Here is a 71,635-nt window from a genome sequence, read left to right as displayed (position 1 = left end):
ATATCATTTTTTACTTGTACACGACAATAAATGGGTGGTGCTTCCAGTAGTAATAATTTTTTATCAGAATATAATTTATAAGGAACACCGTAATTCCGTAAAGAATTAGAATTTTGTTCGTGCTTGAAAAATTTAATAAGCGAATTGTACCAAAATTTTGATATTTTTGTTCTGAAATTGTTGACCGCGACGCACGCATAAAACACACAACGTGTCAAGGAGCCAGTTCGTTATTCATGCTAGAAATGCAACAATATATAATTACATAATCATTTTGCTGCTACTATAATGGAGGCAAGTATGCTAGTGATAAACCTAAAGCATTACGGTCACGTAATTTCAAGGATGCTGGACAAGAACGGTTTGAGGCAGTCTATTATCTTTGAGCACTGTTGTGCTTTTATTTGGACCAGCAATTCTCAGCTGTCTTGTGGAACACGCATCCAATATAATACTTTACTTTGCTGCAAATTGTAATTTAAGAATATTCATATTTATATAATTTTTGTAACAAATGTGTGTGGTAAATTTGTTATAACTAATGTTATTAATTTAAAAAAAATCAAATTAACTTACTTGATAAGATTCTTCTGTATCCATAATACTAGTAACAGTAGCAATTTGATACTGTTTAGCTTTCATCGCAGCAGTTGATTTACGCACAAGTCGCATTGCTCCAGGAGCACTACTCGTACTATTAAATTGTGCCATTTGAGATGGGCTGTGACTTGGATCTAATACTAACATTGTTATGGAACCATCTCTTAATCGTTCTACACCAATTATTGTTCTGCTATGACCTTCAAACATATTTAATTTAGCAAATAATTATATATATATATATATAATATGTACATATAATACCACTACTTTTAATAATTACCTTGATGTTGCAGATAAAGTGGAGGTTTAAAGTCGTCACATCTCTGGAAATATTGTAACACCCAATTAAACATTTCAGGATGTCCTCCATCGGCACTAGTGGGTCTATGGAAGTCTACTAGCTGACATCTGTAAATAATAAATTCATGTTATACGGATTAACAGAATAAAGAAATATCATGGAACGTACTTTATTCTTAGACTGGATAACAAAGTTGAGACTTCTGTAAGACCAATCCATTTCCTAGTGTTCGTAAGTTTACCACCAAGCTGCTCAGCACCTTGAATATCAAAACCTTGAGCCCAAGCCCATTCTATCATTTTTTGGAGCCTAGATATGGAAGGCATAGAACTACGCAAAGGATTGTCGGTGGAACTCCCACTATCAAGGCCAGAACTCCAAGCTTTATACACTAACTCATTGTATCCAGTATGCTGCAAAAGAGATGAAATCAACATTTGCATATTCCTGTAGCCGCAGCCCCAGCCTTTATCTCCATAAGTACAAGCATAATGATCCACTGTAGAACACATCCATGTATTTACTACGTTACTACATGTTTGACTAACAGCTCGTATTTTAGGAACCAGCCCTATAAACAACATTGTTCTATGTATCACTCGATATAATAATTTTTGTTATTTTAAGGTAGAGATAAAAATGTTACCACGTGTACAAGAACTGCCATCATCGATACCACTGCTTTCAGCAACTGTTAATCCTGTTTGTCTTTCATAAAAATCTGCTACCGTCATTTCGCCTGCAAGGACGGCTCGTTGCATATTAGTCACACTTTGTTCTCTGAAATTACCCTGATTGTCCATTCCATATTGTGCCCTTAACATTTCAAATTCCCGTTGCTCACGTAATTTTCTAACTTCTTTTTCTCGCCTCTCCATATCCTTTGCCAACATTCTATCTGTCGAATGGTCTGGTGTTATGGGAGATGGAGTACTTTTTTTGTTAAAATGTTCTTCTACGTGTAACGTTAGGTCATCATTATTTTTAAATGATGTACTTGAACAAACTGGACAGGAAGGTGTATCACTACCAACAGTAGCCAGATCAGATTGTAAGGCTGATCCATTTGCAGGGCTGATAAATATAAATTCATTAACATTAGTCGTTTATTGCGATTAAATTAGGCGCCAAAATATTTCTTATATATTCATCGTTAATTTAAATTTACCTGAGTATATCTTTGTGTTCGATATTAACATGCAGCACAAGATCAGAGGAATCAGGAAACGAAATTACACAAAAGGGGCAGTTGAAAACTCCATCTTTAGTTGGAGGTGATGAAGGTGGAAAAGATGGAGAAGTGAGATCGAAATGTTGTCGATTGATATGCTCTTCCAATCTTAACGGACTATCTGAAGTATATTGACACATTGGACATTCTTGAACAGCTAATTTTGAAGAAGCATGTGAGCGTAATTGAAGATTTAGGCCTGAGCGTAATGGAGATCCATGACCAGCTGAACCTTCCAATACTGAAAAGATTATATTATATCAAATAGAGACGAAACGTTCAACGGATAAATATAGTGTTCATCTTAATTAAACCCGTCCAAAAAACAACTTCCCTAAGAGTAAACTTAGTAATAATATTAATAAATTTTGGATAAGAAAAAAATCATGATTATATTAACATTATATTATAATTTATCGAAACTCTTAAACGATATATTCATATATCAGTCAAGCATACCGCTATTAGCATTGCTGTTATCGTTGTTATTATTGTTATTGTTTACATTGGAACTAGCAGTTAGTACATCCACTTTACGGGTTTTAGAATTCTGTTGTTGCTGTAATTGTTGTTGTTGGTGCATACGAGAACTGTGAGAAGCAGTCCATCCATTTTGTAGATGTGGTGGCCTAAGAGACATTGATGGAGAAGGGCCACGGCATTCGTCATGTCTATGATCTTCCATGGTGGAGTCATCATCAATAAATGCCAGCATATCGTTTTCTGGAGTACTTTAATGATTAGAATAATCAATAATTATCATTAATTAGTTTTAATAATCTAATTGTAAACATTTTATACAATTCATACCGTTTTCTTTTTGTTGCCATTTTAATTTTGTTAGTTTTTTTATGCAAATAGTAAAATACAATAAATAACACACAATGTTGTTACACGTTTAAACAATTCATAATGCTGCTAATTACTAATTGTTATCGTTTAATATTTCAGTGAATACTTTTAACAAAATAAAAAAAAAAAGCTGACTCGAATTTATCAGCTTTCATTTAAATTAAACAAACTCGTAATCAACGAATTTTCTTATTGTTATATTAGCGACATCTACTGTATTCTTTACAAATTATTTCCCGCGCCTTGCATAAAATGTTAACTACACATATGCGTATGCATACGCACGCCACGCATATATTATGCATTAAGCTAGCTTTTGTACTTTTATCATCATTTAATTAAACGTACCTTGGTGTTAAATATTCCAAGTGTGCGATATTTATGTGAATTAGCATTTCCGCATTCGACATATCGTCGAGATCGCAGAAAGGACAATTGACAGCTCCTTTTACATGATATGAAACCATGTGCAATCTCATTTCTTCGTCATTGAGACCCTCCAATCCACAAATCTCGCACGTGTAATTCATCTCCGGTGGTTTGTTTGTAGCCATTTTTGACGAATTAACGAAACTTTACGACCTTCTGTTAAAAGAAATAATGAAATAAATTCAATGAAATTCTCCATGTAAATGGGTCATCTATTTGTTGATTTTTATAAACATCGATATCTCAATAAGAAATACTTGAAAAAAGAAAGGGAAAGGATAAATGTAACGATCGCGTGAATGTATACATACACGAGAGAGAAAGTTCTCACGAAGATGCCGCGATGGTAAGATCGATACTGCAAGTGTTATTTCATTGCAAGTAAAAGCATCAAGGACAATGTTGCATCCTTTTTTTAGATACACATTTAACGCGAGACCTCGCACAGAATGTTTACACTAACACTATGTTGCATAGACCTTTTCTATATTATTTTAAAATATCGACGTTAGATTTCGATAAATTCGAGAAAGAGACAAGAGAGAAGCGCGTAATTGATTCGACAAAGCGAGAGATAATCTTTCCAATCGTTTCTCGGCAAAATCGATATTTCAACGGAGGGTTGCGCGTCGATACGAGACGATGAAATTTCCAGAGACGACGATAATTTTTGTACAAATAAACATAAAAAAAACAGCTCTCCCTTCAAAATATTGACCATTCTTGGAGTTACATGTAAATACATCAGTCACAGTCCTTTGGGATATGTTAATTTAATTTAATATCCATTTCATTTAAAAGATAGCTATTGGGATGCAACGGTGTTCTTCATCCGTATTGTTGTAAATAATGAAGGGTGCACGAATGGTGAATGCGTGCACGTCATGTGCGCGCTTACATACACACATATAGATAAATACATTTATATATAAGTGTATACATATATACATAAAACGTTCGTAATTTTAGAAAAAAAGGAAGATGTTGGTTGTTGTTCCATATAGAAATAAGAAGAGAACGCGGATGAAGATCAAGAAGATCATTATTTCGAGAAATAGTTGTAAGGTGAGTCTTTCTCACCTAGGTAATGATAACCTCGGCTTTATTCGTTAACGAATAGTAGTAGTAGTAGTGATTGATGCACTCCCGTTAGCCGAAAGGCACGAATCGCGGAGAACGGTCATCCATGGCTACGCGATAACGACGATGATGACAATGACAACGAGGAAAATAGTCAAGAGACGAGACTACTTTGTAAATGGAGTCACTGGCAACGTTCACTAGTCGCGTGAAATACCACCGTTATCCCTCACACCTTTTATTCGTTTGCCCTCGAGAACGAGGTGAAGGAGGTGGTAGAGTTGAGGTTGAAAGTGGTGGTAGTAGTAGTAGTAGTAGTCGGTGTGGTAGTGGTTGTGTGTCGATGATGCTGGAGGAGGAAGAAGAAACTAGGCCAGGCAGTGATTCGTGGTGGCAATGTTTCTTGCATATCGTGTCGCCGGCTCGACTTGACCCATTTAGAAAGTACTGCTACTTTTTCAATAACAACGACGACGACACAATCAAACGAGTACACTCGCGAGTTCTTTTTCGACTCTCAACTATCGGCCGCAATTATCGACGGGAGCATTTATCCGCTCACATTGTATCGTCCGTGTTGCTGCAGTTAGTGCAGTCAGTCGCGGATCGATGCGCTTCTCCCAAAGGCCACCTGAAAGTCCTCGTGCGTTTCCACTTCCTATTGTACAATTTTTTCGCGATCGTGCGCTGAGAGAAAAAGCAGAGTATGAAAGAGAAAGAGAGAGAGAGAAAGAGAGAAAATTATAGAAACGGATAGGAAGAAGAATCGTGTTGTTCGTTTCCGTGACACTTCGCACGAGACTGTCGTACGAGTTGCCTATTGTGAGGCGTCTCCTGCGACAACGACAACGCGCGGCGATACGGTGACGTCGGAGTGACTTCGATGACGTTTTACCTCGCTGACGCGGTCTTTTTCTCCATCTCTTTCTCTCCCGCCACCTTTTTCTTTCTTTCTTTCTCACGGACTCAACAGCTTTCTTTTATTCCCTCTCTCTCGCGCCATCTATGGCTCACTCGTTAGTCATCCTTAGTATCTACCTTCCTGCTTCCTTCTTTTTGTTTTTCCTTTTCCTTCTCTCACTCACTCTTTCACTATTTCTCTCTCTTTTTATTTTCTATCGAGGAGGGATTTCTGTGTATGTCATTGGTGAAACGTACTTACATTGGGGGCGCTGCTAGTCTTTTTTCCCGGCACATTCGTCTCTGATTGGATAACGACCTAACCGTGGTCTTTCTCTTATTACAAATTATTAACGAAAAGGGACGAATTGGGAGGAAGCTTGGTATATCTTTTGAAATTTTAAAAGCGAATTTTAAAAGAACGCATTGAAAACAGAAAAATATATTACTCATTGAAACGTTATATTTATCTCAACGTAATGTTCAATAAATTCAACACTTGATACGATGTCGTCATTTATTTCACTTTTTCGGTCTTTGGATCGTAATGTTCTATTTTTTTTTTTTAAGATTTTTCCTACTTTCTTTGTATGTTTATCGACGATCGGTATATAACTCTGTTAATTTCACTCGTTCGTATCGTGAGCGAGTTTTCCATAATGATAAGTCGGCGTGAGGTAGGAAGGAACGCGCGACATGCATTATCCAAATTGCACTAGACAGCGTGAGTTGCATTCAACGACATCTTTTATGAGATTCTACATACGTCGATGTACTATACACCTTTCCACGAACGACTAACACAATAAAAGATAAAGAGAGAAAAAGTATCGACAATACGAATGTAGATAAGACGTGTCCTGACGTTCGTTCGTAGATGGGAGTCCTTAGAACGTGCAACAAATTCTCTTAAGAAATTCCTTTTCTCACGGTTTGTTTCTTTTGCTGCCAAAGAACGAAGAGCAACAAATGCGTTTACTCCTTCTTATCCTCCTACTCTTCTTCATTTCTCTTCTCGCTTTCTTTCTTTCTTTCTTTCTCTTCCCTTTCGTCGGTCGCGACTCATTGACATGCAGCCGACGATTGGCAGAGGATACGACGCGGTTCACGGAACTATTTTTTCCTTTTACTTCGTTACTTCGTCTACCATCTCTCTCGCTCTCTTTTCGACGTACGAAGAGGGTGTATCAAGTAAATATATAGATACCTCGGAACGTTCGGTATCCTACGCATGGAAAACAAATTGCAGATGAGCTCGCGCGACGGGTGGCACTGGGAATTTGTTTTTTTTTATTCTTTTCGGTCTTTCTCTCTTTCTCTCTCTCTCTCTCTCTCTCTCTCTCTCTCACTCTATCTCTCTCTTTTCTTTCTATCATTTTTATCCTTACGAGGAATTCGGTTACACGGTCTACATCATAATAGATGAGATCGAGAAAGGTCCGAGAAGTCTTTCATTAATGCTTCATTAATGGATAGATCAAGCATCACAATTGGTTAAGTAGCCACTACGAATGAACTATTTTCCTCCCACTATTATAATATGAGGACTATTAGTATTTCCGATTGACAATGAGAAGATATTTATTCTGATCAATGAGAAGATGAAACTTTATAAAAATTTCCTCTTTATATATATATATTACAAATTATTAAAGTAAAAATATCTGTCATGTATTAGTTTGGGGTTTTTGTGTTAAAATTGAATATTTAATGTTTAAAACAATTTTATATAAATGTTACTAATAATTCATTTGTATGCGCCCACGTGTATATAATAAATGCGACGAACAAGGAGGAAGAATATTGTCTATTTTATGTATCTGTATGTTTTTATTTCTTTTTAGAAATACATTATCTCTAAACATGTATTGGAATAAAAATCCTGGACTCTCCTCCAAGAATTTATGTAGGTCAGCACTATATTCATACGTATCAGATATATATGTTACCGTCAAAGCCGGAAATCAGTTATTGCTAGTAATTCCTCGGCATTACTATGAATGCAAAGAGCCTTCAGACGAAGTAGGAAATTGAAAAATTCTTCAAGTTTTTCCTAGGCATCGAACATAATAAAAAGTTTTGATAAATATTATTTATACTAAAAGTGAATAGATTTTAATGAAACTTATATTAAATTAAAGTCCGTTTCTCACGGATATGTCATGATTGATGCATCTACCATTTTCTTTGACCGGGACGAAGAAAATTTCATTAGACGCGACTAATTAGTATGTTATCTTAGTTTGTAAATCTCCACATGCTGTAAGATCCGGGGCAATCGGTATTACTTGTAATCTATCTAAATATAAATCATTTGATCCAATTAATATCGAGCTAATTAACTGCATACTTCATTACGTATTCAGAATGTATTATCTTTTTTGTCTTTAATTATATATAATTATTATACCTATATTACATTTTTAAACAGATAGATATAATATATAACATTTCAAAATGATTTCTTAAAAATTAAACGCATTGAATATTTTGAAAGCAAATTTTTCGAATTATGTCGACATTTTCCATCGCGATACTTTTATTAATAATAATTTCAACGTGTTGTTGAATATTTAATAACTACCTACAATCAGGTTGAAAAATGAATATCTATGCAATTTTGTTGTTTTAGTGCTCGTAAATAATCAAACCATAATCTTATCAATATTCTCGTTTTGTAAATGATCTCGTTTGATATATCATCTTATGGAAATAATGATCTTTATGAGTGATCGCATGTTGACGTTAGATATTAAAAACCGGTAGGAGTAGTACAAGAAGTACTTGACGATGACGAAGGGAGAACAGGGGGTTTAACATTAAAATGTTTTTTTTAAACCACGACAATTTTTCTTTTTATTTATATGCATATGTTTACATACTGTTTAATTTCTTAACTTTTTGTTTAATTCTTGGATATTAAAATGACAAACAAGAAATTAAGAAAAAGTTATGAAAAAAAAAAAAAGAAAGATCGATAACGTCGATGATCCTTTCGTAAAGATTTATTCTTACGTCGTTATTGTTTGTTAATGACTTATAGGAGCTGGTATACAGGTGATATCAGATGTCGCCAGATAAGGAGACGGTGCCAAGCTCACTCTGCTGATCGAGAGAAGGGTTTGAATATTTATGTGTGCTCGTATCATTAACATAGCGGACGTGTCGAAGGTATTCTAGGCAAGAAGCCGATCAGTCCATCGATTCCTTCTGTTCAGGAGATAGTTTTACATTAAGTGACTCTCTCTTTCTCTCTCTCTCTCATTCTTATTGTGGGAACATAAGATTATTGATAGTTAATCCTCGAATCTGAAATTGATTTTCAGATATAATGTTTTAATGACGATTAATCTGTTTCTATGAGATTTTAAATGTAATATCTTGTAAATACATTTTTAAATACTTATCTTGTAAACATGTAATACATATCACAATTATCTTACAAAAAAGGTAATCTTATTTTGGTATTTATTATTATTATTATTATTATTTGTGTAGCATGATACCAAAGGAAAAAGTAATTTACATATGAAGACTCTGTTCAACTGGTGTGTCGTGAAAGTTAAGAAGATATTCTCGAACGTATTCGTCGATATTATTATTCTTTAAGATCGCGTAGGTGGTCGAGGGATAATAAGAATGTTACGCTGAACGATAGGGTACGATGTGCGTTTAACAACAACCATGGTAAATGGATCTTTGCGTTACAGGATATGTTTCTCAAGAATATTCTCTGATTATATATATATATATATATATGTACACACGCGTATGATTTTTTATTATTATTAACATAGAAAATGATCGTGGAATACGGGTAAAGCAGTAACGATGTTGTCTCTGTTGAAAGAAACGTAAAAAAAAAATAAGAGAAAGAGAGAAAGAGATATAGTAATGAAAGAGAAAATCGAAGGACCGGTTAGTATATACTGCCCACGTGCAGATTGAGGGCGATTTATATAGAGAATAAATTAATAAATTATGAACGTTCGAAGAATCGATCACGATGGACCGATCGATCCTTGTTCTAAGAGTTTCTGTTGCTAGATTATTTCGAATGATTTGACGTTAACTCTAATAAGCATTCCTCTTTTACGATAATAAATAAATTCATCTTTCGTGTCGTTTATATCTAATCGTTATCAACGGAACTACGGTCACGAACTATCCACTTTTCTTCTCTATCTTTTGACTTAAATTTTTTTTTTCTTTTGAAAAGTGTCATAGGTTGAAATATATATTTGAAAAAGAAACGAAGCGAAGCGAAGCGAAGGGAAGGGAAGGGATGGGAATGCAGGGCTTTACAAAGTTATGCTGGATCTTCGTCGTCTTCAGTTGAGATGTTCCAGGCATGTTTTTTTAAGAGATCGTAAAACCCGAAAAGTATTTCCATATTTATTATTTCTTCAGTTTCTATAGCTAGTTGAAAATTTTCTCATACTTCTTATTGTCGAACATTTTTCCGATCCAATTGACACCAAAGACTAAAAGATAAGAGGATATAAATTTTCAAGTTTTAATCGAGTTGGGGAAAAAGTTTTGAATATTTTATAAGTATCGTTCTATGAATCTCTTGAGATTTTTCTACGATTTAATACGTTAAAAAATGAGCCATTTACTTTGAAAGTGGTGTAAATCCAAATTGATTATTAAAAAATGATTATTTCAAATAAAGACTTGCGTCACTTTCCACAAATAAATCGTTCAAATGATTTTCGATTTGTTAATTTCTTATGCATAATTAATTATTACAATAATTAAATAATATAAATTATATATAATAAAAATTCTAATTGGGGATGAATGACCGAGAAACTTCTCCACGATAAATTTTGAAAAAAATATTACTGTTTTTATAGAGGTAATAATATTTTCAATAAAATCGAATTTAAAATTACAATCACTAATCGGACATAAGAAATATAAATATTATCGATATATAATATCAAATATATTAAATATCATTTAAATAAATTGACTGTGTGTGTGTGTGTTTAAAAAATGTTTATCAAATAAATTCATAAAAAATATAACTATTTTCAAAGATACCAATAATATTTTCGATAAACGCGTTAGATTCAAGAAAATAATATTCTCTTTTTCTTTTCTCGAATGTGAAATATAGAAAGCATTAAACGGGTGTAATGAAACTGAATTATAAGTACGTCTATCTAATATTTAATATAATAAAATAGAACAAAAATGTGTGTGTATATATGTGTAATGGTGGACGTGTTATGAAAAGGGAGAAATAGAAAAAGTAAGGGTTCCTACTATCTTATGAATATATCGAAAGACGTCACACAATAGTGGTTGCACTGCGTGACATCGTGCCACGCGCTCGTCTTCTCCCTCTCCACCTACGCATTGGTTCTTTCCCTCGTGTTAGTATAGTAGTATAGTAGTCGTCGTGGTCTCTTCGGTCCGTTCGGTAAAAAGCTTGTGCTCCTCTCTTGTGAACTCAAGTGGCAGGAAAAGCTTAGTCGTTCACGGGCCGTGCTCGAGTACAGTTCGAGATTGATTTTACGCGAGTCCTTCCTCTCTTTCTTTCTCTCTCTCTCTCTCTCTCTCTCTCTGTCTATCTGTCTGTCTGTCTGTCTGTCTGTCTCTCTTCTTTTTCCATTTTCTTATTTCTCTGACTTTTTTGGCAAATGACATTTTTCCTCCCCCTGCCCCTCCCCCACCGCTAATACTGCCCTGACATGTGAAATTCACATTTTTATCCTTTTTTTTTTTTCTTAATTTCTTTTCGTCTTTTTTCGTTGTTCTTGTGTGTGCTTTTTCTGTTAATTTTTATTCTTTTTTTTTTATTATTTATTTTCTCCCTTCTCTCGCGTTCTTTTCTCTTCTTCTTATATATTTTTTTTTTACCTACTCTCCGAATCCTTTTTCCTTTTCGTTCGAATGATTTCGCACGCGATGAGGTGAAGAAAAGAGAAATAAAAGGTGGTTAGGAGCACGAAAGACTTTCCTCGAGCGGCATACAACGATGCTGGCAATAAAAGCACTTGTGATCATTCTCCCTGTCATCGTCATTGCCAATCCCTTCTTCGATGTTGTTCAAGGTAATTCATCCTTCCTTTTTTTTTTTATTGCCGGGAAAGATATTAAAATTGATTGACTCGTAACGTGAGGTTATCGTTTCGTCGACAGATTTCTCATTACGAAATTTCTTGTTGATATTTTAATAATAAGATAAGTTTAAGTATTATAATTAAGTATCAACGTTATAATCGAATTTAATATGCAACTATAAAAATGGGAAGGTTTAATATTCTTTTTTTTTCTTAATGAAGTAATATATATATATATAGAGAGAGGGAGAGAGAGAGAGAGAGAGAGGATTATTTTTAGAAATTTTGGAAAAAAGTTTTCGTTATTATGTCAAAATAAGAGTTCTTCGCGACAGATTCACTAAACTCATCTCTTCTCGTTCCTTTTCTTCGTCATCATGGTAAGAAGATATCAACTACGACTTCCCGCCACATGTGTCGCCTCTCCCATTCTCTCTTTCTCCTTCTTTCTCTTTCTCTTTTTCTCTCTCTCTCTCTCTCTCTTTTTCTCCATCTTTCTCTCTTTCTCATATCACACACCGTCATTCTTTCTCACGCGTTCCGACTTGACAAAGATTTTCATAGTGATTTTAATGTCTTCTCGTTTCTCTCTCTCTCTCTCTCTCTCTCTCTCTCGTACGATGTTCGAATTCCAAATGACCAGATTGCATTCTTCTTCTTCTTCTTCTTTTTCCCATATAAATATTCATATACCCTCATTGTCTAGATTTTCGACATTTCGATAAATAATTAGTTGTTTTTAATTAAGATCGAAAGTGATTCCATTTTAAAAGTAAAAAATAAACAATGAGATTCTCTTCTTGTATTATTCTCTTTTCCTTGAAATTTTTCTTAAAATTTTGCTTGAATTCTAAAGGATTAGTTTGCTTTTTTAGTTACCCATGTAGACATTCTCCTAATTTAGATTTTCAATACTTTGACAGATAAATTGTTTTTAATTTTCATACAATTTAGATAAACATTTTCATTTATCTTTTATCTTAACCAAAGATAATTCTATAAAAAAAATTCAAGAGTAAGTAGCGATGTAGGTCTGCGGATGTTATACGGAAGTAAGGAATACTCAACTGATATTAATATAAGATATCGAAGCGAAACGTTTAAACAAATATAGCAATTTTTTCATGTTTAATTACTCTATGATATGTCATTTTTCAAACTTCCGCAAATATTGTCAAAACAAATGAATATTACCAAAGTTAATCGATTAAATTTTGTCTTCCCCAGTATAATATTTGAACACATATAGTATTTAATTGTTTTTAATTAGTGTAAAATTCGAAATCAAAATTTCAATAATCTTATATTTTAATCTAAGAGAGATGGTTCGATTTAAAAATTAAAGAGTAAAAGTAAAGATAATCCTTTTTTCTTTTCTTTTTGCTTCTCGCTTAGTCTTTTCGCCTTTAAATCTTTCCTGAAATTTACATGGTGCACGTGCGTGTGAACGAGGTGTCGCTAACGGTCCTTCGCCTCTGCCTTTTGCTTGGACTATAAGGACAGTCGTGCAATAAGAGGAAAGAGAAATATAAGCAGAACCATTGGCAGCCGTATATATTCTCGTATAAGTATAACCGCACGCGAGAAAGAGTCGTCTTTCTCTCTTTCTTTTACTTTTTATTCTCCTTTTTTTTTTTTTTATCTCTTTCTCTTTTCTTTCCTTCCTTCCTTCCTTCCTTCCGAAGAAGAACAAGAATAAGAATAAAAATAAGAATAAGAAAAATAAGAGGAAGGTGATAACGCGTCACGTTTCTCTTACACGCACTCTCTCTCTCTCTCTCTCTCTCTCTCTTTCTTTTTACCATTTCCTTTCTCTCTTCTCCCTCTCCGAACTCTTGTGTCTTCATTGATTACAAATATTTTTCTTCTCAGAACGATAAAAGCGAAAACTTTACGGTTATTCCATTGCATCTTAAATAATGCTATTAACTTCCCTCGTTTGAACTAATTTTTTTGTTTTCATTTTTATTTCTAAGATATGTATATAAGTGTGTGCGGCCGTGAGTTCATCAAGAATTATTTTCGTATATATTTCTGGATACAATACAACTCTTGTTTAGTAGCTATCGGTCTTTCGTCGAATAATTAATCTTATTGATTTCGTGAAATAATTAAAGGAATACTTCATTATTTTTCTCTTATCTAATTATTATCTTATATCTTAAGCACCCCCTCGTTTATTACTTAGTATTTTATACATATTCACACACGCATAAATACACATTTATTTGATTTATTACGAATAAATTATTCGAGAATAGAAGTTCAGTAGTAAATAGAAAGTAAGCTTGTTTAATTGCTCTTATTAAATACACTTCCTTCTTGAAATATTTTCATGTATATATAAAGAGGCAGCATAGTGCATATGTACTATGAAACTGATTAATTTATTTGCATTTGCTTATTAATATTTAATTTTATCATCAACGATTCTGTGTACGATTATCTCTTGTCCTGTATGAAAATAAAATAAAAATTCCTTTTGTAACACGTATAAAAGTACAAGATGCAAGTAGTACTGTGTCTATCAAAACATATACATGAGTGGGTTAAAAAGTTTTCAGTCTAATTCTTAAATTCATTTCTTTTAGGGGTTCAAATATATATGCTTACTTTCGTTAAATTTCTTACATCAAAACAATCAGTTTTTAACTAACCTACTTCGAAGATAAAAATTCGTAAATCTTCCTACGTTGTAGTAAAAATATATAAAATTTCGATCTCACGATTGCAACAAATTCATAAATCTCAAAAAAGGATACTACCTGAGATATTCTACGAGGTTGACACTTTAATCGTTATTCTATCTTCAACGTTTGTGGTAAAAGAGCACATAAAAGTAGCGGAGGAGTAATCATGGGTTGTCAGGTAATACTTGAACGGGAACGATCATAGTGATTTTCACGCGCCGTTATCGCGATACTTGAAAGTAGTCTTGTTTAATTGCACTTTCGATTTGTATGCTTAATATTAAAAAAAAAGGAATATTGCACGTTTCCTATATTTTTAATAAACTAACTTGTGAACATAACATTAACTCTTTCCATTTACTTGAGCTAATTTGGATCAATGTTATCGATTTTGAGCTTTCCTTGTATGAAATTAGAACAAGTTGGTGTTTTGGAATCACGGATGTTGATCGATACACTCTAATTATGTTCAATATATCGAGGATGATTCGCGAGACTGCTCAAACACTCTTTCAAAGTGTTTCGTTTCTTCTCCTATCGACTAATTTGTTCGATATATACTTATACATATAAATGCATATACCACCACATACATATGTATTTCTAAGATGAATGTATAGAAATCTTCTTTCCGATTCGTTTAAAGTAAATGATCGGTAATAGGATCATGTTTTTGAGGATGTAAAGTGTGATGTGCCGATGAAAACTCACACTGTATATACGATCTTTATGTTAAATGACCGTGAAAGTACTTTTAATCGCAAGGTCGCGTGCTCCCAAGAAAATGATTTAACGGTTCGTTTCTTACTAATCTGCTTTTTTCTTTCCTCATTTTTTTTTTCTTTTTGTTGTAATTAATTGAGTTTTATGATGTATTAATTCTTCTGATACCGACTTAATAACGAACTTCCTGTGTTATCGAATTAAAACTTTCTCAATAGTCACGTTTCTACAAATTGGCACATAATTTGAAAGTTTAAGATAATTTCATTCTTATTAGAACGAAAAATTGTTTCATTTAGACGAGATATTTATGATTGTCGTTGTTGTGTAAATCATAGAAAATGGTTACAATTTTTGTGTTCTGTATTTTTACGATAATTTAAATTTGATGAATCTAATTCTATCTTTTCTCATCTTTTTTGTACTAATTTCTAATACTAAGGATTTTTATTTCTCTGACGCGTATTATATGCGTCGGTAATTATGACAGTTGACTAACAATAAGTCAATAAAAATTGAAACAATGAAATTTATGATGTATTTTATGATATCACAATAATTCGAATATAAAATAAATCATAAAATCAATATTAAAAAATACTTATTTGCTTTATTCATTGTTATAATTATCTGCATATATTACAAACTTAAGTGATATATTTTTGAACATATGTTGAATTTTTGTATGAGCCCATAATTAATGAAGAATAATCATCGCGAAGTTACGAACTTCTCGTATAATTTTGATATATATACATGCTTACTTACTTACTTACTTACTTACTTATTTACTTACATCTGCTACGAGACTCTCGTAATCTCATGGCGTGGGAGAATCGCATGGGTTTTACGATTTGGATGACGTCGACATTAACGTGCACATCTCTCGACGCATTAAGGGAAAGATAGCATAGCGAAAGTAAGTAACATCTGCGTATGAGTTCATGTTTCATGTCAATGTAATTGTTTACATAGTCTTACGTAACATATACATATTTGTCGATAATTATAACAGTGAATAAAGTCAACAAATTGACAACAAAAAGTATTTTATAATTTACTTTATAAAATATGAATAATTATAAAATATTTTTATAAAATTTGTCTAGATGCATCCTCTTTGCTAGTAAATGGATAGGGATAAAGTGTTCATAGAGAAGTGTCTGGAACCCGTATAAAAAAAAGAGTAAAAAGACGAATATAAAATATTAAAAATACTTTTCTTTATTCCATTTGTGATATTTTTAATTTGTAAAATAAAATCGATTGAAAATATATCCGCAAGTGTATCGTCATTATCGGCACATATGTATTTATATGCATACGGAAATTGAAAAATCTCGACTTGCAGAATGTGTATTTGTTTTGTTTCTTTATTTTTTTTATTTTACCAAAGGTAAAATAAAATTCAAGCGATGATTATAAATTGTTAAAAGAAACATTGCCGTCCTCATTCGTCGCAATGGAATTCGTCTATGGCACGTTCAAAGAAGTGGTAAGACTTTCACGATAGACAAGGAGACGCTAATGGCATTTTAAAATTGTCCTCTCTCCGCTTTCGTTCGTGGAATTTTGAAAGAGAGAAAATAGCATGTCGATCAATTGCATTGCTATTTATTATTTCAATTGACACAATCGTCTTCTTTTCTACCCTTTTATTATTAATTATCGTTTCTTTACGTTGACATCATCGTTTTTATTGCTGGGTATTCGAATTTGTAAAAAAAAAAAAAAAGAAAGAAAAAAAATAAATCTATCGAATATATTATCATTGTGTGCAAGTATATCAGAGTTATGCCGAACGGCGACAAAATTAAGGAGTCCTCACAGTAGTTTAAATCGAGGGGGCAAAAGGCCGGATGGCCGCGAACGACGTCGGCTATTTTTGTGTCGTCCGCAAACGGAGCCACGAAACGTCGCGTTTGGCGTAGCCCACTCTTCTCTGATGAAGAATTTCACGATGCCGATGTTTTTTCGAGACATATAGTTCATAATAGATAATCTGAATCAAATGGGTTCAAAACAAAAATTTATTTATTTATCTTATAATAATAACCTTCCTAATTATATTTTGATATTTTTCATATTGATTTTATTTTAACACGCAACATACGCCCATTACTTTCAAATATTTCGATCAATAGCGAAAACATTTATTTTTATTTTTATTTTTATTTTTATTTTTATTTTGTGTCAGGTGATATATTTTAATGAAAATATTTGTTTCCTTTTTTATTCGATACGTGCCATAAATAGTAAAAAAAAGAAACTAAAATTAAAAAAAGAACAAATAATATTTGTCACGACCTCGTTTATATAAATATATTCAAGAACGTTATTGTCGCATATCGCGTTAAAAATAGAGCAGAAATAAGAAAGGCAAATAAGTTTATATTAGTGAAACAGGTTCTCAAGAGAAAAAGAGAGGGAGAGAAACAAAAAAGAGAGCAATATTTATCGTCGAACGAGAACGAAACTTAAAGCGTCGAGAGTGTGCTGTATGTCCGAAGCTAAAAAGCCAACCTCTTCTTCTTCTTCTTCTCATTTTTTTCTTCGAACGAAGATGGCCGCTCTTCTTTCATAATTTGCGTCTAATTGGTATCTATTGGCTCAATTGCAACACGTCGTGGGTATTGTTTGCTACGTCCGTCATGTACGCGTGCATCTCTTATAATACTTATATATATATATACATACATACATATATAAATGTGTACTAATATAAGTTATACTGCGGGCCTGACTCTCTTTAGTTTGCCTTTAAGAAATACAATTTTTTCAAATTTCCGTTATACGCCTACCCGCATCATATTCGTCTAACTACGCTCTTCTAAATTTCTTCAATATTATTCTTGATCGATTGATAGGACGATTAGATGGAAAGTAATGTTATGTAATAGCTATCACCGATTGATATTACACGATCTAACGATATTATAGTATTTTTTTGACACTTACCATTAAGAACTTGGATAACCGATTGTGCAATGGCTATATTCGTGATTGATTTCGTTCTTGCATAATCGTTTTATTTTATCCTACGAAGTAATACACCGTGGGAATGATCTGTTAGGGAAGAAAGGAAGAGATTGGATATGAAAAGGTATGATAAGAAAAATGAAGAAAAGTGTAAAAAAAAAAAGAAAGTAAGAAAAGGAGAGAGAAAGAAAATCAATAGAAAACGATACGGTCGACGTGGCTTCAAATTTTCAAAGGAATCGAACAATTTCGTCATAAGAAGCTCATGTTAAAGACGATTGATGTGCATAAAAAGCGGCGACGTACTTTCAAGGTAGATCGTGTCACGGAGTTTCGAATTCGAATCCTCCTCGATCGTTACTACGTGAGAAACGCGGCGGCTCCCCTAGGTTATTAAATAATAGAAGATTTAGGGGAAAAAGATGTGGGATTGAGGAGAGAGTTAGAAAATCGATTTTTAGTTAATTGATTGACTCAAATAAAATAACATAATATATATATTATATAAATATATATTTATATAACATATTATATATAACTGATATAAATATTTATATGATCTATAGAATAATTAAAGTTACCAGTTAAAATGTATATAACATATAAGTCAGAATTATATACTTTAATTATTTATTCTATGAATTTACTTCAGATGCGATTAATTAAAGGATAAATTGAGATTTGATGTTAAATATAATTATTCTTTTTTATTTATTTTTTTTTTTTTTAATATATATATTCTTTGATTTTGTTTCAATATCTGCCTATACTTAGACCTTCTCATAAGTCTTCTTCGAAAACTATGAATATGTAAATGAAATATATACTTAGTTATTGCATGTGTAATAACTAAATTTCACGCTTTAATGATAACATATATAAATATATATATTGCAATTTTAATAATAAATAATTTGTAAATTAATAATATAAAAAGAGAAACAATTATAAACTTGAAAAGAGATATTTAAAATCACGAGGGAGAAAATATTTCGAAAATTTTCGAATTCCCTCTGATGTATTTGTTTTTCTATTTTAAATGAAAATGACGCATCCTGTGTGTGGGGCCCCTTTGAAAAGATCCTTACGTTTTGACAAGAAAAGTGTTCCTTATTTCTTGTCTATCATGAGAAACGGTGTCTTCTTTCTAGTTTTCTCTTTCTCTCATTTTTTTTGTTTTTCTTTCTTTTTTATTCTGACGTAACGCAGGACACGCGTCTGTTTCGTGTCAGATGGAAAATAAAAAAAAGGATCCTTACTTACGACGCCTATCTTTTCGTCGAGTGGACTTTTTACCTTCCATGTGTCCTCTCTTTGAGAATTCTCTATTGATAGAGAGAAAAAGAAAGAAATATTAAAAGGAAAGGAAAGAAAAGGAAAGGAATACTAAAGGAAAGAATCTGATTGCATCTTATTTTTTTTTTTCTTTTTTACAGAGATGTCCTGCTGTTCGCTGGCTGCCGGATCCTGTCGAAGCGTTTGCTCGAAGGTATGTCGTATATACGTACATATAATATATGCATGTGAGAGATATTAAAAGAGAGACAATTGTAAGAAATAAAATAAATTGGTTAATCTATTAAATTCGTAAATAAGATAGGATATTACACACAAATATTGTTAATAATTAATGTAATACTTATAATATAACTTAATTAGTTAATTGGGTTTGTATCATTTTACTTTACCTTTTATGGGTTAAAGTTACTCCTTTACAAATACTTTCTCATACCTATAACTAAAGAGGTCGCGTTCATTTTACCGTATTTTTAGAATAGTATATGGTTTTCATTTTTCCGAACATATAACTATATATATATTTAAAAATAATTAATAATTAATTACAAAAATATAACTACATAATAATACTGTAAGACTTGAGGACCCATAACTTCTTATGAGATAGTATGCGTCCATAGTAGTTATGGGTAAGTATGAGCGATAATAGTCCGGAATAGTTTTTTCTATATCAAACGAATTTAGATTAACAATGTGAATAGAGATCGAACGTTCTCGAGATATATATGAGTGGAGGGTACAATACTAAATAAAAGATTGTCAAGGATTATTAACAGATTGTAGCAGAACAAAAATAACAGTAAAATAAATAAAAAAGAAAAGAAAATATAAACGAGACAAAAACTAGTATCGAAACTCGAGTCCTCTTTTGTACGATGGAATATAATAATAGTAGTAGTAGTAATAATAATAATAATAATCGAAATGATAGAAAATTATGCGGTTGGTTGTTCGAGATACGACCTATCTATATATATATGATCTATTAATTATGGCAGATCCTTCGTGGGAATTTCAAAAAAAAGATATTCTTGAGGAAAAAATTGGCACGTCATATGAACGCGAAATGGTATTCGTAAGTTTTTTTTTTTTTTTTTGACAAGGACAATAAAAGACACGATATATGTCAAGTTCGCGGATATATTAGGATCCTGTGAATAAAATTGACGGGGGAGGTGAAAGGAGAAGTAGAAAGAAGAAGAGAGGGAGCTTTCTTGAGAAGAGATCCTCCAACAAACGACGTGGGGTGCACGCGATGCTGAGGTTTTTTTAAAAGGTGGCTGCTGCGTTCTTTCTCGAAGATAATATCGGAGACATTGGGTGCCCGCTGAGAGATTTACGTGGTGCCTTTTCCTCCTGGGGCTCCCCGTAGACTCATTCATACGCAAATATTATGAATTGACAAGACGAACTTGGAGAACGGATGTGTTATCAACGATATATTTTAAACGACGTTTTATCATTATTTCGATTTCGTCCTTTTCACGATTTTACTTTCTCTATACATTTGACGAAATCTTTTAGACTATTTGCATTTGTATATTGGATTTGCTCAAAAAGTCCGCGTCTATTTATAAATCAATTTTTCAATCATATTTTCTTGTAATACAATCTATAAATACAATAAATACAATTTATAATAATTTGAAAGTTTAATAATTCTAAAATAAGTTTCTATGTATGTATAAGAATTTCAAAGTTTCTCATTACAAGCAAATATCAATTATTTAAAATTTACAGTAAGTCATATATATAATAGAGATAAATATTTAAAAATGCATATTAAATGGGCAATGATAGACAAAAATATAATAAAAGTAAAAAGAATAAAATAAATTTAATTCTTTTTACTGACAATAATTTTCCAGAGACAACCTAATAAATCGTTAATTAAGTTTACATTTACCATTTCTTCCGATCATTTATTCTTTGCATCTATCTTATCATCGTTACTTTAATATTGTTTCTTATTATTCTGTCTAATTGATTTTTATTTTTTTTTTATTGTTGATCTTTATTCTGAAGATATCGAGACGCAATGTTAAGAGACGTTCGTTCTACGATAGTCTATGGTCATCAAGAAAAAATAGTCGGATGTGTAAATCATGTTCTGTTTGTTATTTATTGCATATTAACTAGGCTGGAGATTTTTACGATGTTTGAAACGTGAGTCACAAACAGAAGATAGGAAAAGAACAACGTAAAGACCGAAATTTTGGAATAGGAAGGATGTCTTCGGATCGGTTTACTCCTGCACTTCTCTTTCGTTTATCTGAAAACGAGATAACCGGAAATCACGGCGGAAGCTCGAATTACGCGACATATTTGAGATAGAAGGAGGAAGATACTACCAAAAGGGTCGATACTTTTTCCCCTGTCTTCCTACACGTAAGATACTTTAAAGATTTTTAGTGCCATGCAATAGGGCGAGACGTTGTGGTTGTCTTTTCTTTATTTTCTTGTCTGGAACAATATTTTCGTTCCCTGTGCTACGTTGTAAAACTGGTCGTTAAGTTTTACGCGTTCGAACTGTCTGAAAGCACATTTAAAACATACATCTACCTACGTGCATAGGTATATTATAGGTATAATATAATATAGAAAGAAAAACTATTCATGTAAATCATCTATAGAACTAAAGTATCCTTTTTTCAGAATTTTACAGAGATATATATATGTTTATAAATAAATATTATTATTTTGTTTGTGAATATTAAAAATCATTTAGATATGAAGTTAATGTTTTTTTTTCTTTTTTTATTATTATTATTTCATGATTCCTTTTTTAATTCTTGAAGTAAATATCATACATAGAGAATTAATACTCGACAAGAGAGGCGTAGAAAATTTGCGAATAAAAAAGACGCTCGTCGGAAAATGGCGTCGCGGTCCATCTTTACATTCCTCCCAGAATATACCGAGACATAAATACGTATCTACATTGCCTTTGCAGTTCTTCGTCCTTAAGTTTCAAGATCGTAGCGAGAGATAGTATACGAAGACGTTTGGTCGAAGATGTTTAATTTTATATATATTTAATTTTGTGCCATCAATTTTTGTGATCAAAGAAAAAAAAGAATTAAAAATTTCTTTATCTTTTATAATAATAAAGGAAAGAAAAATTGTATAGTAAAAAAATATAATCATCGTGTAGGTATATACATACATACATCATAAATTTACACAATCTACAACCTCTGACCTGTCTAACTCGACGAGTCTCAGGACCCACCACGCGTTGATAGGTGGTCGTAACTTGAATGCGTGATGAAAATACAAACTGACCCCGTATGTCCTCGCATAGGACACCGATTGAATCAGGAATGAGTGTCAAATGGGCAAACGGTCGATATCCACCAGGTCTATTGGCATTCAGTGTTGACTAACAGGAAATTGTGGTGAGCGCAGAACGTTTACGTCCTTGATTCTTAATGCCACCTAATGTGCTACTCTGCATTTTGAGATTTTGAAAAATTCCAATAGATATGCTCGTAAAAGATGCAGACTTAATTGCACACTATATCGATGTATAAAAATAAGTTTTATGCATTCTATTTTATATATTGATGTATGGTTAATATTTATATAAAAAAAAAACACATTTATTAAATTCATATTTTACGAATTATTTCATTTCATATTTGATTTTCTATTTACAGATTCCATTGGTAACTTTGGGAGCAGACCGTGAAGCAAGAGAAAATGCAACTTCACGTTTCTTAGAATTCTGTTCCGCCGAGTTGGTAAGAAAAATTATTTGATTTTATAATAAATCATATAAAAAGTTATAAATGAAGACATATACATTTGTTTTTAATTTTATATAATTTTAGATAGATTTTTGGTCCTGCGTTAACTCCACCCTTGAGGGTAAGTATCGCATTAAAACTTGATAATCGAGTTTCGAAACTAATTAATTGATCGACGAAATTCGTAGAAGTGAAGAAAAATGAAAATTGGACAGGTAGAAGATGTTGTCATTTGGCACAAAATCCAATATGTCAGTCGACTTGTGCCCTGTCAGGATCCAGAAGTAACTTGAGTGAATCATGTAGACTTAGCGACGAGCCGGAACTCATTTCTTGTTTGGAAAGACGCGAAGAAGCAGAACGTTGTTGCAGTACCGTTTCCAATGACACGTGTAGATCAGTTTGCAAGGATTTATTCCACAAACCTGGAAAACGATCGAGTTTGAAGTTATATAGTAGCAAGGGTTGTTTTCATCAAATACCAAAGTGTCTTAAAAGCGTAGCTGAAGTTAAGCGCGTCGACGATCCTAAACAATGTAAGTCAAATTTGTATGCATATACCTACGTTCAAAAAAACCTATGGTATTTATTTGAATTTATTGTTTTGCGGAAAATTAACAATCAATAATAAGACGTGAATTTTGTTCTACACATTTTTGTAGATTTGCATTGTTGCGACGAAGCGACGAATGCGGCATGTTCAGATACATGTCGGAAAATTCTTCAAACAGCAACGACCGATCAGGAAATTTTGGACGCTCTTGCAGAAAAGTGCAGTCCCATATTGCCTCATTCACCGTTGTGGAGTTGCGTATTGAAGTCAACACCAACGAAACCAATACGTTTACCATTGGACACTGGTAAACTTTCCTGTTGTTCAAGAGCAACTAGACAACGTTGTCAAAATCTTTGCTGGAGGGCATTTCAAGCCGATTGGGAGACAGCTTGGTCTCAACTAGATTCCGAGTGTCTTTCTTCAAACTTGGATAGCGAATTACGAAGATGTCTCGATGAAACTGATAATTCTTGTGAAATGGGATGCTCTGGTCTTTCTTATTGTGCACGATTTAACGACAGACCGACTACTCTGTTCAGGTAGCATACCATATAATTTAACATACAAGTATGTGAAGTTGCTTTATTTACATACTTCAAACTATACCTGTTCTCTTAACAGGACGTGCACAGCTGCAGCAGACGATGCTGCCAAGTGGGAGGCAGATCATTGGTCTCACGGTGGTATCATTCGAGGACTTGGCGTTGCTGTCCAAGTAGCATCATCCTGTCCACCAGAAACTTTACGCGCTGCAGCATGTCTTTTGCAATTACGACCTTGTGAGGCAAGAATACACGAGACACGACTCTGTCGAGAGGACTGTTTGGAATTAATGGCTAGTTGTGTAGACTGGTCTACTATCACAGGATCTCACACGGCTGCTACTTTATGTTCGAAGCTTTCACCAGGAAGACCAGATGCTCCATGTGTTTCTTTAAAGCCTTTTCTTGAGAATCCACGGGACGACAATTCTGTTGTTAATCCGCAGGACGATATTACAACACCATGTAAAAATAATCCTTGCCCTCAAGGTCAAATATGTCTTTTGACCGTAAACGAACGTGAAACTCATCGTTGCGTACCTGGCTGCACTCTGGGAGAGATATCGAAGCAAGTTGTACCACTTTTTTCGTGGGTTCAAATTCCAAGATACGATCAACATGGTTGTCTCAGGATATGTCAATGCACATTACAAGGATTGGAGAAATGTAAAACCTTGAATTGCATCAATTTCGAATTCTGTTGGGTACAAGATCGTTTTATTCCACCAAGATTGAACTTTTATCTCGAGTGTAATCTTTGTCGTTGTTTCGAGGGAGAAGTTACTTGCTCGAGAAAATCATGCACTGAAATTAAGATACCTTCTTTACCATGCGATTGTCCGGCTCATTATGTACCAGTTTGTGGAAAGTCAGGCTACACTTTTGCATCGGCGTGTTTAGCTAAGTGCGCTGGTTTTACCGCAAACGAGGTTGACTTTGGAAGATGTTCCAGCCGGGATCCATGTTCTCCAAATCCTTGTAACGTTACAGATAAATGCGTAAGAAGGCGTAGAGTTTGTTTAACATCGATTCACAAATTTTGTAAACAATACGAGTGCGTACCAATAGATTGCAATCCTCGAGAAGAAACTAGTGGTCCAGTTTGCGACAAAGACAACCGTCAGCATCATTCGATTTGTGCTATGATACGAGCTGGGGCTAGTCTTGGCTATAGATCTCCTTGTTTGAAGAGTTGCAGTCTTCGGGGACCGGTTTGCGGTATCGACGGTGAAATATACATCAATGAATGTGCTGCCTGGGCAGAGAAAACTGTTGTAGATTATTATGGTCCATGTGTCACCGTTGGTTTGATAAGTGATCAAGCTAAGCCTCGATGCGGTGATATTGTTCAATGTCCACCTTTGAAGGAGGCTAATTGTATCGGTGTTACTCCACCTGGTGCTTGTTGTCCTGTATGTGGCGGAGCTGCAAGATTATATTATTCAAAAAAACAGGTGGGTATCCAAATAATTTGAATATAGCAAAAATTTCATTGAGTGATTCTAAAATAATCATTTCATGTTCGATGATTACAGTTGGATAAAATATATCACGTGATGGACGAAGAAATTGATAAAGACTTCGTCACGTTGGATGCTCTTTTATCTGCATTAAGACGACAAGTACAAGTAGCACAATGTGCAGTTCGCGGTATGGTAACTCTCGAGGGTGACATTTTCGTTGTAGTACAATCTGTGCTTGAAAAACCTTCGTCTTTACAATTACGAGCTTGCGTAGCGGAAATGGAAAAGCTTGTTGTTAGAATCACGGAGAGAAGTTCTAAAATTGCAGCAGAAGTTCCTCTGGGATCGCTTACTCGAGCAGAATTGGCACATAATCATATTTCTAGTGCTAACGTTAATCGTGTTTGGTTTCCTATAATCTCGTGCACGATCATATTCAGTATTTTTACATGAGCGATTAGAAAATAACAAAAGCACACACAGAAAATAAGAAAAATTGTATTAATTTCTGTTACGATTTACGTACCTTCGAATGAACAGGATATGATGTTACTTATAAATTTATAGCTGAAGACGATCTTAGAAAGGTTTATTAGACAAGGAATTCTAATCATTTTCTTTTGCATATGCATTAGAAATATAGTAGAATATTTATTCTATATGTTTGAAATATTTCTGATTCGATTACATTAGTAAATTTACAAAAGTAAATGACGGATTCTGATCCCTTTCTTGAATCGTTCAAGGTGCTAAGCATTTACATTACCTAGTGACGGTGCCATATATGACAACGTCAATCTTGTGTCTGTGATTCTTCTAGTGCCTATATATATTTATAATACGTTATGGTATAGAATGTATGGTTTTTTAATTCTAGTATTACCAAAGAAATAGAATTGCGATAAAGAGAATGTACAAAAACGCGGTTTACTATGATGCAGAGAATTTTTTGACCGATATCGCGTTGTACTATATTAAGTGTACATAAACAACAGTTTCTAAATTAAGTTACCAGACAATAAGTAACCTGACATTTAGTCGTTCTTAAAAATGTTCGATACTCATTTCGTGTTCAATATATAATATACCCAACATGATTTTTATATTTTCATAAAATCAAAATATACAAAATCTTTGCATTGTCCTTGTTTGTTTTTGTTTTTACCACTTTCTGGCAGTTTAGATCAATAAAATTATTATAAATGTTACTTATTAAGTTATTAAGAATAATTTGTTATTATATTGATAAATACACACAAACTTTGTATGGATATTTGATTTTATCTGTATGTATAATAAAATTTCTAATCTTTTTGTTCTTCAATCATAGTCAATCCACCAGATTATATTTATAAACAGTTAATGTATTGAAGTAATTTATAAAACTTTATATCGTCCTCGTGAAGCAGTATGGGCTCCAGATGCTTGCAACTTAATTAATTCTTCTTTTATAAGCCGAGATACTTCTGCCTTAGCTTTGCTAACAGCTAATTCACTGGTTGACTCAATTGCAAGATATAATTTTCTTTCGCCTTCTGGCGGTGCTTTACCAGGAGCAATGTAAGTTCCCCTAACTGTAAGACCTGCTTCAGAATATTCAGAGATTTGTGCTAAAGCTTCCTTGCTAGTAACACGCCATCTTGCTTGCTGAGGGAAATCATTTATTTCTAATTCCTCTTCGTACTTTCGGAAGGTTTGTTCGCCAGTTTCAGAGTCGGTTTCTACGAGATCTTCTTCCCGTGGTTGATAATTGAGTTTGGTATTTAATTTAGCAGCCAATTGTTCGGCAACGGTCTTTGCCTAAAAAAAAAAAATAACGCAACAGTTAATTTTTTATTTCGTTTAAATCAATTTGTTAACTTACCGTAATCAAATTTGTAGGACCAGCACCTTTAAGTATAGCTTCTGCTGCTTGTTGGGTAGCTCCTTTTGCTTCTGCACCCAAATTTTTAGCAATGTTGATCTTGGATGCAAGTCTTCTAGCCAATTCTAATTTATCGGTAGCACTTGTCACTGGTTGACCAGGAACTGCAATATTTGCAGCAGATGGTCTTGCAATTTCGCGAACCGTTCTTTTAGGAGCAAGCATGCTTTCGATTTGTTGATCAATATCATTTTCAATATCTTCGTCGTCGGAATCTTGCAGACCAAGAGCTGCTTTCTGGAATTTCTTTTTCTCGTTGGCTAAAGCTGCTTCCGATTCGTCGAACTTAAATCCTTTACCACTGAAACCACCTCCTGTATGTACTTTCTTTCCATCTGCTGCCTGGCGAGCCTTATAGGCTTCCCATAACTGTCGTAAAGGTTCTGGAACGGGTACCCCTGCCAATTCATGCGCACGTAAAATATCACCTGCATAACGTTCTTGTTCAGATGTTATAAATGTGTATGCATATCTGAAAAAAAAGGTCAAAATAATGTTGATTTTTTTTATAAATATACTCGGTAAATAAATTTGAAGCTTTTATAAAAGAAAAAAAAAATCTTACCCCTTATTTCCAGCTCTGCCAGTTCTACCACAACGGTGTACATAATCTTCATAATGATTTGGACAATCATAATTGACAACAAGTACAAGATGTTTAACATCTAATCCTCTGGCAGCAACAGACGTGGCAACAAGTAATTTAGTTCGTCCAGCTTTAAAATCTAAAATCGTTGAATCTCTGTCACATTGATCAATACCTCCATGTAAAGACATGCACGAATAGGAAGCTTTCATAAGATCTTTCAAAAGTGTATCCGCGTTTTCTTGTTTGTCAACAAATACAATAGCAGAACCTTTATCTTGATAATGCCCAAGAATTTCGAGAAGTTTGTAGAACTTTTGATCTTCCTCTAACACCACCACATGCTGTTCAACGTCTTTGCAAACTACGGAACGACCACCAACTTGTACCTCTACAGGTCTAGTAAGTATTCTTCTGGCAAGTGCTTCCATTTGTCTTGGAAACGTAGCACTGAATAAAACCGTTTGTCTATCTGGTCTAACATTTTCCATTATACGCATTACTTGTGGTTCAAAACCCATGTCGAACATTCTGTCAGCTTCATCAAGAACAACGTAAGTCACTCTACGTAAATTAGTAACTCTTCCACTATTTGCTGCTAACATGTCAATCATTCTTCCAGGTGTACAAACGATTATTTCTGCACCCCTCTTTAATTCTGCTATTTGTTCAGATATACCAGTACCACCGTACACACATACATGCGAAAGACCTAAAGATTTTGTGAATTTTTTTGAGTCTCGTCCAATCTGCATACAAAGCTCTCGAGTCGGAGACATTATTAATGCGATTGGTCCATCTCCGTCAGCTAATGGTGGTTGATCTAAGATGTGACGAAACATTGGTAATAAAAATGCTAATGTCTTTCCACTTCCAGTTTTGGCAATTCCTATAAGATCCCTTCCAGACATTATAGCTGGAATAGCTTGACATTGGATAGGGGTTGGTTTTTCATATCCAAGTTTTTTCAGAACATCTAATTCTTTTTTAGTTATACCACAATGTGCCCAAGATTTAATTGGTTTTGGACATCCTTTACCTTTTACACGTATGCCTTCGAGTTCTTCTTTATAAGTTTCTACTTCTTCTGATGTCATCCTAGCTATAATTATTATCCATAAATAATAGAAGTAATAGTTTATTGATTGCCTTTCGGCATTACAAGTAATATAATATATTACAGATTTGTACAAAAGTGAAATAAAAAAAAAACGATAAAATAAATTATTATTATTAACAATAAATTATATATATAAATAAAGTCAATAATAATAAATCAAATAAATAAAATGGTAAATCATTCATATTTATAACATTTGTAAAAAAATTGTTAAAGACTTTGAAAGTATTGTTAAGAACTTACCAATTTCAGGTACTTCTACATAAAATGATTTTCTAAAAGGTTGATACTCTGTTGTTGCATGATCTACTTTAGCTAGTTCTCTTTTTTGTTTATTAGCAATTCCAGCCGCAGTCTCGTGAAGATTTTCTCCCTCCTCTTCGCTGGAGTACTCAAGACCATCTTGATTTTGTTCTATTAATTCTCCTTTTTGTTTCTGTACTTTTTTTTTAGCTACACCCGTAACAATAACAACACCACCACTTTGTTGATTTCCAGGACCTGTACCATTATTAGTATTCTTTGGAGTTTTACTGTCAATTTTATTTACTTTCCTGACTTCTTCTTGGACCTAAAAAAACAGATTTTAATACAATGAATAATTTTTCTTAATTTTAGAGACAAGTATTCTTATTTTGCATTTACCTCTGCCATGAAAGCATCAAGAGGGTCAACTTCTTCCTCTTCATCTTTGGTCTCTTCTTTAGTTTCTTCTACTTCTTCTTTGAAAGCGCCTTCCTCTTTGACTTCCTTATTGCTATTCTGAACCACAGGCGTTTCTTCATCACTGTCATCCTCGAGGGACCATTTTTTCATAGGCAATTGAAGATTTGCCAAAATAGATGTCTTACCATCTTTTTTAGTTGCCTCTAACTCCTTTTTCTTCCTTTCAGCACGCCATCGTTCTATCCTCTCTCTTCTCTTTTGCATTTCTAATTCCAGTCGTTTTTGTTCCTCTTCCTGAAAATGAATAATTATATACAAAATGTATCAGGTTTTAACAACGAAACTTTGTTAGTGTATATTCGGTGAATCTAAATAAGAAATTGTTATATAAAGTTGTTAACAATGTTATTACCTTATCTAATTTTGTATGATCGAATGGTAATTCTTCAGTTTCACCTTTCTCCTTTTCCTTTCTATCCCTTGATCGAGATCTGTTGGATCGCTCTTTACCCGAGCGTGAAGACTTTGAGCCTGTAAGACGCTTTTCTTTACTGTCTCCACTAGTATACCGAGAACAGTCAATATAAATGAATTATTTTTCTAATACATTTTTATAACAGTTAAAATTTTCTTTCAGTACTCGTGCCTAAACAGGTGAAAGCTTTTCCTTGATTATTAACAAAATATTTATAAACATATATTAATATTTCTAATACCGTTTCTCTCTCCTATCGCGATCTCTATCTCTGTCTGAGCGGTCTCTTCTATCACTTCTTTCCCTGTCCCTATCTCTTGAACGACTCCTTCTTTCCCTGTGGCGTCCCTTATCCCTTTCCCTTTCTCGGTCTCTACTCCTGGAACGTCTGCGTTTCTTTTCTGGTGTACCAGTACGTGATCTTGATCTTGATCTAGACCGTCTTCTATGATGTCTATCCCTAAATATGCATAATTTTAATAAATAATTAAATATAGAATATCAACTACTTTAAGAATTAGGAATACATATAAACAAAAAATTTAATAAATAAATACTTAAATTAAAGAGAAAAAGGGAAAAAGTTAAATATTACATTTAAATAGAATTTAATGTTTTATTTTTCATAAGTGTTATCATAATATTCATTCAACATATATGACCATATATGGAAGAAAGTTATATAAAATAACTTAAAAAATAAAACTAAAAGCGTCAGTAATATAACCTCTAAATCAATATTTCTTTTAAATTCATTGTACTTACTTGTCACTGCTTCGGACCATTATTACTTCTATTGATATTAAACACTATTAATTGTTATTATTTGATTAAAAAATTTGTATCGCGTTACTATTTGATCTCATGTTAGTATTACTATACATTTAAATGCAACTTGTACTTTATAGAAAGTACTTCCAACCAAGAAACCTAAATTATATACTGTGGTTCAATACATAAAAGAAAGGTTAACTCCAATTCGTTGAAAAGTTCATATTCCTCCATCTATATTTTAACGATTGAAAGTATTAACTCGGTCGATAATACAGTTTTTTTTTATATACCAACATTTGATAAGTTGGATTTATTTTAAGACGGATATCCATTTGATGCATTTGTTTGTATCATACAATAATTTTGTTTCATGTTCGACGGACAAATGTTACATTTTTGCGTATAAAAGTACGAAATTCATAAAACAACAGTATATACTCATGCGTTGCGTATTTCTTTATTGTATCATCAACATGGAACAGCAAATATTGCATGGTTACGTAGAAAAATGTAAAAAGATATGGTAATGGTCGATCGATTATTTGCCGGTTTTTTATTGTAATAAAACATATTCATATATTTCGTTCGACGTTATTTTTAATATTTATATATACGCGATAAAAGTTGTATATACAAGGATATAATAAAATTGATCTATATTTATTGTATTTAAAATATCAATGAACTAGATCTATTATATTTTTCTGTTTTTACATACAATTTATGAGGTCTATTAACGCGGTGACTTTCTTTTTGTCTTCAACATATAATATATTAAGATGTAAGCGGTCATTGCAAACTTGAACTCATAGTTACAAGAAGAGCAAAGACCGTTTTTCTCGAAAAAGGTTGTGCTTGGATTATTATGATGCGATAATGGTAATATATTGTAATTTGAACATATGCAATAAATGGATATTTACTTTTAGGATTATTGGATTCGAGAATATTTTTTTCAGTCGATAATATAAATTCATCGATATGAGATATATTTAACAATAACAACGTTTAGACATAATATAATTCACATAAATTTTGAAAAAATAATAAATATTTATATACCTTCATATAATATATCGTAGGTGTATTTTAAAGAAATATTATAATAAGCACAACATGTCAACGACCCCACTTCATTAAAAAAACGAATTCGATTATTAAAATCAAATAATGATGGACACTTTTAATTGTTGGATGGGTGATCGCTTCGGAATACTGTATCTTGTTGATTCCAGAGAACAGTAAGATAGCTTCTGTGAAAAATGTGGGGTGTGCTGAGAAGGCTTCGTAGAAAAGTTCCTCAAACTCGTAAAAGGGAGAGTAATAAAGAAAATATTATTAACAAGAGATAAAATAAATTCCTATGAATGATAATCATTATTTAGTTACGTAATATTTAGTCTTTACGAAAGGCATTTTGGTCACAGTTGCTTTGTAAGTCTTCCCTCGAATTTCTACTAATACACCTTGTCCAGATTGTGCCAGATCTGGTGGTATATAGCCCATAGCAATTGGACGCCCTAAAGTAGGACTTGGAGCACCGGAAGTGACGCTACCAACTCGTTCACCCTCCGGGGTTAATATACTTGCACCTTCTCTAGCAGGTGGTCCTAGTCCTAATATCAAACCAATTCTTTTTTTCGTAGTACCAAGTTTAATCTGCGAAAGAATCCTTTCGGCACCTGGAAAATTGGCCTCCGTTCTTCTTCTCTTCGCTACATAAAAATCATCTTTTTATTTTAAAATTTCACGGAAAATAATACTGGTTTTTAAATTTTAAATGAATGGATTTTAAGAATAATAAATTTTAACATTTACCAATCAAATGATCGGTTTTAAATTGACAATGAAAATTTTGCATTTAATGTTATTGCTTATATCTTCGCTTGATTATAAGATAATAATTATATTTATAAATATTGTATTATTTATTATTTAAGCTAATATCAAATTGATTATTATCTGTATTAAATTGAAACAAATATAACTTTAGCTTAAGATCGGTTATTTGATCGGTTACGCTATAAATAAAAATACATTAATTGTCTGTAGATTTATATTGTTAAAGAAAGATACTAACCTACCAACCAATTGAGGGCAGCTTCAACTGGCGTGACGTTGTGATCGATATCGTGTCCGTAGAGGCAAAGTCCGGCCTCCAGTCTGCGGAAATTGGTGGAAAAATTCAGTAGAGCCCCACCCTGACCACCTGTAGATCCTACCTTAGGCTGTCCCTAGCGCCAAGTCCAGCGAGTTTCACCTCCTGATTCTCCAGGAGCTTCTCCACTAGATCACATGCCTTAATTCCTGGTACTGATATCTCGAAACCATCCTCACCGGTGTATCCGCAACGAGATATTCTAACGTTGATACCCAAGACATTGGTTATTACACTGCTCATAAATTTCAATTTCGATAGATCGATTTGAAGCAATGGCTGAAGGGCCATCGATGCTGTTGGTCCTTGCAATGCTATTAATCCTTGCTCGAGAGGATCCAGAAATTCCAAATCGACTAATTTATTTTGTTTTTTAAAGTTCTCCTACAATAAAAAACCTGTGATTATCTTAATCTCTGTAATATAGTATAGAAAATATAATAGCGCTGGCAATTGTGACAATGGATTAAGAGTCAAAACATTTAAAAGACTAATTTTATATTCAATTTTATATTAAAATTTGTTTATATTATGTTATAAAATAAACCAACGAATAAATTTTTACGAAATTTGTTGATTTAGTAGACTGTCTTAATTACTGATACAATTGTATATATGTAAATGAAGTAAATAGTTATAAACATAAAAAACGATAATTACCGCTTGTAATAATAATAATTGTGTGTCCTCTTTTCGTCTTCCCGCATTTGAAACTAAGAAATACTGATCATCCTTGTCCTTAGTAATGATCAGATCATCGAGTATACCTCCGTTCTCGTTAGTAAACACAGTAAGTGTAGCACTACCTTCGTTCAATTTTTTTAAATCGGAAGTCGTTAGAGACTCGAGAAATTCTCCTGCATATTTCCCAGTAACACGTGTTTGCATCATATGACCTACGTCAAAAATAGAGGCGAAAGTTCTCGTATGTCGATGAGAAACAGCGATCGCTTCTTTGTATTGTACCGGCAACAGCCATCCTGAGAAATTGACTATTTTCCCTGGAAACATAAATTCTAGGTCAACAAAATCCAATCGATAATTAAATTCACTTATAAATCTGAATTACTTGCCTTCCTTTTTAACATGCAGATCGTATAAACAGGTCTTTTCTATTTTATTCAAATTCGTAGTTGTAGACATTGTTCGCACCATTGAATTTCGAATTAGTCCGAGGAGGCCGGAGTATATCGTAGAATCGATCAAACATCCTAAATACGTTATAGAACTCTTGCGTTTTGGCCTAACCTTCGAAGTTGATTCGAGGGTCGACGATTTACGAACACTAACATGGAATACGTCCAAACATTTTTCTATACCTTCAATACGGTATATACGTCTATAACGAAAATTTAAACGAAACATGATCATTTGTTTTCAATGATTCCTTCTTGACTACTAGTTTATTCTGATCGACTCGCGTAGTATAGACCATCAAGCGATGACCCTCGTGAACCCGGCCACTATCCTCAGACTCGGAATCTCATTACCTTCTTTAAATATTTTAGAATACGATATTTTATAATCACTTCATGTGATACTGTTATAATGAGTATGCGTTATTTTTTCGTTATTCTATATAATACGTCGTCTTTCTTTCATTTATTTCGGTAATTTATAGATTTAAATATATTATGTAGTTTGTTTATTCGAGTTATGTTACGAATACGTATTTTAAAAAAACATTTGTGCATAATTTATATTCCGATCTAATATCTTTATTAATTGGCGTTTCGTTTCAATCATTTTCATTATCTGCATCTATGTAAATTGAGCTACTAATATTTTTTTAATGATTATTATTTTATCCTCGATGAGAGCAAGTTATTCGTTCGAAGTTTAACGCTGATAATTATGCATTAGATTATTAAATAAAATAAACTTCCTCAGAGAAGCGTTATTATATAAAAGAGAATATTATATGAAAGATATAATTCGAGTATCGCGTTTTATAGTTTGATTCTTATTATAATTTTTATACATAAATTTAATAAATTGTGCCCGGGCCTGAAAAATCGTTTCAAATGTATATGCTAGATAATGTATAATATTTTATATGATAAATCCATGTTTTTCTTCTCTTGTAGCAATCAGGCTAAGTTATCTATTTTTTGTGCTCTTAAGAAAGGTCATGATATTAAATTCATTCTTCCGATAGAGAGACCATCGACGATAATATCGAAGCATGAACGGAAGAGGGTAGGTTGATCATAGTCACGAGACTTCAGATGCTTATTAAATTTTTATTGTACCACGTAATAATAATAATAATAATAATAATCAATAATCAATAATCAATAATCAATAATTAATGACAATAATGATATAATCATAATAATAATAAAATAATAATAATAATCATATTTAATACTTCAGCGTAATATTTGTCGAATTTCCTTTTTACTTTTCACTTATTTTTTTTTCTTTACAATTANATAAAATGATCCTACAATAATTATCATCTCAAAAATAAAGTCGTGACAATAATGACAGTAATAAATTGTTTTAGCATTAATAATATAATAGTATTAATTATAATAATAATAATAATAATAATAATAATAATAATAATATATAATAATCAATAATCAATAATTAATGACAATAATTAATGGCAATAATAATAATAATCGTTTCTTATCATAATAATAGTAATAGTGTTATAATAATAATGATAATTCATCATCGTCGGTAATAATCCAGTGACAAATGTCAATATTTATACAACAGCGTGTCGAACGGAGAAACGACCTTAAAAAACGAAGACAGTATCAATGTTTGTTCATACATTTTGTTTGTTAGCTTCCGCCGTTTAATTTTCCCGCTCGCCCTCATAATTCTTATTTCTCACTCGTTCTCGCTTTCTCTCTCTATCTTTCTCTCACACACATTTTCTCTCTCTCTCTCTCTCTCTTTCTCGCTTTATCCGATATCTCTCATTCTCTCTCTCTCTTTCTGTTTTTCACGTTTTCGAACTTTCACTCGCACATTCTCTCTCTCTCTTTCTCTCGCTTTCGATTTGTATCCTTGTTTCTCTCACACACACGCACACTTTCTTCCTCTGTCTCGTGTGTTTTTAATACGATTGATGTAAAAATGTCCCTGCACAGTCCGACGAACGCGTGTGTGTGTGTACGTTTTTCTATCCTTCTCCTTTCAACCCTTTCGGCTGTTTTAAACACTCGACGCTTTTTACCGCATATTTTTTTGAATCGCGCTATAAATATTCTCCTTCACTCCGAAAATTCATATCGTGTCTTATCATCGTATTCTTTTCGCATCACTTTTTTCATCCGTTATTATTTTTATATATTTTTATATTTTTTTTCGTTTTTATTTCTCATTTGTTGAACTCACGTGTTGACACATTCACTCACACTGGTAAATCGGTTTGGTAGTGGAGGGACGGTAGAGGATTGTAGGGGATTGTTAGGGGGTGTTTGGGTCAGAGGGGTTGTGTTGGGCTATGGAGAGGAGGAATTGGTGGCCCTGAAGTGATGCTGACAAAACCATGACAATGACAATGATGACAATAATAATATAGTAATAATAATGATAATAATTATTATAACAACTCGATTGCGTGGCAATAATGGTCGAGACGATAAAGGGAAGGGAAGGGTGATTTAACGGCGACGATTATGGGCTAGGAGTAATTCTAGTTTGTAGAACAACCAAATAAGGAACTTTGACTGGATTTATGTGTTGGCTCAATGGGGGAAAAATGGGAAATAAATTAATATGCCGCGGTTAAAAATGATAGGACCCTATTGACTGATTGATTTCACGGTCCATCGGTCGGCGTTCGATGTGGCTGTATATATTCTATTATTTCAACAGTTCTTTTTTATTCCATTTAAAAAATCTTTAGTAATTTAGAACAAAAACAAATTGTCAGCACAATGATGGACGACGACCGAGGGACTTTAACTATTTTTACCGATCTTTTACTCGCAAACGACGAATATGAAAATCATTTCGTCGTTCGCAAAACGTAGAGTGTATCTCTAATAGACATAATATGTATATATCGGAAAATATTACTTTGTTCGATCATTCGCGAGATTAGAAAAAAAAAAAAAAAATAGAAAAAAAAATAATAATAAACATTTGTTCGAGATATCTGCTATATAACTGTTTCGTTAATGCGACTTTTGTCGTTCTTCTACATCGTTATCCGTTATTATTATTAAAACTCTCGATCTTTTTCTTCTAACATCCTTATTTCCGCACGATCATTCTTTCCATTATCCTCTTTATTTATTTATTTTCTTTTTTTTTTTTTTCTCACGAGATTGTCCTCGTTCACGACGACGAGTGCCTCTATACAATATATTCATAGATATTAGTTGTACGTATGTGTTAACATATTTCTCGCGAGAGAAAGGAGTTATATATCTAATATAACGCGATGGATATTTTTTCTACTTTCATTCGTTTTTTTTCTTATTTGTCTTTTTTGCAAATTTTCTTACCCTCTTCCCTAGACTGTAGGTTTTTTTTTTCTTTTTTTTTTTTTTGTTCCTTTTCCGCTCTCGTTCTCTCGCGATCAATCACGTTCTAAAAATGGAAGCCGCTGGAAGAGGGCTGCTGATATCGTCGCGAAGGAGGACGCATTCGCGCACACATATTGCTCGTAACGCGATTTTAGCGTTATTTTTATTTTTCATTTCTTTTCGATGCCGTGTACTTACGTAGGCGTGCCACGCATGCACATACAACATACATATATGTATATTTCTATATATAGATATATATATATATTTTTTTTAATAATATGGCTATTCTTTTTTACTTTCTCTCTTTCTCTCTCTCTCTTTCTCCTTCTCTTTCTCTCTCTCTCTCTCTTTCTCGCTATTTTCTTCTCTTTTATTTTTCTTCATTAAAACTTTTGGTCATTGTAGAAAATGAAACAAGAAACGAGTCGTCGTCGTACGTAGTTTTGAATTATTTTACTATTTTTACTCTCTTTTATATATTATCATAACAATAGTAAGAAAGGAAAAATGATTTGCTTCTTATTTTTTGTTTTTTTTTTTGTTTTTTGTTTAAATATTTGCCTATTGTCAACTTTATATGTAATAATAATATATTTGCGTCATATTGTCTGCTAATTTACTTAACTCACGTTATTTCATCCTGATTCGTTTCATGACCTCCATATTTTTAGCTATTTTACTATTTCTTAAATAGAGACCTTTTCTGTTTACTGAAAGGGAGAGGGACTCATTTTTTTTGTCGGTCGACACGCAATATGTAATTATCGATATTGAGGTACGCTTTCTTACCCTCTCTCTCTCTCACTCTCTCACTCTCTCTCTCTCTCAAACACACATTCTTTCATTTTTTCACGCTTTCATTCTGACTGCATTCTCTCGATTCTCGCTTTCGATTCCTGTAAAAGGTATTTTGAAGTTTTCGATAATTCTAACAGAGTTTCAATCACTTTTGCTTTATCTATTCACAACGATCGTATTTGATAATCAATAATAATAATGAAGATAATAATATTAATACAAAAAAAAAAAGTAATAATTATATTAATTAATAATAATCATAGTATTAATAATTTAATGATGATGACGATGATCATAATTTTCGATAATAATTAATCACGACTCGAATACGCTATCGATCACTCTCCGAATATAGGTACAATAATTTTTTTTATCTTTTTCACTTAACTCCTTCGGTTCTCAATTGCATTCCACATTAATGATCGCTTAGGTCGTCGTATATCTATACATATACATATACATATATATATTTATATATAATTTATAAAATGAAAATAGGTACAATTTTGGACGCTTTTCTTTATCGAAAAAACGCTCCGAATATTTAGCTTTTATTTTTTATTTTATTTTATTATTATTTTTTTTTTTTTTTTATATCCCCTTAGTAATACCCATCGGTTGCGATTTCTAGTTCATTTGGTAGTAAAATTTTGTTTATATTTTCTCACTCATTCTTGTTCGCTCGCTTGCTCACTCTCTCCTTCATTCATGTATGTAATTTACGCTCTTTTTTTCTCTCTCTCTCTCTCTCTCTCTCTCTCTTTCTTTCTTATACATATATTTTCTTTTTCTAGCCGTTTCAGTATCTTTCTATTAACGTCCGCTTATTTATCTTTTTTTTTTTTTTCTTAAATTTTCTTTTCATCGGAATCAATTCCGGGCCGATACTTATACAGTTCGAAATCAATCTGTTTCATTATTTCTAGAGAAAATTTTAGCAATCTTCAACGTCGTTCAGCCTAAAACACACTCATAATTTATTCGCGATTAATTTCTAAAGACGAGCTTAAATTTAGAGTTGTCGGTAGTCTGCGCGCAATTCTGGCAAACGATGAACAATCTTACGAATTCGCGATGGTTTTATTGGACGAGGAGAAGGGAGTCACTCTTTCACCTATATCTTACCGCGCTTTTTTTTTTTTCTTAAATGTTTTTTTTTTTTTTATTAAATATTAATTTAATTTAATTTTTTTTTTTTTTTTATTAGTAATCGTGTGGGATACCTTCGCAACGCTTCTCCTTAATAATATTTACACTTATCGTTAATTAATGATTTTTTTTGCTACATCAGCGCAGCCTCCACCTCGTCCTTTATTCTTCTCCTTCTTCTTCTTCTTCATCATCGTTGACACTTTCAAGAAAGGCTTACTCCACAAAAGCGTCAAAGCGATGCCCGCGAAAGATCGTTCAGCCGGAAAATGCGAGAAGACCGGCCCGACTATTTTCTTCCGTTATTTTTTATTCTTTTTTTTTTTTTTTATTTTATTTTGTCTTTATGGTTCGGCTTTCTTACCTCCGCGTAACTATCGGCAGATAATCGGCTTCTTAATTTCGTGGAAAGGATCTTCTTTGTTCTGCGTGTCGCACTGAGTTGCCACCCTATCTAAAGTTAATAGTATATTCCTACTCTAAGTTTTCTATAATTATTATGTATCTATAACAAAACGCGCAGCTTTCAACGTATGCCTCTTCATTTATTTCTTTTTATTCTTCTTCTTCTTCTTCTTATTATTATTATTATTATTATTATTTTTGTATTTTTATATTTTTAGTTTTTTCTTTCTTTTAATATGGGAAAATAAATCTTTTTGTTTGCATTATTTTGTTTCACAGGAAGGCCCTTTTCGCGAACGCACGAAGCCGATTTTCTGTACGATCTAATTCTTATGCTCTTTTTCCATCTTTATTTCTTTTTTTTTTTTTTTTCTCCTCAACCCTATATCTAACAAGAGATTTTACAAAACGATGCTTTCTTTTTTCGGAAACGTCGATGTGCAGTGTTCAATAAACATATCGATTTTCTTGCATTTTGTTACTCTTTCTTATATCTAATAATATTAGCAGTAATAATAATAATATAATTTATCGAAAGTAATATTTTTAGAATCGTTCATTTGATATGTTCGTAATCGGTTAAAGGACTTATCTTCGAGATATCATTTTAACTATTTACGTCCATTCAATTGGTCGAAATACTTTTTTCTTTGTATTTTCAAATTTTGTTTCTTAATCTTCCAAATGTTGGAACAAACATCTTTTTTTCAATTTTAATATAAATCGATATCTCGAAAATAGTACTCCTAGACTCTTCGAAAGACCACTTTTCTTTTTTTTGCTATTGTAACATAAATTTTAAACGTTCCTTTATTGTACAAAAGAATCTTTCGATAAATCGTAATATTTCGATAGTTCAAGCGCGTAATTCTCTCTATTTATTATTATTATTATTACGTCACATTATCGAACACTGCCAACGAGTACGGGTTCACAATCGCACAATGAATTTCGAATTTTTTTCCTCGCTCATTACTTCTTACATCTCATTCTTGTTCTATCGTTCATAAAAATGCGGAGGCGCACTCCTTCTTTCGAAAAATAACAATCATAATAAAAATAAAGTATTCCTAGACACGAAAATTCCTTCATGCAAAAAGATTATTAATCGCGTGTGTTTTATATGTTCTTTCTTGTTTTTTTTTTTTTTTTATTTTTTTTTCTTCTTAATAATTTGCCTTTGATCTCTCTCACTCTTTCTCTTTCGCTCGTTTCAAAATTGATGCGTCACGATATTACCGAAAAATTCTTTTTCATATTCTTTGTCAAATATTACAGACATATACGTGTATATATATATATATAAATATATATACATATATATTTATATATATTTCGTAATCATTATTAGAAAATTCTACACAATGCGGAACTCATTCGTAACCGAAAGAGATTGGTGAGTTAACGTCCGATATATTTTTAAACCTTTTCTCTCTCTTTCTCTCTCTCTCTCTCTCTCTCTTTCTCGCTATCTTACATTCATTTATTCATTCATTCATTCATTCTTTCTGTTACTTTCGTACAAAAATGAATCAGATATTCTTTCACAAGCGTACACTATCTCTTATTCTCACACATTCTCGTGTACTCATTTATTATTCTTAATGATTGTTTCCTAGGTACTTTATTTCTTTCGTACATACTTTTTGTTATTTTTTTTTTTGTTATTTTGCGCGTCGATTATTTCCCAAAGTTAGAAATTGTGTACAAGCTGGTTGCTACGTACATGGCGCTTGGAGGATCCTACGTATAGTCTTTTCTATATCATTTTCAATTCAGAATTAGTCGTTGCGGTGTCGTTCAGAAAAAGGAAAGAAATTTCTCGACGGAAATTTCTCATACGTTGATCACACAAGGGCCAAATAGAATAACCTTTTGACCCTCGGCTTACGTCATAACCTTTTCTAGATATTAACTTTCTCTGTTCATTATCATTTCTAATCGCACGCCCCTTTTTTTTTTTATCGTCTCGATGAGTCGACATTAATTAGCCAGTGCTGTTAAAAAACATATTGAAATTTGTCCGAGCAGGAAGGTTTTCTTTTTGGTCGTTAGCCGAAATATTATGGCCTCTTCTTCTTGATGAAAAGAAAGTTTGCATATGTTTTCATTAATCTTCCTTTCTTTCTTACTCTTACTCTTTCTAGATTATTTTTTTGTTTGTTCTTTTGTCACCAGTGGATATAGTTTTAGTATTATTTTTGATATTTATCTCTAAATCGATTTCTATTTCATCTACTTTTCTATTCTCACTTTTTTTCCCCCTTTTACATTTTTTTTCTTCTATTTCTTTTTGGTACGCCGAGAGGGTATCGTTTTTGAGATAAAAAACTGCACTCATTGGCGTGGGTCCTTGGTCGACGACGTATGGTTGTTTGTGCGACATTACGAGACGAGGGGCAATAGAAACAGTCACCTCGCTCGCCGATCGACAATAGGGTCGCATTTGAAAATTGTTTATAGCGATAACTAATAATATCGGTGTGTAATAGTAGCAAATAGAGTTGATGAATTATAACTAGTTTTTTTTTTTAAATGTGATAACTGATAACGAAAAACGAGAAATCGAGAATGCGAAGATACATTTCATTTTTTATATTGTTTTCTCGTATTCAGGAATGGACATAAATACCATTTGATTTGAACATGTGTTTTAATTCTTATTAAATGATTCCTTTCACTTTAACGTAATTCATCGTTATTTATCGTGAACGATTTTCATATATTCGATAGAATCCAACATAATTCTTATTTTTCGAATTCCCGATGTCTCGCAGACAAGATAATATGGGGTAACGATTATTACTTTTTTTTTTATTCTTCTTCTTCTTTTTTCTTTTACTAATAAATGCAAATATTCTCAAAATTCCGTATGACAATCGTTAGCGTATTTTAAAGATTTCGTTCCATTGGTTGGTTGGGCTACCGATCGTGAAATTTGTTTATAGAAACCATTCTAAAAGAAAAGAAAATTTTAGAAACAAGGCCGATAACAATCGAACTGATTTAAACAAAAATTCCATTTTAATGATTATTTCATTTGCCTAAGAAAACGTGTGAAAGCCAGAATTGGAATTATACAATATTATTTATCTCTTCTTTTTTTAGGTATGCTAAACTGATAACATAATAATAATAATAATAATAATAATAATAATAATAATAATAATATTAATAATAATAATAATAACAATAATGACAATAATAGTAATAGTAATAGTAATATAGTAATAATAATTATAATAATAATAATAAAAATAGTTTTATCTAATGATGGTGATGATGAAAATGACGATGACAGTGGCAATATAAAAGTAAGTATAACGTTAGCGTTACCTAACAAAAGTTGTAGCAGTAAGTGTAATAGTACTAATAAAATAATAGTAGTGATGGTAGTGTCGACACTACGAGTTGTTATAGACGAGATAGTTATGCCACCCGTGCAAACATGTGTTCGTTAAGACATTAGAAATTCGTTAGACAACATGCGTACATATATATATATATATTTATATATATGCATATATAAACATGCATAGATAAAAAACACAAGATAAAGAAAAAGAATTTGTTGTGTTATCTAACGAAAATTATTTTATAATGTATATATGTCAGAAAAGATAATGAATCTATAAATAAACGTTCTTGTTCGATGAAACAATGAAATTTATGCTGAAGCGTCTCTCTCTCTCTCTTTCTCTCATCCTACTAAAGAATAGTAACTAAAGAACCGTAGTTTAGTATACGTGTAAATTAAATCGATTTACTTAAAACTATACGCGATAGAAATAAGATCGCGTGTTTCAAATGTATTATATAATTAATTATTTAATAAACAATAAATCGATTGAAGATTATGAATAACAAGGGCAGTAGAACTAATTAATTAATCAATTAATAAATTTATATTATTATTTTTAAATATCTCTAGCTTGCTTAATCCTTTTTTTTTTTTTTTTTTTTAAACCAATTCTGACTAGCAAACATATGTGTAACTTGACGAGATCGTTCACGTAATACCCCGTTCCTCGTTTGACTTTTCGACGGTCCTTTGATTTGATTTGTGATTTCATTATTATTATTATTATTTTCTTTTTCATTTTCCTTTATTTCATTTATTTTATTCATTAATTTCTTTCAAATATATAAGAGATAAAACATATAATAGGAACTTAACGTTTAGAACCAAAAGTAAAATAATCAAATGAAGTTTAACGCGGTGGGATGTGAACGAAAACGTTCGAAAAGTAATCGAAGAGTACGCATGAACGAAAATCAAGTAAATCTTATATTATTTGATTATTATAATTCGTGATTTTTTCTTTTTTTTAATTTTTTCGAAAATTTAACTTCATCACCGAGATTTCATTACTAAAGTAATTGATGTAAGATTAACGGAAAGAAAAAAAGCTTACGGTACTCTTCGATTTTCGACGAATAAAATAAAGTTGGTATACATAAACGAAGATAAGAAGGAACGTATCAGACATTTTCGATGCGTCTTTATCGTTATCGACTAAAAGACAAAGAAAGAGACTTGTAAGTAAGCAAATGACGTTAGGAAAAGAAGGAAAACGCAAGTAAAAATGGTTTCTCTCCTTATCTGCCATTTTGAAATAGTGAACAATTTCTTCCTTTTTTGTTTTTGCCTCTGTTGCTTCGAGAAAGTATTTCGAGAAAAAAAATATTAATATATATTCTTTTTTTTTTTATTTAAAAGAAACTACGAAAAATATTTTGTAAATTTTTACAAAACGTGAATTAGAAGTATCATTCAAACGTAGGATTTAAACAAAGTAAAGTAAATCATGAACGAACGTCATTAGAAATAAACTCATGTTTGCATTCGTATTATCTAACATTGCGTTTTTTAAAATATCATTTTTCGTTGCGAACAAAAAGATAATTAGCAAAAATGATCGACGAACATTCGAACGAAAAATCAAACACGAGGAACGCGCGTCTTCTTTTCTTTTCTTTGCGTTCTTCACCTAGTGAGACCAAACGCGGGTTTTACTTCACTTTACATAAATATTTTTGTTGCCTAAATATAATAATATGTATAATAATAATAATAAAAATAATAATAATAATAATAAAAAAAAAAAAATGCGGAGCGTTTGAGATTTTAGAATGACGTGCTTCAGGTAATCTGAGGTCCTGTGATCGTTATAAGCGAAATATTTTTTTATTTCCGGGTAATATATCTGAACGCGTAAAGCACTTGCGTCGTTTCGANTAATAATAATAATAATATTTAACAAGCATTACTATGTGTACGTATATAAATGTACGTGTGTATGAGTGTAATTACTAGATATAAAAAGGAAAAGATAAAAAAAAAAATAAAGGAAAAGAAAACAGAAAGAACAAACGTAAAAAAAATAGATGACAAAAAGAAAGAAGCGTCTCAAAAAAAAAAAAAAGAAAAGATTGTGGCCTTTGTGCTTCCTTCGCCATCGCATCTCTCATCAGTATTATTTGTTTTCTTAAATGTTACGCATATATAAAAAGGATCTAACATAAAAAATATTCATATATTATCATATATTATGGCTTCGACGATTCGGGAGAATTTTCACCTAGCCCTCATTCTTTCTTTTTTTTTTTTTCTTTTTTTTTATTCCTATCTCTCTTTCTTTCTTTCTTTTATATATACTCTCTGTAAAATACGCTTCCAATTGCCCCCAGCAATGTTTATAATAATTATTAATACAACTAATAAATCGTAATGATATTTGTAATGATAATGATAATAGTAGTAATAGCAATAATTGTAAGGATTAACCGCGGTATCGAATAGCTTGGTTCGCAAGACTGAGGCCCAATTATTTTCCAAGTCGTGATTAGATTTTCATGATTGATTCGGAAAAAAAAGAGGAGGCCTCTGCTTCGTGGACCTTGGCTTAAAAGCGAATGGGGTAGGTCGTTGGGGGGTGGTGGTGGTTGGGGTTGGGGGAAAGATTTACGGTTGCGATTCGGTAGCAAAAGAATAATTGAAATACGCGACGGAACAACGATCGAAGCTTCTCGAAAGATTCATTCGCACCGTACATCCATTTTTTTGCAAATTTTTCTTTTTTTTATTCTTTTTCGAAAAGAGTGTCGTACTTTTTTTTTGTTTTTGTTTTTTGTTCATACAATGGAGATCGACCGTGTCATGGCCGACGTGTGATGTACAACGAAAAGAGGCTATGTTTTGTCAACAACGCGCGGATATTCTTTCGGGTACGGTCCCGCTAGGCCGTGTAGTTTTGAAATCGGCCAATTAATTCATTCATTCCTTTTGCTTTTATCTTTTGTATCCTTAGGTCTTATTTTTCGTTTCATCATCTTACAATTATTCTCAGTCCTCCTCCCGTGCATTACATTGCCCGATTTTTCTCCTTCCCATTTTTCCTTTCATTTTGTTCAGTTTTATAGCATATGCTAAAATAAGTACCGATTTTTTTCCGCTCGAGCTTAACTCGCTGCGCGGCTTTGTACCTTTTTTTGACTAGAATCGAATTTCCAACGGGAGGCTTTCTGACTTTTTCTTCCTTCCTTTCTTTCTTTCTATCTACATATTTATATCTTTCTTCCACTTTGTATTTCTATATCTTGAATGATTTACGGCGAGCCAGCGGGACCGGAAGTGCGTCGGTGTGTTTGCCCAAAAGGGGACTTCGACCAAACTCAATCGATACCATTAAAGTTGCGTGCGTCCGTTTGCCTTGCCAAATCAATTGAAATTTAAAACGATTCCGTATGGTGAGAATCGTTGATAATCATGAAAGGCACGACAAGCGAAGCGTCACCGAAATAAACGATAATATGCGCTGTATTACACGGTAACTAACTGTACATAAAAGTTTTCAAAATATTTAACTCAACGTTCGCACCTTTTCGATCGTCGTGGTTCAGGCATGTCTCCTCCCTCTCTCTTCTCTTCTCTCTAACGCATACCAAATTCATACCAATTCAATCTTTTTTTTAATTATTATCTCCAATATTTTTCATTAAATTTTTGTGAAAATAAAATAAAAGAATTTTATTCTACGAATTCATCGAATCGAAAAATATATCATTTTTGATTTGCTAATTTGTGAGAAAAATCATTTAGTATTATTATTTATAATAAAATTTGTATTTAAACGAGGAGACGTGCCTAAAACGGTGATCACGTAATCGAGACATCGCGAACGAACTTGAAACAACGCGTACGTGTGAAACTGAGGAGGATTGGTGTGTCGAGGGGATGTCATCCTTTCGAAGAATATGAGCGGATGATTTTTAGGTGGCCAGTGGGGGGTGGGTGGTGGGGTTTATTTTGTGTTGAAAATAACGCCGTAAGTGAAATAACTCAAGGCTGCACTGGAAAGATCAATTGAAATAACCACAGGAGAGAACCTGAACGCGCGTTATCACTTATCCGATCGTTCGTGCTCTCGACGAGAGGGAAACACGTAGACTACATACGCGAGAGTTAAGTGATTCGCGCGTTCGGGCACCCCCTTATCCGGGTCCGAGTCCCAAAGTCCTATTTCTTCCTATCCGTAGTGAGTGCCTACGCGATTTATTTAATAAGTAATGAGCGATACTGTGCGATCGCTTGATCCTTACATACTCTTGAGTACGGATGTTCTATGTTTTTTGTGTTATATCATATTCCTCCTGTATCCTCGTGCGTTAGTGTCTTTGTGTGTTTATATTACACGTATATAGATACGCAAAGCTTTCACGTAACTGGACGTGTTAATGTGTATTGTGTATATGTATGTATGCAAGTGTATACGTATGCATTCTGCTTAACTGTTAATTAAGTCGACTTGACAAATGGTTACGGTACTGTTATTAATTAATCATATTGATTGGTTAAATATGGCTCCACCGTGCAATCGTCTTTCAACTCGCTTTATCTTTTCTTTCTCTCTCTCTCTCTCTCTCTCTCTCTCTATCCTCTCTCTCTCTCTTTCTCTCGCTCTCTCTCCTTCCTATCTTGTCTATAAACTATATAAAACTTGTCCTTTTCTTGTCCTTTATCAATCCTATTTCTTTCCCTTCCTTTCCTCTATTGGAGTATACAATGTACACGTTGGCTAAACTACGGACACTTAGTACACTTATTATCATATTTATCTGTTAAATGCTGATTGTATCTCTGATCTCGCGGACGGTGGATGGCGTCGAAACGACGGATTCGGTAGGACGGGTAAATGGGAGGGTCTTGGAATTATTTTTCTTTTCGATCTAAAATTTTCGATCCATCCGTCATTTTTTGTTTAGAAAATTACTGAATTGAATCGACTTGCTTCACGAATTTTGAATTCATCATGACGATTAAGGGTAAGAGGTGAAATTGGCGGGAAGGGAACTCCACGCGAAATGAATCCGGTGTTTCCGGTCGTTCCACTGCACGGTGGCGTACGACGATACTGTAGACACTGAAAAAGACCACGTGCTTCCTGTATACTTACTTAGTTAATTGTTTACTGCGGTATACTGTAATTACTGTTCTACCATAACACTACTAATTGTGAGTTATACTTGAAAACGTTCGTTTAATGTAACGGAAAACCCTGACGAAGGCACCCACTCAACGGACGGTTATTTGTCATCATCGATTTCATTTTATATGCCCTATTATATATAAATTAATTTGTTATTAATTTTGTTCTATCTTCACAACATTCATTTTCTAATTAATTCTATCCTAATCATATTATTTTCCGATCGGACTCGGTCTTTCACCTCGGATACGAATAGAGAGGGTTTACTAAGGGATACAAGGGAGAAAAAACACATTCTCGTTAACAAAAACTTGGAGAATATTTTGAAAAAGAGTATCGCCCGTCACGAAGGCACCGCGTTTGCCAGAATCACGAGGCCTTCAGTGACGGACCAACGCGATGGCTCCGGACACTCGTCATCGTCGAGAATCGCTGTTGTTATTCGTCCGAATGAAAGGCAGTTGCCACTCCTTTGGATGTTACTTTTTGCTAACTTTTTTCCGCGCGATCTGATACGATTCTTATCCGTCCTATACAGTGAGTGGAATTTTTGGTCATTTCATTTCGCGAAATATATGATTATATTTTTGGAATATAAATATTAATATTTTATCTAAATTGATTAATTTTCGACATAGCTCACCGGTCTCCAAGAATTTTCCCCAAAATTTGTCGATTTTTAATCCCGTTATTCGAAAATGTATATACCAAATTGCCCTCGAATTGATTGGATAGTTTTAGATTGGTTTTTTTGTTTTCTTTTTTTTAGAATAATATAAAGTCGAAATTATAAGGACGGACTTGTTCGGTCATCGACGATATCGAGGTTGGAACCATCACCTTCTAACGACTATGGCTCTTCATTTATATAGTGGACATTGAAACAACTTATTCCGGTTTTTAATCACGGAGGCTCGGCTAAGATCACCGCGTGAAGACGCGAATGCTGCCGAGGCGCTCGCACTGCTAGACTGTCGGTTTTATCATTATGCTGCGCACTTACGATACACACTGCCACGAATATACACATACGTCATTCGCCCTTTTTTTCCGATTAGAAATCAGCGATCTCGATCGTACGCGATATTCGTCGTGAGATTATTTCATTAAAAAATTAAAACCCGATCGAAAACAAACCAACGGTTTTTGCTTGTAAAGCCGTACTCGAACAACGGCTCCTACAACGCCGCTGCCACTTCCTAGGTCGTCTTATTTAATAGCGCCTTTCTTCTCCTTCGACTTCTTCATCATCTTCATCTCTTCTCTCTCATCATCATCATTATTTTTTTTTTCTTTTTTTTTTATTATTATTATATCGTGGAACAGACGCTTGCGCGGTTACCGAGGTGCCGTAAGTTTCTTTCCTGACGATCATTTCATTCTTTTCTTTCTTTATTTATTTCTTTCTTTCTTTCTTTCTTCTTCCGTCATTTTATACCGTCCCTTCGTATTTTGACTCATCATCGGACTACTTTTGCGGTACCTCATCGTCTGTCCATCGCCAGGATCGAACTTCCACAAGGGAGAGTTCGTTCGTATCATTGCCGGGTTTTCTTTAGTCAAGTCCGGGAGACTATGGAGATCGCACGGGATTCCGTGGAAGCTCATTCATCATCGGTTCTGCATCCAAACGTATGCCAAAGGCCGCGAATGTTTTCTTACAGATTCATTATTTCTTTCTATTATCCAAATCTTTAGCTTTGTTTTGTTTTTTTTTTCTTTTTTCTTTTTTTTCTTTTTTTGCTGAAGTCACCATGAAGTTTTTTTTCATTGGTGATATTATTGTTCCTTTCCACCTGGAAGGACGGTTCGATTCAAAATAATAGATCCTCCAACGATCCATTCCAGACGGATCGGTGCGAGATTTAATCGAATTGTCGCATGAAAATACGTGTGTAGATATTATATATATATACTACATAATGTAGGGCCGAATATGCGTTTAATTGTGCTGCTTCGTAGAACTTTCTTCTTTAATAATGATTTTTCGTTGATCACTTTTGCATTTAAAAAACTCATATGAAAAATTTCCTTTTTTGGGCAATTTACAAAATCAATTGGCTTTACATATCCGTAGCATGTGTATTTATAGTGTATACGAAGTGTAATTAGAGTGTAATAGTGTGTTCGAGCGTGTAATAAGAGTGACTTTATGTGTACAGGGCTCTCCTTATCAATTGCTGCGTGTGTATTTGTGTCCGATGTATTCGGTTAATTGCTCGTGTTTCTCTATTGCTGTAATTGTAATCTGTATCTGTTGTAAATTGTTCCTTGTCGAGAATACCAATTCTACCGCGGGCGTCCCCATTGATTGACTTAGGTGTCGCTCACCTAAGAGACATCGTTCGCATTAGAGACGTTACCGAGGATTTTTGCGTTTATTCGTTAGGTCGAGTCGTATTTGTAGTGTGTATGCGCTGGGAGTATGCACCAGCGCATCCGGGCTATGGCAAGTTTTAGATTATTTAAACATTTAGCAAATTTACATGAAAGAGATTAAGATTATGGTTAGGGTCGGTTTTGCAGGGTCTACGCGTCGGACACGCCACTTTCATTTATATATATATATATATATTCACTTGTCTCTCTCTCTCTCTTCCTTTATCTTTCTCTATTTCTTTGTATGATAATGGGGCCATCTCCATCTCATTGTCCTAAACTAGAATAAGTCTAGTTGACTCACACGCGGGTCGTTATGACCTTTGTGGTTCGTACTCTCTCCCATTCTCCGTTTCTTTATGCTTTTCGAAGATTCCTATTTTCCGACTGACCCGAGTTCGATGGGTTCATCGGTGACCCAAGTACGAGCAAACAAGAGAGAAGATTTTTGGCCTATATTACGGGAAAGAATGGGGAGGAAGAGAGAGCTCTTTAAAAAGGGGCTGAACTTTCGCGAGCGTTACGCCACCGACCCGCTTATTAGTTACGGGCATATGTAAATCAATATATTTGTAAATTATTTTTTTGTGCTTTTTTTTAGCGGCACGCACTTCCCACCGCTTGGTGAAAGGGTGGTCGGTAACGTGCGCGCTTATTTTTATCATTTATCTGCGCTTATTCCTGCTTTGATTACAGAACATACACTACTAGAGCTATTGTAATGTTGTGTGCTTTTCATTGTGTTTTTTTAGCTTTTTCTTTCGCGTTATTATTATTAGCGTTTATTTATTTACTTTTTTTTTTTTTTTGCGTTAATTCTTATTATTTTCATTTAATTTAAAATTATGATACAACGTTCGCGGGGCACGGGCCGGCGCCTCGGGAATTCCTCCTTCTCGCGCGGAGATTGATACTTTTATTATGATTCTTTTTTCTTTCTCACTCCGTCTCTCTATTATTTTTGTTGAAAGGGGGGTGTTTGAAGGGGTAGGGGAGGTGTGGATGTCAAGTTCACGGTGGGAAAAAGGGTAGGTGGGTTGCGGGGAAAATTTCAATTGGCTGCCCCGATCGAATGTGTGTGTGCTTTTCTCTAACTTCTATTTTTTTTCTTTCACGTTACTTTTGCATTCGACATGAAAAAGCAACCCTCGGCGCACGGCAGGATGCACCGTTCTTTTTTTTCTTTTTTTTTTCTGTTAACTTTTTGTTGAAAAATTCTCGTCTGTCAATCGTTTCATGGGTCGTTGCACGTGCTCGCGTCCATGAAGGATTTCGACGTGGGTGGTTAGAGTGATATAGTGTTTTTTTGTATTGTTACTGTTGTTCTATTTCTTTTGTGATGGTTATGATGGTGATAAATGGTACTGCTGTTTTTTTTTTCTTTTTCTTTTTGTTTTATCGATCTTCTTTGTCTTTTCTAACCTTTTTGTATCGTTTCGAAAGCTTTTCATATTATTTTTTCGTTTTTTTTCTTTCTTTTTCCTCTCCTGCACTCTTATCGGTATAATTACGTGCACCCGTTATAGTTTTTTTTCTTCGCGGATTTTTCTTAGGGACCGTAAAAATCAAGATTTGTGCCGTTCTTTTTATTATTTTGTGTTTTTTTTGTTTTTTTTTTTTTCTCTAAATGACTTATAATTCTTGGCATTTTTCGGTCAATGATTTGAGTTTCTTTTTATTATTCGTTATAGATATATTTTTGGTATGAAAGCAAAGTCATTGAAAAAATTTTCCGAAAGAATCGTATTTTTCATTTTTATTAAGCTTTTTTAATCCTGTTTTGTTTTCCTAAACCTCAACTTTGTGCCCTCGAAGCTAAGTTCGTTCGCACTCTCGTCCATGCACATTCGTTTCACCCTTTCAACGATTTCGCAATCGTAAGTTATGTTCGAAGGAAGCATAACTTAGCGATCCGAAAAACATCCACCAAAAATCTTTCATACTGATCAACAACCATCGCTCTCTTTCTCCCTGATTTTAATTTCCTATCATTATTAATGAGCTAACGTTTCGTTACGATACGTGCATGACAGGGGAGGTTTTTCAAAAATAATTCGCGATCTTCGCTTCTCATTTAAATATAAAACTGCGTTAGGGTTTGCTTTCGTTTGTATCTTATCTAAACAGTCGATCCGATTATCTTTATCGATGGCAAGTAAAACCGAATGTTGGTCCCTAGCCCGAAGTCAAATGAAAAACCAAGATAATTCTCATCGGTGCCGGTTGTGCAAGAGTAATTATCATAATGCCAAAAATAGTTGTCCGAGTTGGTAATGTTGTTTTATCATAGCTGTACAATCCATCGCAAGCTATCTGTGTTATGTTTTGTATGCATGTAATTGTGTTAGTATATATAAGTGTAATATCGTGTTAATCGCATATCACGTGTGAGAGTATTGGTGTCGAGAAAAAAAAAGAATTTCCCGATCAGCGACGCTCGGCTCGCAGAGCGTTCCTTCTAAGATTTTCACTAATCGTTCTAAGACGAGCGTAAAGTGATAATCCGAGTAAGAACGCTCGTAGACGTCCAGGCGTACACCGACGACGAACAGAAGCTCTGGTTCGATAAAAACGATTATCGTTGGTTGCGTGAACGAGGGGTATGCACTCGTCCAGCTTTAGGTATTTACATAGAAACTAACCCTATTTCGCATTATGTACTTCCTTTAAGTTTACCAGTAAATTCTCAGTTTATGCTTGTGATATCAAGGTGTATTTACATACTACTTAATCCGAGGAAATAACGCCCTGTAACGTAAAAATTCTTTATAATAAGAACGACCAATGATCGACCCGCAATCGCTCAACGCGAGACTCGGGGAACGAATCAAGTTTTATTTTTTACCCGCTTTCTTTTTTTTCTTTTTTCTAATATTTCTTTTTGCTGCATTTTGTGCGTTCTATTTTGTTACATTTGTCTTTTTAATACTTTGTATTGTTCTCGTTATACGCGTTTTGGTCCATCATATCATTTTTGGCAATGTTTGGTCGAATATTGTGTTCTATTTTGTTTAAATATTCTTTTTAACGAGACTCTAAATTTCAAGGTCGCGGTCATGAGAGATCATCGAAAGGTTCGACTTCCTCCGGAGTCTTGCGTACGAGGCGGGTTCGATTGTAAAATGTAGCTTTGACGATGAATCCTTTAGTGATCTTTTCCTTTTCTCGTCCCGAATGGTGAAAAAGCCTGTTTACCCGGCGGCTTCTCGGCGTGTGTTTTTTTTTTTACGTTCAACGAAGATGACGACGTTAGGTTAAACTTTCGTAATTGGCGAACAAGGTTCCTTGAAAAAATAAAATTATATATATGCAAATACGCGATTTAATTTCGTTTCCAGATTTATCGCAAATTAAAATCGATCGATTTCCTTCTTTGGATGGGCTTTTTTTCCTGTTTCCTTTGACTTTTTATCATTTTTTCTTCATTTTTAATAGTAAACATTTGTTAAGCGAAATTGTTTCGAAAAATTGATTTTCCTTTTGTAAATATTAATTACTCTGTCAAATAAAAGCGAGAAGATCTAATATTTTCGTTTCCAAATCATGGAAGAGAAACAATGGAAGCGGGAGATAAAATAGATAGTAAAATACGAGCCAGTAAAGAACGAAAAGTCTCATCGAGAGTCTCCGAATGGGGGCCAACAACAACAATAACAATAACAACAACAACGCGGTTCGACGTATGTCACGGGGGAAAAATGATTATTATATTCGGCACGCTACCATTCGTTTCCGCACTCTACTCGTTTCGCGATCATCAGTCAAAGAAACGAAGAAGTCGAACGTCTCCTGACAATGAGTCGAATTTTATCGCGCGTCAATGTCTTTCCGATCCGTCATAATTTTGTTTACATCCTCTTGTCTCTCATATCTTTTTCTTTTTTTTCCGAATAACCAACGTTTCTTTTTTATCCGAGAGAGAGCTTTGATTTGCTTTTATTTATTCTCTTATTATCATCTCCCGCTTCGATTATTGTTACATCCGCGAATGGTTTGCATCGAAAATTCAGTTTTGTTAGTTTGATTCGTTTCGTTTTTATAATTTTAGTCTAGTTCTCATCGAAAGAAATCCCATCGAAAGCACGGACGATCCACGAATTAGTTATTATCTTTGTTTCCGTTAACGTTTGTTTAAATATAAGAAAATTAGATGGAAAGATTTGTTCATTTTACGAGGGAAATGGGTAAGTGAAGAAACATGAATGGGATACAAGGGGTTCTCAAGTATGGTAGTCTTCTGAAAAAGGGCGAAGGGTTGGCCCGAGTTTTCTAAAGTTCGCTCCACGGTTCAAACCTACGGACTTTCTTCGATAAACTTTATCTCATCCTCGTCATCCTCATCTTCGTAGTTTTCTCATCCACTTCTATTCTTATTCGTCTTTATTTTATTCGTTTTTCATTTTTTGTTCAATCTCCTTTCTTCCTAAGTATTGCGAGAACGTAACGGTATATTGCAAGTAAAAGTTCGAAACGACGCAAGTGCTTTACGCGTTCAGATATATTACCCGGAAATAAAAAAATATTTCGCTTATAACGATCACAGGACCTCAGATTACCTGAAGCACGTCATTCTAAAATCTCAAACGCTCCGCATTTTTTTTTTTTTATTATTATTATTATTATTTTCACGCATTCGTTCTTCCTTGATGCTCACGAAGCATTCTCATTTGTTCGATTCTAACATTCGCACCACGTGCGCATCCGTGCGTTTACGCGTCGTTTCCAATTCTCCTAGCCTTTACATTCATCGATGTCTTTCACTCGTTCTTTCTTTCGTTATTGCTTCTGTCCTCGGTTTCTGTCACTCATTCTTTCTTTCTTTCTCATTCTCTCGCACACGCACGCGCTTCTCGTGTATACACTTTTTTCTCGCATTTTTGTATCACTCATTCGTTGTTCATTTTCTCGGCATAAGATAGTTGGAATCGCGTAAAATCGCACAAACGCGTACGCCCCACTCGCACGAAATTTCTCTTTCGCCTAACTATCCTAGTCTCATAGACCCTATATTCATTATTTATAATATTTATATATATAATATATATATAATATTTATCATTTAGTTTTTTTTTTATTTATCTTTTCTTCCCCTTCATCATCATCTCGAGCGTGCTCGCTCACGAAAAACGTTCGTTTGCATTCACGCTCAATTTCATTTTAAAATGTGTGTTTTTTGCGTGCTTATTTTTCTCGGGTGACTTTTTCTCTCTTTCTCATCTTCGCACCCGTGCACTATTCTTATCTTTTCTTTTTTTTTTTTCTTTTTTGTTTCTCTTCACTTATTCCGTCATACTCTTCATACTCTGTATGTATATATAATATATATAATATAACTGTTTGTAATAATTATATTTTGTTTGTCCGCTTACGAGCTAATAGTTTTCGTGCTATCACGAGCACAAGTTGCGCGCATTTTTTCTTCAAAAGTTTACACAGTACGTATGTGTGTGTTTGTGTGTATCTTACCAGTTAAGTGTATTTTCAGTATGTGCTTAATGTGTACAAGTGTATCCTACCAAATGTCTATAAGTGCGTGTGTGATTATATGTATGTGACGCGTTCCCCATCACGCTATATATTAGCATGCAATGTGTGTATGTGTTTATGTGTATGATCATCTGCGGGTGTGTTATCATTAACGTTCTTTCACACTCGTCAGCATTGTTTTTTGGGAACGCGACACGCTCGTTGAGAAACACGTTCGGCCCTCCTATTTTCTTTCTTCTCTTCTCCACGGAGTGTGTTTGTTGTGTGTGTGTCTTTCATGTAACCGTACGCGTACGAATTACGATCGAGGAAAAGTATATGCTTACTCTTTCTCTCTCTCTCTCTCGCGAAAAAACGATTGATCTTTTTTCATCGTTCAGTTGACGCACATAGTATACGTGTATGGTTTCACTCCAACTTTATCCGTCTCTTTCTATTTTTCATCGTGTTTCTATATGTGTATCGCGTGTGATTCGTCTTCTTAAACGTTACGGGAGATTAAGATTAAGGGAACCTTGAGACTGGCTTGTATGTATACATACATACATAGATACATGTACATACATATGTATATATATACATATATAATGACCGATGTCGTGCGGACCTTATATATGTATACATATAAATATACATATAGCTCGGTTTGTTGAACCACGAATCGGACTGGAGAATCACTGCTCAGAGATTTTTCCTGTCCGTCGTTATGGTTCTTGTACTAAAAAAGTCATATAGTACCGTGTCCCGCATCCTCAAAGCGATACGAACGCGACCGACTGCTGAGTGAGTGGTCGTATTAGTACACTACTAGGAGGACAAATCGAACGACGACGGTCTACCACTCATCATTTATTATGGCACGTTTCGGGTGAAGAAAAGGTCGTAACGGTGGCGACGCGTACCGGTGATCCTGGAGGATCTTAAAGAAGAAGAGGATAGTGTCTCTCCTAATTGCGGGAGAAAATCAGCATTCGCGATTAGAGATAAAAGGGGTCGGAAGACGACCCGAGAACGTCCATTTACACGCGAATACACCAATAATAACACAGCACTGTCTACTTTTATTTTCCCTGTCTCTTCTTTTCTGGTGGTGTCGTGTACACGACGTTCTCGATCGAGATCAGTACATTTTTAGGACCGAAATAGGAACAGCGTGTACGACGCAAGGAACATCGTAAAGTGGAAGGCAAGCGTCGCCACTGTTACGTCCAATCGACACCGTGCAACGGATTAGCCGTACGTCTCTTAAAATCGTCCGAAGGTTCTAATAAACCAACGTAAAGTTTCTAGGTCCGATACGGCTAACAAGTTCGTTTCGTTGATCTCGCGATTATTTCGCGAAAACTAACGGACTTGGACTGGTGTTTATTGATAAACATTGTCCGGTCCGTTAACGAAGTCTTTGATTTCAAACTTCCACGCGCTTCTTTCATTTATTTTTCTTTTGCTTTTTCATACTCCTGAGACGTTGAGTAAATTCGTTGATGACCGCACTTGGACGCACCGCTTACGCGTTTTCAGCATTACCGAGCATGTCTTCTACTTTCCTCTTCACACCTCGTTCCTCTTGATGATGTTGTTGCTGCTGCTGCTGCTGCTGCTGATGCTGATGCTGGTGATGGCCCATACCAGACGAGCTTTGCTGCTGATGATTATTTAAAGGAGTCAAACGTTCCGCAACATGTTGTTGTTGATGATGTTGCTGCTGTTGTTGGTTCATACGTTCGACTTGTTGCAAAGCCGTCTGTTCTTGCGTCCAAGGGGTCCACTCGTCTCAGTAGTAACTGAACTTTCATGGTTGCTGGTTGTTCTGTTGGTTGACCACCTGCTGGATGGTAAAGCTCAGGGCGCGTGGGTCACCGTGAAGCCTCAGGGCTTGCTCTAATCGTTGCTCCTGTAGACGTAGAGCTTCCCCTGTTAAAACATATGTTAAAATGCTAATAAAGTTTTAACAGACATGCGTTATCGGAGAGTAGAATTTTATTTAAAGAAGATCCTCGTTCTTGAAAACAATTTGAAAAAATCAAATTTAATTTGTTTCTTCTGTTTTTTAATTATTCTTATTATATGTGGTAACTTACCGAACTCCGGTGACAAGCTGTCTTGTTGAGACATTTGTTGATTCGCATGATGTCCTGGTATACCGGAAGATCCGCCGCCATTATGCTGAGTTAGATGATGTCTCACATCTCCCCCAACCGCTGAACTTGCCGCTGCGGCTGCTGCCTGCGACACCTAATTCAAATCGATAATAAAGTTATTATTGTATGATTAAAGGTGTTTATCAATGTAACCACAACATGTGTATATCTGTCTAAGCTAATATGTCTTCAAACGTAATTCATGAGTAGATAAAGTTACTATCAAATATTTCGAATTGATAAATAGCTTTTAGAATTAGATTTTCATCGTAATATAATTAGATAATTAATCAAAGACGGGCTTACCGCTAGCCGAAGGGCGGCTTCAGCTTGGGAACGTAACAAAGCTTCCGCTTGATGCATTCTCAATGCTTGTTCAGGTCCGGTTGCCTGGACACCTTGCTGTTGAGACCCAGCTGATCCTTGAGCACTGCCGCTCATGTCTCCGTTGTTGCCCATTCTCATGGCTGCTGCTAGCGACGCCATGTCTACGGGCGACAAATTCGGCGACACCGAGTTTTGCAAACCTACGAATGAAGAAGATATTGTCGAATTTTAGAACGACATCTTTCAATAATATAATATGTACGAAGTGTGACCACATTAAAATCGCGGGCAGAAGAAGGGGGACAGAAAGATTGTATGCAGTCTTATTCTTTCTAAACACGTCTCGTAAAAAGGTTAAAAAGTGTCGTTTTAAAATCTCGTAGTATTACAATTTGAAACATGTACTTAAGTATTTATTAAATATATATATAGAGAGAGAGAGGTATATATATAAATATAATGTACTTTCTTCGTCATTCGTGAATGGGTGGCCAGTGAAAGTTTTATTTATTCGGAAGAGTAATAATCTGACTTGGTATGAACGAGTCTCGGCGTCGAAAAAAATATTCTTACGAAGAAGACAGCGATATATTACATTGATACGTTCTCGTACTCGCCGTGCACAAGATAGTTTTCGGTAGTAGGAAACACTGCGATCCGATCGACTGCGTTACGTCATAAGGCAAGTTCGAGTCGATCAAATCGCGGACTCCATTTTGCGGAAAAATTGAGCAGGAGGCGAGAACGTGACGCGTTAACCGAATAAAATGAGATATACGATACGAAGGTTTGTTGATATGTGTCGGTTTTAATCGGCACGTCTAAGAACGGGCGAAGCGATTTTGCTTAGGCATAGATTAGTGTTATTAAGCGTCGCTATAATTAATTACGTTCGATGGCATGAGTGCCAGTAACGCCGACACGACGACAGCGACGCGGAAAAACATCATTGTAAATCAATCTTTATCGGTATAATTGGAACGGAGCTATCGTTTCTCCTCTCCCGGATGGCGTTGTCTCGCGTTGTCCGATAAAGTATAATAACGCCGTCGACGTCCTTGAAGAAAACGCAAAACTATTGCGTTTTAACGCAATACGTATATGTATAATATGTAATATGTATATATGTGCTTTCGCTCGTTCAGCAATAAAAGAACGTTTCGATTCGAAAAGCGAATCCTGTCCGTTTCTTGGAGTTGTTTTCTCACCCGCTGACACGGCGGCGGCCATGACGGCCATGCGTTGTTGTTGCGATTGCATCTCGTCGTGATACTGTTGCGCGGAACCCGGCTGACTGCCCGCTCTCAACATTTCACTCAGCTTGTTACCGCTGGGTCCTGGCGATGCCATGTTGTTGTTGTTGTTATTGTTGTTGTTGTTCAATAGACCAGTGCCTGCGCAGAAATCTACTCTCGTTAGTATGCTCGTGCGAGACCGCTTGGCTCTTACATCGCTAATTATTTATTCATTTTATAATAATAAACGAAGCGATCGAGCTCTTTGACGGATATTAATTCGACGTACAACGATGGGACCGTAGCCGTGTGTCTTGCATTAGATTATATTATTTATGAACGATTACATATCTATTGACGTTCATTTAAATTCATTTGACAAATGGAATGAAAAAGTTTCATTAAGTCTACATATTATATATATATATACATATATATATATACTGTCACAGACAATTTCATAAATTGTTTCTAATCAATTAAATTGGAAATACGAAAATTGTAATACACGGATACGGCACCGAGCAATGATCGATTCCTTCAGGGCGCAAAACCAATAGTCGGAGCGTACCAGGTTCACTTCCGGCCGAAGATAGCCGTCCGTTTCCACTGCTGCTATCGGAGTGGGCCGAAGGCGATGGGCACATCGGTGGTTGCTGCAAATTTTGTGGTCCTCCAGATTGACCTCCCAAAACACCTAGCCCCGCACCTGAACGGTATTCGATCAATGAGAATGCATCGTGTACATCGTCCCTCGCTTAATTATCATTCAAATTTCATATTTCCAAAAAAAATTTGATTCACGTTGTTATACCTAGACTCGAACTCGCGAGAATTTCCCTTTCTCTCCTATCGGCCGCCGCGCGACTCAACACGTATTGCGCTGCAAACTGATGTTTCGGATCCATCCTCATATGTTCCATATGACTCAATAAACCTGCGATCAAATATCAACTAATCGTTAGGCTGCGCTTTGTTCATTTGCTTTTAAACGAATAACTTTTCAATGTGAACATAAATAAGAAGATACATTAACGTAGATCCGTTAGCGCAATGATTGTATCCGAAAAGCCTTTAGGTTGAAAGATAAGAAAAAATCGAAGGAAAATAATGTAGCTGCTTATCGCGAGATCGATTAGGCTCTCGAGAACACTTATCAACGCTAACGGAGATACCGAATAATATTTTCCTGTCAAATAAAGATGCACTTACCGCTCTCATGAGTGAAGACCGCTTGACACACCGAGCACGGCCACATTCTGAGGCTCGTGCTAAGTTGACTGGTCTCAGGATGGCAGGCTAGATGCTTCCTAAGGCTACCCTCGTTGACGTAGTGCTTTCCGCACACCGGGCAAGGGTGGTTGGCCGTCCGTCGCTTCGCTAGGTAAACCCCGGCAACGGAGGTTGTGCAGTCAGCGGAGGGAACAATAGGGCGAGACAATTTCAAGGTCAATGCCAAGCAGGATAAAGCGTCCCAAGGAACGAAAGCATCATCATCATCACCACCATATCATAATCATCACCATAATTATCATCACCATTATTATCTCATGATCGTCATGATCAATATCATCGGCATCACCGTATCAATTCATCGTGTCGTCGTCGTCATCATCATCATCATCATCATCATCATCATCATCATCATCATCATCATCATCATTGACATCATTATGAATCATTAAGCATATTTACATATATATATATATATATCTTTCTCTGTCTTCTCTTATCGTTCATTTCGACATCACGATCTTTCGATAGTTCGCTAGCATCGGTCAACGTGGCCCGCGGTTGACTTTGTTCCTTCTTCTCTCTCCTTCATCCCATCTCATCCTCACGCACTCACGTGCACGCGCGTGCACGCACGGCGCTTACGTACGCGTTCCGGGCGACCTCGAAGGCGAAGGGATAGTCCTTGCAGACGCGAATGTCCAAGGATCAGGAGAGCACTGACCTCGGACACGTTGCTCGCTGCCTACCCGTTGAGAATCCCTTTCACGAGCGAGGTCGTCGGACCAAAATCCAAGAAACGCGGACGCGCGCGCGCACGCGAACGCGCATGCGCTCCGATCAAACGACGCGAACGCGCAGAGATAATATCATCCTCATGAAGATTTATATCCTTTTTTTTTGTTTCTTTTTCTTTTTCTCTTTCTTTTTCTATTTTTCTTTCATTTCTTTAGTTTTGCTCTTCCTTTTTCTATTCTTTCAAAATAAAGTCCAAAAATTTGGGTAATATCTTTTTCGATGATTTTCTTTTTCATTTTTTTGGATTTAATTTCAATGCGCGTTCGCGATGTACAAAGCACTAACGAGCACACAAAAAAGGCGCGCACAGAGGTCGAACGAGACACCCTCGAAGCACCGAAAGAAGACACATGTGTGTTTGTATATTAGTTAAGAACCCAAATATTAGTCGGTGAGTGTGCCAAGTGCTACACCCCTCTTCTGCCCAGCGAAATATTACGAAGAAATGACAGGACAACGTATGCATAATTTGCCCGCGCCAAAAGCAATTTTTTTCAGGGGGTGGGGGATATATGAGGCGTACTTAAAGACTAAAGACGAACCACCCCTCGTGTCTCGACGAGTGGTTGCTCCACCTCTCTTAGCCTTACTTACGGTTTTACGACATCGTTACGCGTATATATTCACTTTTGTCTCTCTTTCTTTCTCCTTTATCCTCCATTTATATTTATATCTTTATATCTATTTTTCTCTATTTCTCTCTCTCTCTCTCTCTCTCTCTCTCTCTCTTCTTCTACCTTTTCACAGTTTTCCACCCCGAAATCGCGTAAGGTGAGGTTAGAAGCATCACTTTAAATACCCAGCCGAATTAATCGCAATGTACACGAAGGAACGAATATTATAAGACTTGACATGAATTTATAATACTAGATACATTTAATTTCAAAAAGAATAAAACAATAAATTCGTTCCTATCGCGGATCAATGCGAAATGATAGAGTAGATAGAAGAACGTTGTACGTGTGTACGAGGAAAGTATAGTGAAGAGTCGTGCTTGTAAAATAAAAGACATGGAATTGTAAACAGGTCTAATAATTAGGGTGGAACCCGAAGCGAGAGAGAGAGAGAGAGAGAGTGAGAGAGAGGTATAAGAACAACTAGGAGGAAATGAATGAATAAGTTTGAGAAAGAAAGTGAGAGACGTAAAGTGAGACGCTATAATCTCGACATTGGTCTGTCGCGTCGTTTCGATACTTACTAGCAACGCCGGAGGCATTCGGATCCTTGTGGGTGTGCTTCATGTGCTCCATCAGAGCCTCGCCACCGAGGAAGAGTTTGTGGCAGACAGGACAGCTGGTTGCATTCGGGCCGCCGATCAGGGCGGCGTGTTGCTGGAACACAACACGCTGTTGCAACTCCTTTTTTGGGGGGCCAGAAGAAGAAGAAGAACCGGAAGCAGGCACACGCGGCGCACCCGGTAGAGAGCCGACCCAGAGAATACCACCACAGAGTTGCGAACCAGAAGCGCAGGACAGGCAGGGCACAGAACAGAACGATTACCGGTAAGAGTTAAGGCACCAATTAACTACCGCCGCCATAATACCCATCACCATAATAGTCGCACCACCACCACCACCATCGCGATATCTACGGCCTTTGCGAGAATCTTTAAATATTATCATCTATTTAATAATTCATTGTGTATTTTATATAGATCATAGAGATCTTTTTCTTTTGATAAAGGTCGTCCTAAGAGTGTATAAGGAGAACGTACGGAACGAATAATCGTCGGACAACGATTTACCGTTATGCGTAGTATTTACTCGCCTCGAGGAAGATTTTCTACCTTCCGAGTGATCGTAATTACGTGGCATTCGTAAAGTTGATTTCATGGTAATTTTTTCTTTTTTTTTTTTTAGGATAAAATAATTTGTTTCTTGGTGCTAAGATAACGTTACACACTGGCATTTCTTTTTTTCTTCTCTTTTTACGATATACCTATGCAGTGTAATTTCTACGATTATTTCTCGCAAAGGGAAAAGAACGCGCGATTCCAGAAATAAGAAAAAGAAAAAGAAAAAGAAAAAGAAAAGAAAAGTATTACTAAAGCATTGTATGAAGATTACCACCGCGAGACCAGACAGTCGAACGTTAACGAAGCGTGGGGCTTGGAGAACGATCGGAGTATGGCTCCATTCGTAATCAGAACTATTATCTAATCTCTTTGCTATAATATTCATCTTCGAATTCAACGTGCATATATAATATAGGCATATATAGTAATCAATAGGAAAATTGTCAAAACAAAGGAACCACCTCTTGACGGCGATGACGTTCCTCCGATCGACCTCACTAAAAACCTCACCAATAAACGGTATGATAGAAAAAAGCATAAAAATCGATTAAAACGTGTAGAGCATCTACGGATATATCGATAATTTTCTACGAACATGTGACCATCGTCAGAATTATTCGTAAGAATCAATTTATCCTGAAGTAACCAATCTATTCGGGAATATATGTTGTTTTTTTTTTTATATCTAATCGTCAACTCTTTAATTTTGCCTTCTCACGATGGGCCATGTTATTAATCTATTATTAATAACATTAAAATGACTAAAGAGTGAATGAAAATTCGACGTCCTCGCTATCAGCTTAATGCATTTCTTTTACGCGGTCTCGTATTAAAAAAAAAAAAAACAGTTTCGCGGTCGTATGATTCTTTTTTTTCCCGACCGCCCCCCCTTCCTCCTCCCCTTATTTCTCATCTCTTTCTATCTTTCTTTCTCTTGCATATACGAAGGTCAGTTACACTCACATGAGGCGGTAAAAGAGGGGTATGCGCCCGAGGAAAAACATGGCGGCCAACCTTGTACGAAAGACTGCTTAAAGCGGAGGAGAAAAGAGAAAGAAGAAGAAGAAGAATAACGCAGCCAAAGGAGGAGGCGGACAGGAAAGGCTAAAACGAGACAAGACGGCAATGACCCGAAACTTTTGGTGCAGTCATACACTCTATCTCCTTTCTTATTTTTTCCTTTCCGTCCTTCCATCCTTCCTTCCTTCCTTCTTTTAACAACATCGTATTCTTCATTGCTACTTTCTCCAATCGAAAGAAGAATTTAAAAAAGAAAATTACTCTCGCGTATCTCTTCGTTATATATTTTCATATTATACACATAAAATAAATGTTGCATACGCGATAATCAAGCGAATTTAAAGATGGAAGAAATCTTTTGTCATCGATTAGATTAACCAAAATTCTAAATGATTCGTCAAGAGAGAGTGTGTGTGTGTAAGAGTTAAGTGAGAAAATGCAATTATTCCTTCTATCTAATGGTAATTCGATAATTCGACGATAATGTTTCACTCGGTTCCTCACTATTAAGAAGATTTGTTCGATCGTGATTCTAATTATCGCTAATTTGAAGGAAATAGAAAGATAGGTAATAGGATGTAGATAAAGAGGAATGGGATGGTATACGATCGAAGAATTAGTTTAGAATGTGAGCCGAAAGAAACGTGTTATCCGTCGGCCCGTGTTTTCGATCCCGGACCTAGGCTAAACCCGGACGAACAAGTGGATGAGAAGAAAATAAGTAAGAGGTCGTCGTTGCCAGGAGCATCTAAAACGGGACTGAACGGCAATGACCTTAATGTTTCGGGGGCCTCCTTTCTTTTTTATCTCTCCAAGCTGTTCTTTTTTATCTCCCACCCCTCCCCACTCCTAACCCTCATTCTTTTCAATTTATTTCTATCTTTTTTTCCTACTACTCCCCGCTTCCTCCACCACCACCACCACCACTCTTCTTCCTACTGAAGTTTAATCCTTCTTCAGAGAGTGCGTTCTTTGGCTAGTCTTCTCGTCTCCTTCGTTGGTTTTTTTTTGTCCCGGACCTAAGGCAACTTCTATCGTCTTGAGTCGAAAGAAGAGAATGACGAAGAAGAAGAAGAAGAAAGAGGTGGAGGAGGTGGAGGAGGAGGAGGAGGAGGACTACTGCGACGCTGGCCGCCGTTGCTGCCGCCGACGCTGGAGCTGCCGCATGCAAGTTATTCTCGGAGGGAGGCTGCGGTCCGTAGGTTCGACGCCCCGACCTGGCCCAACTGGAAAAAACCGGTTTCTTCGCTCGTGCTCTTCCTTTTTTGCCTGCATCCTCGCTTTTTGCGCCGCTCTCGAGTGCCTCGACTTATATCTTTTTTCCCTCTCTGTCTCTTTCTCTCTCTCTCTCTCTCTCTCTCTCTCTCTCTTTCTTGCTGTTTCTTCTTCTTCTTCTTCTTCTACTTCGTTCCTGGCACACAGTATCTCGCCTCTCTTCGTCCTTTTCTTTCGATTCCACTTCATCCTCCTTCCCACACCTCCTTCTCAAATACTTTTTTTTTTTTCTCTTTTTTCTCCTTTTCTTTTTCTTCTTCTTATCCTCTTCCTCCTCCCACCCTCCTCTCATCCTCTCTTCCTCTTGCGAGATCTCGCTTCATCGTTCTTTTCCAGCATCAGACTGAGGCTAAGCGTAGCGTGGGCGAATACTCCGAAGGAGTTTATGATTCGCCGTGACCAGATTCATCTTTCTCTTTCTCCATTTTTTCTCTCTCTCTCTCTCTCTCTCTCTCTCTCTCCGGACAGTTTCTTGGCTACGGACGGTCTGTTACACCGAAACTACTATATCTAATTTTCAATAGGTTAACGCGCGCACACGATTTCATACCGTTTTCGAATCGATGAAATCAAATTTCCTCCTCCTCCCCGTTCCCTCCTCTCCTTTTTACCCCGACTTCCACCATTTCCCTTCCTCATCTTTGATATAAATTTCACAGCGACCGTGTCATAAAACTCGATGAAAGTTTTCAGCTTACAACTCGACAATTTTGCTCGGTAATAATTTATCCTTGGTTCTCTCTATCTATCTCTCTCTTTCTTTATTTTTTTCTCTCTCTCTCTCTCTCTCTCTCTCTCTCTGTTTCTTTCTCTTTCAATTATTCTTTTCGAATTATCGAGTTTCCGTTGTAGAGTTTCGACGAGAAAGATCTCGCTCAAAGATTATCGTTTCGAATTCTTCGAGGCCCAATGCCTAGGGGTCTGGGCCAGGGAGTGGCATAAAAAGGAAGTGGGTGTGAGCACACGCGTAGCGGTGCGTGACGCCGAGTTCTATGTAGCCATTTTGTGTTCCACAGAGAAGGGACCGTCTTTGATCAACCGGTTAGATTTTTTTTATTTAATCGCTGTGACACCTTTGGATCATCGAAAAAAGATAAACCCTGTATTTATTCTTATCGCTGACACAACAAGACATCTGTTTGGGTTATTCGAGTTTCACTGATTCCTTTTTGTCCATTTTATTATTTCCTTATTCTATCGGCTGATAATCATCCATTTGTTTAATGGATTACTTCCGTAACATCTCGTTACTTATTTTAATTCATAAATAATAATATATCGAGAAATATACGAATAAAATATGTTGAACTTATATAAATGAAGTTGTTTAATATTTCTATTTGTACAGCGCAATTGCGTTGTTCACATTTCATATAATAAAATATCAGAACATTAAGTTATATTGCACTATTGTAGTATTCGGGTTTTATTGTATATTTTTAGACGAATCAATAACAACAAAATGTTATGGTGCTTCTTTTCGAAAAGATTTGTTCAAAAATAAATTTGTGATAATCAAATGGTTAAACCATTACGAGAAGATTGAATTTTTCCTTCGGTAAGCCTTTATCTTGATATAAATCGGATAATAATATAATTTAATTTTAATGAAATTTAATATAAAAATAGATATTATAATAAATAATAATTGATAATGTAATATGTAAAGAGAAGATAAATGAAAAATCAAAGGAAAGCAATTCGCGACGATTCTCTATCTTTTCATTGGACGGGCCGATAAAGAGCCAAGGCCGTTCTCGCGGCGCGCAATTCTTTTCTCGTTGTTGTTCCTTCTTTTTCTCTGTCTCCTTTCCTTGGCTTTTTTAGTCGCACTCGCGAGGTCGCGAGCCTCGCCAGCAGACAACCTTCGCACGATTCTTCGACTCCGTTGCGCTCGAACAGAACAAGCGCCTGCGAATGATATTCTTTCGATCGCAGCATCTCTTTTTCTTCTTCCTAACCCCTTCATCTTTTATTTCGTCTTATCAATTTTTATTCAATTCTCTATATTTATTATTCTATTTCCTTTTTTTTCTCATTTTCTCTCTCTCCTTTGTAACATTTGTCCATAGAGTTCTTTTAAAATAAATTTCACAATCGATAAAATGAAACAAATATATCGAATTGTTCCTTTTTCTCTTTTATGGAATTATGAATGATTCGAAACATGTCATCGAACAATTCGTAATTAAATTTTATTCATCATCTTTTCGATAATTTATTTCTCTCTCTCTCTCTCTATCTCTCTCTTTCTTCTTTTCACTTTGTTACCGAACACGTTTGACGTGTGCTGCGTGCGATAGCACCGATAAATATTCCTGCCAAACTTTGCAATTTCATCAAACGTATATAACAGATTTGGAGAATATAACGAAAATAGCATGAAATTGAGAAATCAACATATTTTAAGGTTATCGATAGCAAGCTCGTTTCGATTACACGCATAACACTTATTTTGAGAAAATAACGATAAAGTAGGACGATGAAAATTATATCAATTAATGATCGCAGTTTCCATTGCAATTCTGGGGTCATTTTATATAGTTGTCTAATTAAACATTGATATCGTTTGCTATGGAATAATATAGTAGAAGCAATAAAATACGTTTCCATCGAACTCAAGTTTCTAGCTATATTACTGAATTTCCTATCTATCTAACGATGTATCTACATCTATATCGACATTATAAACATACACTTACATATAAATAACACTTTTATCTATTTCACATATATCATGTATGATCACATTTTCAAACGAGATTAATTCGAATCGAAAATGATACTACGTTTCGATTAAAATATCAAATTTATTTCATCTCGAAAGAAAGAAGGGAGAAGAAAAAAAACGGTTATAACAAATTCATAAAAAAAGAATTTAATTTCAATTCGTATGTGTATTAAAATCCAAGACTAACGTGAATGACAAAGACGGTATAATTAATCTATGCAAAAAATATATTGTTTGCTGTTCGATAACCCCCCCCCCCCCGACTCCTCTCACCCAAAAGAACGAACAGTCTCACCCCAGCTTATTGACGACGACGACGACGACGACGTCCTCTTTATTTCTTTCCAATTTTAATTTTAATCCACTTTCGAGCAACGTTGTTTCTATCGTACGGCAACGTTGTCGCGCATTTTCAACACGTGTCGCGTGATCACCATCGAGGATGAAGAAGGAGTTTGGAAGGTGAAAAAAAGGGTTGGAGAGTTGTGCCAATGGCAGTTCTGGAGAAGGCGAACCCCCGAAAGAGAGAAAGAGAGTGAAAAAGAAACGTATAGAAAGAAATATAAAGAACACATAGTACAGAGGGGTTGTCACGGACAATGGGTAGTAGAAATATCCTGGTCCGCTTTCGAATCGGCGCGGGAATGATTTCATTAGGGGCTCGTTCCTACCCGAACACGTACGACAACGATGAGGACGAAGAAAAAAAGGGAGAGAGGGAGGGAAAGTAGGAGAGAGAGAAAGCTCGTCGAGCCACAGAGGCGGGGTCAAAAAAATTAATACCATAGGGGTTGAACGCGGTCTAACGATGAGGAAAAAAAAAATGTCCCCGCTCGGGGCTTAATTATTAACTCGTACTACACGGTTTTTTCCTTCTCCTCTGATTCCTTTTTTTTTTTTTTTTTTTCCTTTTTTTTTTTTTTTTTTTCCTTTTTTTTTTTTTTTTCTTCCTTTTCTTTTCTTTGCTTTCACGCTCGATCTTAATCCGTTGAACTGCAAACGCGAAAATCTCAGCGATTTTAACACCCGGATTTCTTTTTAAGATTTTTTTTTATAATAATTCTCAATAGGAAAAGTATTAATAGTATTTAGATTTTAATTTTTATTATCGAGTTTTTACTATTCTTTCTTTATATACCATTTGTATTTATATGATTTTATTATTAAAATTTATATGATAAATTTTTTATTACAAGTTGGCAAAAAAAAAAGAGTCAGCGAACAATTCTTTATGGTGAGGAATTTTGTTCTTTCTCAAAAAAGAATTATTCAGAGAAAGAAGGTTCGACAAAGGTATTTTATTCGCGAAAGACCGGGCTCACTTTTCTATTTTAACGCTAGAAAAAAGAGAGAAAAAGGAAAGATCCTTCTGGAGATTCGCCAGGCAACGATGTTTACCGCTGAAGAAGGCTGAAGTGGTTCTCTGAAGAGGTGAGTTTCGAGCTTGCTTGCTTAATTGGAAAACCGAGCGGACGTTAAGGACCGACGATTAACTACCCTTATCGAAGTGTCGAAGATGTTGGTATATCAGATTTTCTGGGAAACCCAATAAATATGAATAATCCTTATATTTGTTTTTCTTTTGGTTTTTTTTTTTTCTTCTTAAATTTTAGATCTACGTTAATAATATTTTATTTGCGTATTTAACGGGAAATGATAAATAAAAAAAAATACAATGATAAAAAGGTAGCTCCAACCCCTAGTAATAGGTATCAAGGTTAAACCGATAATTTACATGCTATGCAAATCGTTTAAATGGCTGGATGGGTTAATCAATTTATGCAACGTTTTTCCAGACTCGCGCGTAAGTACATTTTTTTCCCTCCTCGTCCGAATTAATTCACCTGTTGCTACATTCGTCGGTATTAATGATTGATCGGCTTTCATTTAAAATATTTATCATGAATGATAGGTAAAAATAAGTCTAATTTGTTGATAATAATAAAAATCAAATGGCAAAGTATGGAACACATATACGAACTCGAGAAGCATGGTCAAAGCGCGTAGATTGAAAGGGTTTAAATTACAGTTCAAAAGGTATGATTCCTATGGGTATTTCCATCAGTGAGATCGTTTTACCTTTAATCGTCATTACGGGATATTTCGACTATAAGAGACAAAGGAAAAGCCGAATTTAATGGCGAATCATTCGGATTGACGTTGATACGAGCATATTTGCATTCACATGTATCCATATACATGTATGTACAATATTTTTTTTTAATGTTCTTCTACGAATACTAACTAAAATAATTTGGGAAGAAAGAAAACGCGAATTGAACGACGACGAAGACGGAAAGAATAAAGAAAGAAAAAAAGGACACAAAATTGCGAGGAAAAATCTGAAAAAAAAGAAAAAAAACGAGACTAAACGATTACGAGGATCGAGAGATTTTTCGGTGAGTTTGCGAGAGGTGGTACTAGTATTCGTCGCGAGAGAAAATAAATCTAATGGCTAACGAGTTTTTACCGAGCTACGCGCTGAGGGCAATTAAGAAAAGGTAGTAGGGTAGGGGCGAGTTAGGTGAGTCAGAGAAGAAGGGTCTCATTTTGTCTTTCTCTCCCTCTCTCTCTCTTTTTCTGTTTGTCCGTGTTTTCCCAGGGAACAGGGAGAATCTACCGTGTTACACGACATTCAACCTTTGTACTGCTAAACTACGAATAAATACGAAGGTTCCGTGACAGTAGACGTGAATCGTG

At 34.7% G+C, this 71,635-nt stretch overlaps 5 protein-coding genes across 14 annotated transcripts in view; 1 reads left to right on the top strand and 4 right to left on the bottom strand.

The window, feature by feature from the left end:
• LOC106784141 (zinc finger with UFM1-specific peptidase domain protein-like) overlaps positions 1 to 5,791 on the bottom strand; it is a 6,200-nt gene extending 409 nt beyond the window's left edge. Inside the window, exons 1-9 of one of the 5 annotated variants that reach the window (XM_014743356.1) lie at positions 4,732 to 5,791; positions 3,336 to 3,572; positions 2,595 to 2,866; positions 2,073 to 2,376; positions 1,551 to 1,978; positions 1,073 to 1,475; positions 884 to 1,011; positions 577 to 800; positions 1 to 464 (exon numbers count right to left, since the gene is read on the bottom strand). The exon at positions 1 to 464 is cut by the window's left edge and continues 409 nt beyond it. In XM_014743356.1, the coding sequence (XP_014598842.1) occupies positions 420 to 464; positions 577 to 800; positions 884 to 1,011; positions 1,073 to 1,475; positions 1,551 to 1,978; positions 2,073 to 2,376; positions 2,595 to 2,866; positions 3,336 to 3,541 (2,010 nt within the window). In that variant the 5' untranslated portion in view covers positions 3,542 to 3,572; positions 4,732 to 5,791 and the 3' untranslated portion in view covers positions 1 to 419. The other 4 variants (XM_014743354.1, XM_014743355.1, XM_014743357.1 and 1 more) reach the window with 4 other exon arrangements.
• A 5,413-nt stretch (positions 5,792 to 11,204) lies between these two features.
• Positions 11,205 to 26,795, top strand: LOC106784140 (reversion-inducing cysteine-rich protein with Kazal motifs). 2 transcript variants are annotated; one of them, XM_014743352.1, is made up of 8 exons: positions 11,205 to 11,461; positions 19,299 to 19,351; positions 22,821 to 22,904; positions 22,995 to 23,031; positions 23,099 to 23,446; positions 23,573 to 24,005; positions 24,088 to 25,462; positions 25,544 to 26,795. In XM_014743352.1, the coding sequence occupies exons 1-8, from the start codon at positions 11,386 to 11,388 to the stop codon at positions 25,922 to 25,924; spliced, it is 2,787 nt and encodes a 928-aa protein (XP_014598838.1). In that variant the 5' UTR covers positions 11,205 to 11,385; the 3' UTR covers positions 25,925 to 26,795. The 2 variants fall into 2 exon arrangements, with proteins under 2 accessions (XP_014598838.1, XP_014598839.1); XM_014743353.1 differs by lacking the exon at positions 11,205 to 11,461 and adding an exon at positions 15,721 to 15,802.
• On the bottom strand, positions 26,101 to 31,187 carry LOC106784139 (probable ATP-dependent RNA helicase DDX46). Of its 3 annotated transcripts, XM_014743349.1 has the most exons (8): positions 31,008 to 31,187; positions 30,484 to 30,702; positions 30,180 to 30,327; positions 29,747 to 30,061; positions 29,345 to 29,672; positions 27,961 to 29,083; positions 27,336 to 27,867; positions 26,101 to 27,271 (listed from the first exon to the last, which is right to left on the bottom strand). In XM_014743349.1, the coding sequence occupies exons 1-8, from the start codon at positions 31,025 to 31,027 to the stop codon at positions 26,849 to 26,851; spliced, it is 3,108 nt and encodes a 1,035-aa protein (XP_014598835.1). In that variant the 5' UTR covers positions 31,028 to 31,187; the 3' UTR covers positions 26,101 to 26,848. The 3 variants fall into 3 exon arrangements, with proteins under 3 accessions (XP_014598835.1, XP_014598836.1, XP_014598837.1); XM_014743350.1 differs by lacking the exon at positions 31,008 to 31,187 and having other exon boundaries at positions 30,180 to 30,298; positions 30,484 to 30,691; XM_014743351.1 differs by lacking the exons at positions 30,180 to 30,327; positions 30,484 to 30,702; positions 31,008 to 31,187 and having other exon boundaries at positions 29,747 to 29,863; positions 29,953 to 30,043.
• An 898-nt stretch (positions 31,188 to 32,085) lies between these two features.
• On the bottom strand, positions 32,086 to 34,600 carry LOC106784142 (aminomethyltransferase, mitochondrial). The gene is made up of 5 exons (XM_014743359.1): positions 34,248 to 34,600; positions 33,835 to 34,175; positions 33,239 to 33,558; positions 33,097 to 33,179; positions 32,086 to 32,731 (listed from the first exon to the last, which is right to left on the bottom strand). Exons 1-5 carry the CDS (start codon positions 34,543 to 34,545, stop codon positions 32,394 to 32,396), a joined length of 1,380 nt encoding a protein of 459 aa, XP_014598845.1. The 5' UTR covers positions 34,546 to 34,600; the 3' UTR covers positions 32,086 to 32,393.
• Positions 34,601 to 46,613: 12,013 nt separating this feature from the next.
• LOC106784134 (zinc finger protein 853-like) overlaps positions 46,614 to 71,635 on the bottom strand; it is an 84,777-nt gene continuing 59,755 nt past the window's right edge. For all 3 annotated transcript variants that reach the window (XM_014743294.1, XM_014743295.1, XM_014743296.1), the window contains exons 5-12: positions 63,313 to 63,472; positions 61,296 to 61,508; positions 60,898 to 61,020; positions 60,655 to 60,792; positions 60,057 to 60,254; positions 58,828 to 59,048; positions 58,462 to 58,615; positions 46,614 to 58,294 (exon numbers count right to left, since the gene is read on the bottom strand). In XM_014743294.1, the coding sequence (XP_014598780.1) occupies positions 58,173 to 58,294; positions 58,462 to 58,615; positions 58,828 to 59,048; positions 60,057 to 60,254; positions 60,655 to 60,792; positions 60,898 to 61,020; positions 61,296 to 61,508; positions 63,313 to 63,472 (1,329 nt within the window). In that variant the 3' untranslated portion in view covers positions 46,614 to 58,172. The remainder of the gene's footprint in view (positions 58,295 to 58,461; positions 58,616 to 58,827; positions 59,049 to 60,056; positions 60,255 to 60,654; positions 60,793 to 60,897; positions 61,021 to 61,295; positions 61,509 to 63,312; positions 63,473 to 71,635) is intronic.

Source organism: Polistes canadensis, unplaced genomic scaffold, assembly GCF_001313835.1.
Source record: "Polistes canadensis isolate GaletaPanama2010 unplaced genomic scaffold, ASM131383v1 scaffold_31, whole genome shotgun sequence".
NCBI lineage: Eukaryota > Metazoa > Arthropoda > Insecta > Hymenoptera > Vespidae > Polistes > Polistes canadensis.
The sequence above is the reverse complement of the archived record's forward strand: the minus strand, read 5'-3'. Positions and strand labels throughout refer to the sequence as shown.

What these genes read in the sequence shown, in the direction of transcription:
- LOC106784140 (XM_014743352.1), top strand. Translation starts at nt 11,386, where the DNA reads ATGCTGGCAATAAAAGCACTTGTGATCATTCTCCCTGTCATCGTCATT. An exon ending in CTTCTTCGATGTTGTTCAAG is followed by an intron (nt 11,462 to 19,298) that starts GTAATTCATCCT and finishes TCTTTTTTACAG; the next exon opens with AGATGTCCTGCTGTTCGCTG. An exon ending in TATATTATTCAAAAAAACAG is followed by an intron (nt 25,463 to 25,543) that starts GTGGGTATCCAA and finishes CGATGATTACAG; the next exon opens with TTGGATAAAATATATCACGT.
- LOC106784139 (XM_014743349.1), bottom strand. Translation starts at nt 31,027, where the DNA reads ATGGTCCGAAGCAGTGACAA. An exon ending in GGCAGAGCTGGAAATAAGGG is followed by an intron (nt 27,868 to 27,960) that starts GTAAGATTTTTT and finishes CTTTTTTTTCAG; the next exon opens with ATATGCATACACATTTATAA. An exon ending in GTCCTACAAATTTGATTACG is followed by an intron (nt 27,272 to 27,335) that starts GTAAGTTAACAA and finishes TTTTTTTTTTAG; the next exon opens with GCAAAGACCGTTGCCGAACA.
- LOC106784142 (XM_014743359.1), bottom strand. Translation starts at nt 34,545, where the DNA reads ATGATCATGTTTCGTTTAAATTTTCGTTATAGACGTATATACCGTATT. An exon ending in TCTGCATGTTAAAAAGGAAG is followed by an intron (nt 34,176 to 34,247) that starts GCAAGTAATTCA and finishes TTATGTTTCCAG; the next exon opens with GGAAAATAGTCAATTTCTCA. An exon ending in GGCGCTAGGGACAGCCTAAG is followed by an intron (nt 33,180 to 33,238) that starts GTAGGATCTACA and finishes CAATTTCCGCAG; the next exon opens with ACTGGAGGCCGGACTTTGCC.